The sequence below is a fragment of the Prosopis cineraria genome, unplaced genomic scaffold (genome assembly GCF_029017545.1).
Source record: "Prosopis cineraria cultivar Desert tree isolate PC_DT_omini unplaced genomic scaffold, ASM2901754v1 PC1, whole genome shotgun sequence".
In the NCBI taxonomy this organism is placed as follows: Eukaryota; Viridiplantae; Streptophyta; class Magnoliopsida; order Fabales; family Fabaceae; genus Prosopis; species Prosopis cineraria.
The window spans coordinates 46,223,886-46,294,158 of record NW_026555332.1 but is presented as its reverse complement, the minus strand read 5'-3'; the positions used below and the strand labels follow the sequence as shown (position 1 = coordinate 46,294,158).

The window sequence follows — 70,273 nt, the reverse complement described above, 5'->3', positions numbered from 1 at the left end:
TGGAGAAAGAAAGAAAATGATAGAAGAATATGGTGTGGGAGGAATGAGAGAACAAAAATATCACTCCGGAATAAGTTTTTGACCTAAAAATGATAAGAATCCTTCTTCCAGAGCAGTACAGTTAAATTACATTAAAAAAAAAAAAACAGAAGGAAGCTATGGAATTATTCATCACGTGACAAGGGGCAAAACCTGTGTCCCGGCCAGCAACTACTAGTCCCGTTTGGACTAACATTTTGAACTAGATAACTTGTCGGTGTACAGTCTAAACACAAGAACCAAAATTACCTTCTCAAGAACTATGTGCCAAAGACAATACACGAATAAAATGAATCTTCTCGATTGTACATGATAAAGTTGAAGGAACATACTAAAATTAACCTCATCTAATTACCGAAGAAGGGGAGTTAAAAGAAACATGCGCGATCATTCAACATTTAGTAAAATATATGGTTCACGTATGTTTAAGCATAATTGCAAACGTAACCTTCTTGGAGGCAAGATAATCAGCCCTTTTGCGGCAAAACACGCACCTGAGGCATAGTGATAACTGTTAAACTAGCTCATAAACAAGAGATATCCCTCAGCTTCTAAGAAATAACAATAACTTAAAATGTGGATCGGGAAAAAACAAATTCACCCAAAATGGCGAGCAAATGCTACAACAGCTTTCCGATCCTTCCACAAGTCAGAAAGTGGAATTCCATTTCCCTTCAAATCAAAGACTTTCACTGTATCCAGAGAACTCCCTGTTTCTTCACTTGACCGAACCCCTGGTCGACATTATATAATGGATCACGTTTCAATTTAGCCCCATTCAAAATCTCTGGTATGAAGCCAATAGCTAGGAAGGAACACACAACATATAAAGAAGCACAATAGGACTAATTAGCTTTATTTGATAATCAAGGAGAATTATTGATATAAGCTTACCTGATGAGCTGGACACTGCGGAGGCTATAGTAACATGGTATTTACTTGGTGAGAGTTTAAGCACATGGTTACGATATTCAAGAGCATGAGAAAGGTTAAGACTATTATTTGATGATAGGCTGGAGGGATTTAATATTAAACTTTGCTTCGTAATTCTCTTGGGCAGTATAGAATTTGACAAAGGCGTGGTGGAGAGAGAAGTTGCCATGGACGCTCGGTTTGTGGGACAGGAATGAAACCAGCAGAACGAGGACGTTCGGGCTTTCTCCCTCAAATTAATCTAATCCCTGATAAATTATTAATAAATAAATATTCGTGGACGCAAAATGTCTGTGTGCCCAAGTTATACGTGGCTGATTTTCTGACATTAAAATTAAAAATCAATAAAAAAAAAACAAGTAATCAGGTAATTGTCATTAGTCGGCCAAAACAAATTAATCAATTAATACGGTTGATAATTAATGATAACAAAGTCTATGTTTATACTTAAAAAAAAAAAACAGTTCTTGCAGATTACATGAAATGTTACAGAAAATTAAATTTTAAAAATATAATAAAAAATAAACTTATTTAATATATAATTAATATGTGTGTGGTTGAAAATTGAAATGCAAAACAATGTTCCCTTCATTGCGCTTGCAAAATTAGAAAAACCAGTTATCGTTATTTTGAAGCCACCGTCAAGATCCATTCACACCTTCGTAAGAACAAGCCGTGTGATGAGAAAAGAGAAGCGTTGCAGCTATATGAGCAAAATGTCACATTTGTGACAAAAAGCTTCCAAATCCAAAGTGCGGTGATATGACTCTTCTCCCAGCTGTCTCAACTTTTGAAACTCAAATAAACAAGGAAGAATTATTCTAATGTTATACCCAATACATTTAATTACTCGTTGATAATTAAGTTTAAGACAATGATTGTTTTCATTCTCGTTGTCAATAAATTTAAAAGTAATTATATTAAATGAAACTTATATATAATTCTCTGGTTTTTTCAGTAAATAATGCAGAACAAGTTTATCCTATTTATTGTACAGAGCCTTTAAATAAAAATTCAAGCAGAACTGTCACTTACAAGTTACAATTCTGCATTTGCCTAGGGTTATTGTATCATTACGATACGAGTGAAATAAACAATACTCCTCCCATATTTAACATAGAGGACTTCTTTAGAAAGTGTTTTAATCCCTTTAATCAGTCACCTTGTATATTTGTTGAAATATAATTTTTTCCGTGTTTTACCCTGTATCGACGAAAACTACGATGTAAGAGCAGTAAAAAGAAAGGAAAAGTTAATAAGATATGAGATTTAATATAATTTATAAGGACAATAGTTAAAAGTATTGAAATTTTTTGACAATTTAACACTTTAACTAACTTGTAATCACTTATTAATACATATAAATTAATTGAAAGTGACTCATAGTCCCATACTAAGCTTTATCACAAATTCTTACTCTGATTGATGCTGGAAAAATTTTGTATATTTGCTTACTGTATATAGATATACCATATATGTATAATAATACTATAATATTATAGAAGTGCATTTATTTTTGCCACATATAGTGGCACTACATTAATATTGATGATACTGATTATAATCAGGTCAGCTTATACTAGATCATATTAAAAAAGAAGCCTCCAATTTAAATTCAGTCTTTTTTTTTTTTTGGGTGAAAATTGTGCTGGCCTCCTGGCATTGTTTTTTGGGCAATTATAACAAGCTTAAAGAGTCAGTCAGATCGCAGGACTCAGCTTGATCTTCTTCTCCCAATTCGATTGCTGCAGCCTGAGTTTTTCTCGCGCTCCGGTAATTTCAATGGCGGCCATAATCCGCCTGGTAACGCCCAAATCCGCCTTCACGTCCTTGGCGAGGAGATGCTTATCTGCATCTGCCGCATCCGGTGCCAATTCTCACACACCTCCGTACAACATCTCTTCCGTCATTCCGAAACCTCAGCTTTCACGTAAAGGTCAGGAGGATGGGGATGTTCAGTGGGTCTTCTTGGGCTGCCCTGGCGTCGGCAAAGGTACCTACGCTAGCCGCCTATCTACTCTGATCGGTGTCCCGCACATCGCCACCGGTGATCTCGTTCGCGAAGAGCTCGCATCCTCTGGCCCCCTTTCTGCCCAGGTTTCATCCCCCGGTCTATTTTCAGCTTATATTTGAGGCAAAATTTAATTTGAATTTATCTCGATTGCTCTGCAAAATGAGAGCACTGCTGTATTGTTGTTAAATATGCCCGGAACTATTAATCTGTTAGTAACAATAGCTCTGTTAAATTCTAACGCAAGACACATCTTCATTCGTGCAAATTCAATTAGCCGTTTATGGCAATTTTGTTAGATAATTCATTAAAGCTGTCCTTTTTTTTTCTCCCTTCAGTTACATAAAGCTGTCCTTTTCCTTTGGTCTATTTCCGTCAAAATTTAGTTCCTGCGAACTGCTAAACCTAAATAGCAGAATTTTAGTCTTTGGTATTATTTTCTATAACATTCTATGAAGTATAACCCGGTGGCGAGCTGTATGAGTTTAAATAATAATTTTTTGCCTAAAAATAGTGTCTCAATACCTTCTCTCATTCTTTATAGAATTATATCAACTTAGGTAGTCTTTTGTCATTTTGCAAACTAACTTTTGGGCTCGGGTGCCCTGCCCCCTCATCATACAATTGTTACAAAAAGTGGCCCGATTCCGTTCTATATGCACGCACAGAATCCTAGGCCCAAGGGTGTCCAATATGGTCATGTAGGAAATCTCGACATTCCTAATTTTTCTACCTTTTGGAGCCTCTGATGGACTTTGGAGATGTCATATAGGTGGTATGTCCTTTATATGTATAAGCGCTTAAAGTGTTTGATGTCCCATTTTCTCTGGCTTTGAATGAAAACAAGTTCATTTCACCAGACCTAATTGCTGGACAATTTGCAGTTAATGGCTTTACTTTGGTTTTCCATTAATTGCCCAGTAGTTGAGGATTCGTCGGTCCTATTGATTCCATAGTTAACTCATTCACTGGATTATAAGGAAGGCCTGCCAGCCTCCCAGCATAAGGTTTGTAGTATATGTTAAGGGATAGAAGGTTAAATTTATCACTGGATTGATTAAATTGATTTAGTGAAATCTTGATTCCTTTTCATTGCTATTTTCTGTTTGTATGACTAAAGATATAACCGTATAGGTCATTGTAAGGTCTAGTATTGTTGTTTCAATTGTTTGATCTTTTAGTCACTTTTTTTTCCTCCTGTTTAATCCTCTTAGTGTATGGTTCTGATGTTCCAATATATCAACTAATGTTTTGCAACTCTTTCTCTTGACTGGAATCAAGCATTTAGCATGTAAGTGTGATGGCTAGAAGTAATTTTATGAAGAATGCTATCTTAATTTTATTTCTGTCCTTTACAGCTGTCAGAAATTGTAAATCAAGGTGAATTGGTCTCAGATGAAATTATAATCAGTTTATTATCGAAGAGACTGGCTGAAGGGAAAGCCAAAGGTGAATCAGGATTTATTCTTGATGGTTTTCCTCGAACAATTAGGCAAGCAGTGAGTATCTTCACTTTGGTAAAGTGACAATAATTTAATTTCGTTACAGGTACTTTCCCCTTATTTTCCTGTAAATCTTTTGCATGACCACAGGTGAATCTATAGTTGCTTAATAGTCAGTCCTGATAGTCAAAATGTAATTTTCTTTGAAGAATAATGCAATTGCAGAAGTTATGGTTTCCATCTAACCAACTGATACTTTAGCATTTTTTTGAAAATTTTTTCCAATCCTCGAAATAAGGGTACTGAGGTTATTTTCTTCTAGTTTCCTGTTTATCTCATCCTGTGATGTCTTTAGAGATTAAGTGAACGAAACCTGAAATTTATTGCCTATTCATCCCTTCCCCTCTATGTACTGGAGTTGTTATGTCTTTGTATAGTTCATTGTTCATTGCAGCTGTTTCGATGGATGTCATTAAAATCTCGATTATCTTTTAATGTGCGTAGGAAATATTGGAAGGGGTAACTGACATTGACTTGGTAATCAATCTGAAGCTTCGAGAAGATGTACTTCTTGAGAAATGCCTTGGCAGAAGAATCTGCAGCCAGTGTGGTGGAAATTTTAACGTGGCCTCCATTGACATCAAGGGTGACAACGGGAGTCCAGGAATTATCATGGCTCCGCTTCTTCCCCTGCCCAGTGTATGTCAAAGCTTATTACTCGTTCAGATGATACTGAAGCAGTAGTCAAAGAAAGGCTTCGTATATACAATGAAAAGGTATCTCTCAATCATTTGTTCTTAAATGTTTCTCTTAGTGGACTTTCTGGTAAGGTAAAAAATTGTCTTTTTATGTGTTATCTACTTGTCTTTTTTTATAGACTTGTGATAGGTTTGCTGTCCCGCATATAAAGTTTATGATTCTCATTCACTGTTGCTTCCAAATCCATGTTTTGTGTGTGTGTGAGAGAGAGAGAGAGAGAGAGAGAGAGAGAGATTGTTTGATGATTTGTTTTCTATTTTAATTGTAGAGTCAACCTGTGGAGGAGTTCTACCGCAGTCGAGGCAAGCTATTGGAGTTTGACCTACCAGGAGGGATCCCAGAATCTTGGCCAAAGTTGCTGCAAGCGCTTAATCTTGATGATTATGAGGACAAGCGATCTGCTGCAGCATAGTATATGATGATATGTACAATGAAAGTGAGTATTTTATTCTTTGCATGCTTATGTTGCATGCTTGGCGATTTTGCAGGAAAGAAAACAGAAGGGGACTTCTCTCTTAATATTTACAAGTTACAACGATTATAGTGATATGAGTAAGTGTTGTAATATTGTAATCTGGTCAAGCTTAGCCTTGCTAGGCTTTTCATCATCATCATTGAATATTTCATTACACATGACAGGATCTCTGCCAGGCTTCATAGATGAATGTTTTAGTATAGGTATCAATAATGAGCGATGCATCACTACTGTATGTTGTACGATATACCGTAATATGAATGACCTAATCTTATTGCCCGATCGATTGCTTAAGAGAACTGGGGGAGGCTCTTCCTAGAGTAACCTCTCAAGAAAACCTATACGAGGATCTCTCGTTATTGGATTAAGCCTGTTGACTCAGCAATGCTCATCAACGACTCCTTTTCTTTGACCATGGAATATGGATCTTGCTTTGAAAATTCATCCATTTGTTAGTTCAGGAAGTAAGTACAATCTCCGAGAATTGGTTATTTCGTCGTTGGCAGCTTGGATCTCACACGTTTTATGTTTTTCTGTTATTTTATATGAGGCATTGGAGAATATGCCGACTTGAATTAAAAATTAAAACAATAAATGCTAAAACCTATTTGAGCTTAGGAATAGGTTTCTGGCTATGAAAAAAAAAAAAAATTACTTGACGCACTATGTGGTTAGAGAGTTTTGGTGAGAAAAGGAGGAGGGTTGTTCCCCTCTCTTTGTTTGGGTGAGAAAATCCCCCCCAAATTTAAGGGTTTTAGAGGGATGGCTGTATTTTAATTCTAAACAAAACCAAAATCCCTCCTCTTTCTTGTGTAACAGACCATGAGTGTTAAATTTATATGATAATAGTGAAAGCTACACAAATTATAAGCTAGCCATTGATGATTCGGTTGGCCCAAAAGACGAAAGCAAACTTTGATTGTGAATGAAAGGGAACCTCTGTTCCACTTCCACCATTTTATTTCATTTATTGGTGTATGTATATCAATTAATAAAACATACAAAATCAAGCTAGATGTATATAAGCAATGATGAGTTCAAGTTTTTGTTTTAAATAGGTATAATTTAGTTTATAAAAAATGTAAAAATTACTGGTAGCTTCCCATATTTGAATAAAATTTCAGTTATGATCCCCTCACAATTAGATAAACTTTTAATTATGCCCCGTGATGAATTCTGGATTTGTTCTTGAATATAAGAACTTGCTAGATTAATTATTTCTATATACATGGGTGTGCACTAAAATCTCAATAGCTTCTTTTGGGATAGATATTTGTTTAAGAAAAAAACTTATATGGTCAACCTTATATATTTAAAGTGTTTGTTTCTAATTGAATTAATATATGTATATTTTTTATAGATTATTTATTTCAAACAAATTCTTATTATTAATATTATTAATGCATTAAAATTTACTTGTTTTGATTTAATTAGATACAAGTACATTAAATATATAATACTAAATAATTAAGTCTTGCTTTTTGTTTAAAATCATGGCACGCTAAGCTATTATTCTTTTTCGTGCTAAAAATATAACTCAACCTGGCATGCCCAAAATTGGCAAGTTAATGCGAGCTAGACCAGTTTGCACTTCGAAGCATGTCCCCTAGAGTTCGAACTGCTTCAAAATTTAAGAACGAGTTAGAACTTGGAACAATATCCTCATGTAAATTGTCAACTTGCTGAGTCAATTTAGTTGACTCATGAGTTTGACAACCTTACTGATAATCTCTATATTTATGTGCGTGGGTTTGGGTAACGTGGCAACTTGTTAGATATGCTGCTTGCTATTGCCGGAGTAAAAGCCACTGCACTTGGGCTGAACTTATGCTGGGACAAAGGATTCAGTCAACAATATAGCTATCTCAAGAAATTGGATTGTCTATGGTAGATTAGTCAGGTCAGCACGTAATTTTTTTTAGATTTTTTTTTTTGTGCTTTTAAACAATCCCTACCTAATGTTTATGAAGGTGGGAAATGATGAAAGGCTTAATAATGTATATTGATACTTTATTCTCTTTGCTCTCTTGAATAATACTTATGGTTTTTATTTGAAAAAATCGGCTGGTTAAAATAATGAAAAATAAGATGTCATTTAAATAATTAGTATTAAAATGGACAAATAAATAATTTACTCTCTCCATTTAAAAATGTGAATCATCTTTTGAGGAGTTAGATGTTAAAAAATGTAAGATATTTTTAGTCTTTCGAGATGTAATCATTATTTTTTTAAAAAAAATACCCTTATTAATAATAATTTTATATTTATTGTAGGATATTTAAAAAGGATAGATATGGAAAGATAGGGTTGGTTAAAAAGTAGGTAACTACTTTATTGAAGGTAAAATTCGATTAAAAATTCTTAAATTTTTAAATGGAGGGAATATAAAATAATTTTGAATAAAAAGGCAAAGAAAAGCTTTATCATAAAAAAATAGAATTGACACACTTTTTATTTTATTTAATCTTTTCCGATTTCCTAGCCAAAAAAAAAACTTCACTTCTAATTAATAATTCTAAATCTATAAATACAATTACGTAATTGCTTCCTCAATATATAATATACGCTTGGATACCAAATATAATCAATTTTAAAGACTAAAGTTACAATTTTGTGCAAATATATTTAAACATCCCTATCGCATGTCAAGGCCAATATAAACTTAAGACAATGTTTTTTCCCTCAATATTCAAACATCTTTGAGACATGTCGAAATTAATTACATACACAATATCATGATTTTTTTAAAAATATTTCAAAAACTTGTAACACTTTCTCTTATTGTGAAGGAAGCGTTTGCCTTGATAATAACTTGTTTTGTAGGCCAAACAATGATAATAACTCATGTTACCCTTAAAAACAAAAATAAAATTTAAAAAAAAAACTTACATACTTATTCTTATATATTTAAAATGTTTGTTTTTAATTAAATCAACACATGTATATTTTTTATAGATTATTTATTTTATAACAAATTCTTGATATAAATATTATTATTATATTAAAAATTTTATTTTAATTTAATTAAATAAAATATATTAAGTATATAAGATTAATAAAATAAGTCTTGCCCTATTGACCAAAAATGTGTGTGTGTGTGTGTGTGGGGGGGGGGGGAGAGCAGGCCACGACGTGTTCCGCTACGTATCTTTTAAAATCCCATGTTCTGCCTCGAGCACTCCGATTAAGATTTCGTCCACGTCAGCGAGCTCCATCACAAAAAATATGACAACCTGGAAAGATCTATTCCTACGTGGCACAGCTCCGGCATTCCACACCTCCAGTTCGTCCACGTCAGCAATCTGGTTCGCCCTCCCATATCTTCTTCCTAGCAAACGTCGATGTTATCTGATTTCTTACCGCGGTCTCTCTTGGGTCTCATATTGGTCAAGCAAGCCGAAGTGAAAATTTTGTTTTATTGTTTTTTTATTTCCAAATTTGGTCCAGTAATTAAGATTTCCAGATCAAAGGAACTATTATCATGCAATTCTCCTGTTCCATGATCACTTTCCTCTCTGATGGATCTAATTAATGGCGATTAGGGAATGATCAGATGTATTAATCATTGTCTTCAATTCTTGTATTTCCCTTTGATTTTATGCTCTTTATAATGGAATATATTTGCTTCCATTTTTTTCATTTTTATATTCTTCAGTGTAAAGAACGCTGGAAAAAGAAATTGATGCATATAATTGTTCTCTTTTGGATATTCATGGTCAAACATTCATTATTTGTATGTTTACAACTGTGTTTTTTCCTTTGATACATTGTTGTGTTTGATTTTTAGTGGATTTGGGGTAACTGTCTATGGGATGACGCCAGTTGTCAACCTTCGGCTTTCTTCAGACTGCTTAGGGTTTTGAAAATGTTTATTATTGTTTTTTTATTATTATTTTTTTCAATGTTTCCAAAAATCATGGAGCTGGAAATTATTTTTCTTTAGAAAATTTGGTTTATCTTTTCGCAAGATCTATGTTTTCTTAATTTCTTTAAACCACCCCCTTGTTTGCTTAGGAGAGAGTGATAATGTTGTTGGATTTTTTTTGCTGCTTTTTTTAACTAAAGATAATTTCAAATGAAGAATATAAGAAAGGAATCTCTAATTTGCATGAAATGTGCTCAAAGCTGTGTAATTTGTCTGACAATGTGGGTATTTGATTGGTTTAAAGAGTTTCTTAGAGCATGGTGGGTATTTGATTCGCTTCGGTGTGAAAAAATCCAACCACAGATGCGCTAGTTATACTTGTCTTGATCTATTTATTATTTCACTGCATATTCAATTACTTATACTTGCATTGAGCTGGGGATCTTAATGATGATTTCGTTCACTTTTTCCTGTGATGAGGAAGGATTGTTACATTGTATGAAGCTCCTTAATACTGGCGTTTCCTAATCCAAATGATGAGGGGTGCACTGATGAGTGTTAATGGTGAAGATAAAGAATTACAAGAATTGGCGCAGCGTCTACAAGTTGGGAAGAAAATCCTTATAGATGGAGCTACCGGTGAGGAACATGGATTACATGAGAAAGATGCGTTGAAGGTTAATGGAATAGTTGAAGTAGTTAAGGCTGGACAAGGGGTGACAGTGAAAGGCCCTGTTGTCCAGCCTATAGCAAAGCAACAGACTCGAGGGGCAATTGTTTGTTGGGAGAGGTTTTTACATCTTGGATCCCTCAAGGTCTTGCTTGTGGAGAATGATAACTCTACTCGCCATGTTGTTACCGCACTACTTTGCAATTGTTGTTATGAAGGTTGGTAACTATATAACTTGCTGGATGCTTTACTTATTTGGTTAGGCAGGAACTCTGATTTAACGCCATTTGTGTTTAAACTTTTATTTGAAGTTACTTTTATTCCTTCTTGTTTCAGAATAGCCATGCCATTATTTATCGATAGTCTTTGCAATTAGATTTACGGTAGATGCCTTGCTAATGATTCATGTCTTATATCAAACTTTGTCCACTTTTGGGCATAAAATGCTTTTCTTTCCCAAAATTTATATTTTGCCTTTTATCAGAGTTTAAACAATCTATAGATATTAAAGATCAATTACTTTTCACTGCGATTGACCAATCATAATATACATATAATCTAAATTTCATATTTTTCAGTTATTGAAGCAGCAAATGGATTGCAAGCATGGAAGATGTTGGAGGATATAACTAATCATATTGATCTCATTTTAACTGAGGTGGCAATGCCTTGCTTATCAGGAATTGGTCTTCTATCCAAAATTATGGGTCACCAAACACGGAAGAACATTCCAGTGATTAGTGAGTTTTTCTGAGCGCCCATGTTGTTTTACAATAATTAATGTTAATATTTCTCATTACATTCTGTAAATAAGCTGCTCTTTTCTATGGTTTCTAATGAAACTGGTTTGCAGTGATGTCATCTCATGACTCTATGGGTTTAGTCTTTAAGTGCTTGTCAAAGGGTGCTGTTGACTTTCTTGTAAAACCCTTACGGAAGAATGAGCTTAAAAACCTTTGGCAGCATGTTTGGAGGCGATGCCATAGTGTGAGTTGACTTGATTTTTCCTTATCAATGTCACGATATCTATCCTATTTGTGGACTAGTGATGATCTACCAATCCATATATTGTTATGGATGGTACTTTAGAAAGAAAACTGCCATATCCATCCAATTTATTAAAAGATCGGATAGAATATATTGTTAAATTAAAAACCTACAACTTCCATAATTGCTCTTGATTATTCCTTTAATTTTTTCGTCAGTCTAGTGGAAGTGGGAGTGAAAGTAGCACACAAACCCAGAAGTCCATAAAATCAAAGAGTCTTGGGAAGTCGGGTAACTACACTGACAGCAATGATGAGGACAACAACAGAAGTGACGATCTGAATAGTAGGAATGGAACTGACAATGGTAGCGGAACTCAGGTATAACAGTTTCCTGTATGTTGATTTTCCTGATTCTTTTTTGGTTTATACTTATTGATGTATAACTCGTATATCTTCACTGGGCCTTAAACACTTCAAGTTGGTGCTCATAGATGTCTTTCATTTTTGTCCATTGTATAGATTGATTGCTATAGCTTTGAGGGCTTTAAAATAATCTTAATATTTCAATTTTTTTAAATTTTTTTGGGATAGGCATTAAAATATGGTGGATGATTGGATCCCATGTCTCGGATGCCATTTCCCTTCCACCTTACTTTTGGCTTATGGCTGGATCCTGAAACTGATGCTTCTGACAAAGTTGTAATCTCTTGAATTTGGTTGAGCGCTTGAGTGTCAACCACTTAATGTGCTTAATTCTTTTCCTTATTTTGTTGACCTTCTTTTTCTGAAGCATATGTTTGGCATAAACAAGGAACAAACTGAGCGAAGCTTAAGTCTGTTACAGTATTCCCATAAAACTCAGATCCTTGCTATCACCTGTTTTGCCTTACTGTCCTACTCCATAGGAAGATAATGTTAGGAAATCCAGCAAGAGGAGGATGCCAATAGAAGGCAATCTCTTGTTTTTCTTGTGCAAATTCATACAACATGGTAGCGTACAAAAGATCATGCACCAGTTTTTTTTTTTTTTTTTAAAGCAAAAGTGACTTGTAAGTTTCTTTATTTTCTCCCTTGGCAGACCTCCTGGACCAAACAAGCTGTTGAAGTTGACAGTTCCAAACAAGTGCCCCAGTGGGATCAAATAGTAGACTATCCTGATAGCACCTGTGCCCAATTCGTTCGCTCTAATGCTCAAACATGTGATGACAAGATTGTTCCTTTGGCCACAAAGTGTTGTCTCAAACATAAGCAACAAGTTGGTAAGGTTGAAAGTGCTTGGGTACACACATTACTTCCCCCTCTTCCTTTTTATAAGATATATTTAACTATTTTATACATACCAGGAAATTAGTTAATCCTCTCTCTCTCGATCCCTCTCCCTCCTTCATAAATTTATTGATTAATCCCTTTCTCTCCGCACATTTATTTTTGGGAAATTTTTGGGAAAAATATTAATTACTCCCTAAACTTTGCAAAATGTCTTATAAATAGGAAATTATAACCTTCTAAATGACACCTTATAAAAAGGAATGGAGAGAATACTGTATTATCTTTCTCTCTTTCTCATACACATACCATCCAATTTTATAGGAGTCAAATGTTATTGGTAAATATCATATGCTGTTTGGAGCTTGTCAAAACAGTTACTCTATTAACATCTATAAGTTTACAAGTGCTGGTGTCACATTAACAAGGCTTTTTCTTTTTTTGGTTGAATCAGAATGCATGAATGATGAATAAAAATTATGATTGCATTTTCTTTGGAATAACTTATGCTTGTTTTCATTATTGTGATATACTTTTGGATAATTCCTGAGGAACTTCATTTAGGTTGCATCTGATTAAACTACTTTTGTACAAGTTGTTGGATTTGTATTGAATTTTAGTTGTGCTGTAGTTTTGTTTATTGTGTCAAGGCATAATAAAACATTATAATAGAAACGTTCCTATAGTTATACTTGATTCCTGATTTAAGAATTTGTTTAGTTAATGTTTGGATCAAAACTTGCACCTGTACTTGAGCAATTTCATTGAATTAAATCATGAGAAATTTAAATTAATTAAATATACTTGTAAAGGAAGAATTTTAATTTCGAAGTTTAACATGTTGAGGCTCATAAGTAGTATTATCTCCATCACACTTGTTCTCACTAAAGCCCATAGCTCTTGAAGTGTGGACAAAGCAGAGTTCCACCTGCCTTGTGTTAAATTTCATTTGATTATGGAGAATGTGATGCGGCACAGATCAAGTTCCTTACCATTTCATCTTAAAGGCTCTAATATTATGTTAAGGACTAGTTTAACTATAAGGCTTTAAGCTATTAAGTGATTGTTCATAAATAAAATTTTATTATAATCGCCAACCACTTTGGAATTTTCACCAACCACATGACATGAAATGCAGCTTTACTATTATTCAGCTGCATTTCCTTCTTTCTTTTGTGCTTCTCCCTCCCTCAGAACTTACACCAGACATGTATGCATTAATATATATATATATATATATTATTGAAGGAGAACACTAAATGAAATTAGTGAAAGGGATCTTCTAGTTAACAATATTTCCAATGATTTGGTTGTTGATAGAGTACAATGGCATCATACAATCTATATAACCATCCCACCATGTGGGATAAGGCTTGTTGTTGTTGTTGTATATATTTGTGTGTGTATGTGTACCATGAACCCACATTCATGTATCAATGATCAATATTTTTCCTCTTATTTTGGTGACAAGACATTAATTTCGTCCTTTCCCCAGATCATTTGAAAGTCAAAGAGCTGAAAGTTGACTCAAGTAGAGAGCTTGACTTAACTTCTGACAACGGAAATGTGGTTCCCATCACTTCAGTACAAAATCAAGGTATCCATCTTGATGTAGGTTCCTCTAAATTCAATGGGCAGATTAGTAGAGGGCATCTGGATCTTAATTGTGAGAATCCATCTGGCAAGCTAAGTGCCAATGGTCCTTCGGTGTCTGATTTCATTACCAGTGAAGAATTTGAAGCCCAAAATAGAAGAACCAAGCTCTCAGATATTGAAAATAAAGCTACTAATGATGACGAGTTACCATCTCCTGAGCTCAGTTTAAAGAGACTTAGTGGAGTAAAAGAGGCTGGAATTAGAATTCAGGACAAACGGATTGTTGCAAGATGTTCAGACCTTTCATCCTTCTCAAGGTCTGATCACTCTAAGTTATTGTTTGGTGTTCTTCTGATTTATTCTTGATGCCAATATCATTCCAGCAAGTCTTCTGCTGCAGGTACAATGAAAGCTCTAACACTAAGTCTCCCGCTGAGTGTGTTCGAACTGGAAGCAACTCTCCACACGACAATAGCTTAGAAGTTACAAAGAAAGATTTATCACATGAAATTCAATCTCATTCTAATGGCAACCCTCCCCACCGGAGCTCAAATATTGATATGGGTTCCACTTCTAATAATGCTTTTCCTAAAATTAAAGTTTCAAGTGAACCAGTAGTAGCATCAACAGCCAGATGTTTGTACCAGGTATCTGCTGTCCAGCCTATAAGCAGCGACCTGTGTACCTTTCAACAAGTTGCGTTGCATAATAACAAGGATATGGCTACTGTCACAATGCTAGCACCAAAAGGAGGCACACGGAAGGATTCTCCAGCTGAGGACTTTCCTTACCAATTTGAAAACTTTGACAGTATAGCTGACAAGCATTACCTACCTGACCAAGTTGATTCAACATTAAAGGAAATAGCTGCAGCTGCACCACATTATGGGTCATCTAATGTAGTGGAATTGCTGGTTGAATGTAATTCTGGAGATAACAGTACCAAGAGAAGTGCAATGGGCGGCAACAATGGAAGCAACGGACTAAATGGGAGCAACACTGCAGTTGATGACAGAGGGACAAACATAAAGGGTGACAATGGAATTGCAGAAAATAATGGAACTGATGATGCTAGTGGGAGTGGCAATAAGAGTGCTAACAAGGTAGATCAAAGCAAGACTTCCAAAAGAGAAGCGTCCTTAAGTAAGTTTCACCGTAAGAGAAAGGAGAGTTCCATCCATAAAAAGGTAACAAACTTTTGAGTTGTTATTCCTGGGCATCAGTTAGTGATACATGAGTAGTACCTTTTTTTTTTTTTTTAATACAGCACCTAATCCACACCATTTTCTTTTTCCGCTCATTCTTTGTTTCTGAGTTTTATTTTTATCCTATCATTCCATTTTCTTGGACTTGTGTGATTAATTTGAAAATTTGATGGCTTTACATGGCTTGGAACTACGATATTGATGGGTACTTAAGTAGGATGGGGAACCCTATCCCAAGAGCTAGTTGTTGAGGTGAGAAAACCAATTCATTTAAATACCCCATTGAGCATCCCGTATTACTCAATGTGAGATTTAGTATCTTATATTACAAGTCTCCATCAATTGGCCTCCCATGGAAGTCGACACCCCATGGCACTTAACTCAACCTCCTGCCTGTCAAAACCCTCCATGAGTAGCCCTCTCAGGAGTGGTCAACAATCAGGTTCAATAACAATTAACGGGCACCTAAGTAGGATGAGGAACCTTACCCCAAAAGCTAGCTATTGAGGTGGGAAAACCAGCTCACTTAAATATTTCATTGAGCATCCCATGTTACTCAATGTGGAACTTGGTATCCCATACTATCAAGTCTCCAAAAGATACCCACGCCCATGTTTGTACATGGGCATTTCTTTGCTTATAAGCCTTCATTTGAGAAGGGTTGTGGTCCAATTTTGGACTTATATATTACTTTTTCTGCATCTATGATTATGAATTCATTAATGGTTGGAATAACATACATAATGTTATCAGTAGTGGATGGTTATGATGCTTTTTTTTTTATGCCAACATTCAAACACTTGCCATACAAGTTCAAAGGAACAGACTAGCTATCTATGATGCGTCATTTTAATTGTTTCATTTTTCTGCCTGGTTCCTTGTAAGATGCCTTTTCATTTCATCCCTTTTTAACAACTTCTTATGCTTGAATGGCACCCCAAAAAAAAAAAAAACAGAAAAAAAAAACTCTTTGTACAGTAGAATAATCACACGTATCAAACGATAATGAGGACATTCAATGATGTGATATTTCCTTTAGCATCCTTCTTAATCTTCTCCCATTGTTTAGAAGAATTTTCCATCCATTTGTGTAGAAACTGATAAACCAGTGGCATAAAGCTGTAGCTTGTTATTGTTACATTCTTGTGTTCTTTCAAGTATGATAGTATTGGAGTTGTAGGAGCAAGCAAGCCAACAATTATGCTTGGGGTAACTTGAAAGTAATTAAAGAACACAAATGAGGACACAATGAATTGAATCTGCCATCTTTTTAATATGTTATAGATTTTTGAGTTTAGCTAGAACTGGAAAGTTATTGGGATGAAATCAAGACTCTAGCTGCAATAAGACTGCCATTTAACTAACCCTATATATTGGATGACATGATATGAAGTGACATATTTAATGTTTATTCCCTCAATAGTTGTTTACTCCCTCATCAAGATTCCTGCTCGCATTTTCATCTCATTCCATGACATGGAGATCAAAGATGAATGTGAAGTTCAGATGATACTTTGATTTGATTTCCTTGAATTGAGGATGAAACAGGCTGTCTTTAAATTATCATAATGTGTACCAACTGTGGTTGATGTGAGTGGTAAAGACCCTCATCCCTTAAAAAAGTGTTTGGGATTCAATTCATAGCTTTTATATATGAAACAAACCTAGTTGTTAGAGATATATCCTTTGCCCAGAGTATTCTGAAAGATTAATTTTTGCTGTAAGCGAAGGATATTCCTAAGGTCTCATTAGACCCGATGTCTGATGCTAAATGAAAAAGGCCAATACCTCGGGGAAGTAGGAGGAGATTTGAGACCCTGTGAGAACTTGACTAGGTATTCAAGTCGGCGGATTCTTATAACTTTGACCGAACATCTTTTATTTGTTTCCAATCTTAGTACTTTAAATAACATATATTCAAAGTAAGGTTTGTTTGTCTTTGTATGACTGATGTGCTTGATGTATTTGTTAAATCCTGAATTTCTCTTTGCAATTAGGGAATATCATCCATGATAAATGCTTATGAGTAGGACATGCTAGTTTTGGGAAGGGATGTTGATACCCTGTTCACTGTGAGTGGAGCAGACTTCTGCTCTACATGTGTGATCAAATTTACCCAAAAGACGAGTGTGTCTCGTGGAACACCGGTGCACCTTTGATGCTTAAAGTCAAACTCTATATGGTTGGAATTGCAGGTCCAACATCGAAGTAGAAAGAAACCAGCTGAACAACAGCCTCGCTTTTGTGGACAATTTGTTCACAAGTCCACATACGAAAATGCACCAGAGGCAGAAGACGATTGATAGATGGCATTTGTCCGAGTGGCATAATGATAAGGACATACGGTGAAAATGGTCAAGAAGCCTTTGTGTAAAATGTGAGCATTCGTGCCTTTCACCCCTTGTGTTATTGTAAAATAGATTACTGTCACTCCAGTTTTTTTATTCGGTATCTGCGGTTCAATTTACGGCAAGGAGTCTTTTTATGGACATTGTTATGCTGACTGGACACTTTGATAACTCCCTTATAGCGACTTCAAAATTGCTAATAATCTTTCTCATTTACACTGCTGAATGAAAATGTGAATAGTTCATTCTTTGACCTTGTTACTCAAACTTAAGAGAGCTTGCATCCCGTCTCCATGGAACCTGCTTGCATATAATGGTTTCATTCTTTTACCAGTAAATCTGTTTCCAAGATGACCTAAAAATAACCGGGCTAGAATTTATTTCTATTGAGATTGGAACATTCATTTGAATTTCATGTTTAGGGAGGCTAGCACTCCTGCTCATTTGTTGGCCACTCAAGTGCAGAAGAATTTTGTATGTCGTACTTCCTTTGATGAACCCCCACCTTACTGTATTAAGGTAGTGGATGATGAAAGGGGATTGTTTGACAGACTTGACTGGCTTGTAATCATTTTTTTGATTAAGGATCTATTTTTCATTGAAAAAATAAAAAATAAAAATTGATAGTGGTACAAAGTCAGAGTTCCAAGATTCCATGCTTGTCATTTTGAAGTCATAGATATTTCTCGTACGGGGTAAGTAACCGGAGATAAATTCCTTTTGCGTTCTTGTTATTGAATAATTTATAGAAACAAAAAGATGGGGATTGTTGGGGTGTATAATATGAGTTAAATGGGAATATATTCTTCTTTTTTTCCTTTTATCAATCAACCGCATATTTAGAAATCATGGTGGACTCCGACAAATACAAGTCAAGCTAGATAAGATAAGACCACAAGGTTGACAAAGCTATGCCAATAAGTATTTAACATAGTTTCATACATAGAGCTCAAACTCAAGACAAGTAGAGTGGCACGGCTTTCCACCAGCTGAGCTCTGCACTCATTGGTCGCGATCTCACTTGTCTTTTTAATTTGATGAAACACCATCCCGCTTGGTGATTGGAAGTTTAATTCAGCAAGTAGTCTGTCAATTTTCTTTTTACATTCACGGGCTATATTTTCCCACACCAGTATGAACACGAGTTTGCTTTAGAGCCAACTGATGTCTGCATCTGAGAATGAGAATATGTTCATGACTGCAAATGAGTCTAGCTCATTCTTTATCCAGAACATGAGCTGTTACGGACTGAATTGACACATTAAATCATGCTTCAATGATTAAAAACACATTCTCATCTCTAGAAAATAAACAGAGATGTGAAGAGGTAGAAAACTTCTAGCACATTGGAAAAGAAATACAAGGACAACCAAATCCCTTGAACACAGCGTTTAGTTGAGTTCCAAATTGCTGGTCATCTTGTCGTTGGAATTCAACCAATATTGAAAGTGTATGCCGTAAGTAATGAATATTCTATTGTCAAAATTGAGTCCATTTCTGGACTTCCTTAGGCCGATTGCATTTTTTACAAATCATAACGCACGACGCCGAATTAGTCGTAGCCCTTTTAAACTAACTTTGCCATGAAGTTAATTCTATTAGAATATGTTGAGCTTGAGTATCTTTAGCAAGAAGTCGAAAATAAACTGAAAGGGAAATATTTTCCTGGGAAAGATGTAATTTAAATTCATAGTGAAGTTCCGTGGAAACTATAGACATTAGCCCTCGGACATTTGCAGCCTGGACATCCATCAATAAACAATGACGAGTCAGGATAACGATGCTTGTGGGCCAATTGGACAGATAAAGTTGGTACTAGATTTATGCCTTCCTCAATTTTGAAAACAGAAACATTTTTATTTCAAAAAAAAAAAATTCGTTATGTTGAAGTATTGAACCCTTTCCTCCCCTACCGTTGCTATTTGAACTAACGTCAATTATAAGTAGTTATTTTTTAAGGTTAAATGAGTAAAGATAGGAGATTTTGTTATCTTGCTGGGCACACCATTCAATTAGGAGGGGAACACAACCATGCAGAATATTTGTCTGATTTCTCTTTCAGTTTTTCCTCCAATTTATTTATGTCTATTTTTGTCATTATCAAATTTTGGGATTTTTTTTGGATAATAAATGTTGTAATTTTATTTTGCCTTTAAATTAATAAAACAAAATTCTCTAAGCAAACAAGCTATATAGTACGTAAATCTAGTGATAAGCGTTTGTAATTGGAAAGATTGGATGTTTAGAGTTTCAAATATGACTCTGAGGTTAAATTTTGTGAAATAAGAAAAAAAAATCTCTTTTTATTTAACATTCGACATTCATTTTTTGATTGGAAATCATGGAGAGCGACGTGAGAGCCAGGTGATTCTGTAAAATGGGCTGGGGATTGCTTATCCAACTAGAAAATGGGGACGTACAACTACCAGTCATACCTGCCACGTGTCAATCTTCCACGCGTGTCCCACCTAACGTTCCGAAGCCTCACCTAATCTTCAAACCCCACCCCACAACAAACCCTAATTTCATTTAGTCCCCTGTATGTATCTTCACTGTCCTCTTGTATTTTACATACTACAGTGTTTTTTTTTTCCTGAAAAATAATTTTAGCATATTATGCTCTAAATCGGATATCTTAGATCTTTGACTCAAATTAATTTAGTCGCTAGCTTGTGGACATTTCCTTGAAAGGCACATATCTTTCACTTGGATTTAATTGGTGTTGTATACAATGCCTTGAACTTTTGGCATATAATTAGCGATCCTGCCTGTTCATGAAGTACATCAATTTAACAGTCCTTATAGCATCCTAGTTTTTTGGGTTAAAAAAAAACCACAGCGTTCTAGTTTTGAATTTCGTTTTAATTGAATCAAAGTTGGATTGCAAAAGGATGTAGTATTTTTGTGTTGATGTTATGGCTAAAATTAAATAAGACGGCCAAAATTGTTGAAAGCCAAAACAAAGGTAAATAAATAGTCATCAGATACAAAAGTTTAATATATCAACACTCTATAATGTGTTAAATGTTAATATGTAATTAAAACGTAAAAATTTGACAACGACTGATCAAGTGGCACGAACAACGCTTTCATTTTATTTAAGAATCAATTAAACAGTTCAACAACAACATGCAGTAATAACGCTATACAATACTTCCTCTATCCTAAATTATAAAGTATTTTCTTTAAAAAAATTCATTTTAAAATATAAGATATTTTGAATAGATTAAGATTTCATTAAATACATCATTTTTAATATCATCTTTTCTCTCTCTATAATTAATTTTCATTCATTATCTTTCAATAAATTAAATGATAGATATTTTTAAATGTTTATATTTTTTTTAGAAAGATAATATTGTTAAATATATTTAATAAAATTTATTAATATATAAAATTTTATCTTAAAATGTCTTATAATTTGAGTGAAGGGAGTACTATACAACAACAACAACAACAATAATAATTAGTAAAGTAATAACTGCAAATTAATTAATAAAATATTTGTAAAAAAGCTTATAAATATTAGTTTAATTTGTAAAGATTTGATATAAATAATAACACCATTAATATAATAAATAATAATAACCTTGTTAATAGGTGATTCATAAATAATTTGATAAGTGTTGTTTGAATTTGTAGATACACTCCTGCTGTAGTAAGCCTCGAATTCAATACAGGTAAACTTTTACTTAAAATACAAATGCCAAAGAAGGAGAAGCTGTCGTGACTGATGAGAAATTGCAACTCGAATTGCAGTTGCAGGTCTTAAATTGTATGCCTGCGTGGAGCCCGACAACCATGCAGAACTCAGACTCTTCACCGCGTTTGGACATCGCTATCATGTTTTGGAAGGCATGTACCCCACGCTTCTTTGATTCCAATTAACGTATAGTTTTTGATAAAATTTAAACCTAATTGTGCTTTTTAATATAGCCATGTGATGCCTCATGATATTTTTTATTAGTTAATTCATATCAAATCATAGAAACAATTCTCCTTAAATGATTTTTTTCGAATTCTAGTTCTGAAGGGGTTGAGATCATCGCATTTAACGTTGACACGTAATTATCTTTGAAGTCACAAGTTATGATCAAATACAATGTAGCCTAGAGGCTGGATTGATCTGCTTTTTCAGATATCTATTACTGTTTAAGGTCCAAAAAAAAAAACATCTATTACTGGCATGTGCGTTTAAAAAATGTATCTTGCAAGTGGGGTCGCTCCGCATATCCGCATATCTCAGTCCTTAGATCTTTTTTTGTTCTTCTTTCTAGGGATGCAGGATCCAATTTTTGTCATGAAAGAGGATGGCCTTATAATAAGAAATCAAATTAACCCAGGGCTTACGGCAGTGATAATAAATAATAATCATAAAAACTTGCGTGACCTAATAAAAAACTTTTTTCTTACTTATAGGAATGAGGCGATAAAAATTTTAAATTTTAATAGTAATAATAATTGTAAATTTTCCCGTGATTCGAGAAATAATACTCTTTTTGTTTCATATATATATATATATATAATATTTTTAATTGACTCACTCAAACTAATAAAAATTAATTATTTAATTAAAAGTAAAGTAACATTTTAATTTTAATTTTAATTATTATACATAAAAAATAACTATTTTTTAAGTAAATTAATGAGAGTATTTATTTGTTTCTCTTTTTAATATAATAGGGATATAATTGTTTATTCATTAAAAAAATGCTAATAACATTTTATATTTAGGAATAAAAAAAATTTAAAAATTTTTTTATATATGAGAATGGAAAAAATAAGTGTTAAATTTAAATTTTCTAACATTTTTCTCTTACCATGATAGCCAAAAGACAAGATGGAAATTTGGCAAAAAAAGAAAAACGAGATGCCAATAGATTTAAAACTTGAAATACATCTAAATTTAAGGATGATATTCATAAGGAACGTTGTAATTAAAGGAAGATTGATTCGCAATTGTCTAAAACTACAAAATACTAATTTTTTTCGGTGAAAAGACTTGATGATGATATTTTATCTTCCTGTTATTTTAAATACTTAAGCAGTAATTCTAATTCCTGAGAAAAACAATTGAAGATATTAACACTAATTTATACAGTAATGTTAATCTAGTCTATTGTTTTTTTAAGTAAGATGTAGATACTTAATCTTATATATTTAATATATTTTTATTTAATTAAATTAAAATAAATGAATTTTAACTTGTTAATAATATTAATAACAAAAATTTATTATAGAATAAATAATTTAAAAATAGTGTGCATGTTTTGATTTCATGCAAACAAACACCTGAAACATATAAAGTTGAGTATATAAATTTTTCTCTTAAAAAAATTATCACTTGCCTTTAATAAAATTACTTTTAATAAAAGATACACATGAACAACAACAAAAATTGTCATAATCAGAATTGGGTTTAGCGAAGTGAATTGATATCTCACAACATGAAAATTAATGTTTGAATTCTCATTATAAGAGTTATAAAATTACTTTTTCAATGCATCTGTATTTAAATTATTAAATTTTATATTCACAATAAAACCATCAACGTCGTTAACTTTTAACCATCGTATATACACTAAAAAAAAAATTTACGAACACTTTTTGCTTTAGATTATTAGATTTTTTTATTGACATTTTTCTTTTTATATTTTAACCTTTTTAAGCTATTGAATACTAACTCTCTCTCTCTTTTTCGAATCATTGAATAATAACTCAGCCGGTAATTTTTTCTATACATACAAAAAGTCAACGAAATAACGCTTTTACCCTGCCTTACCGCGGGTTGTGTAGAGTTGTAGTGAGAACAAATTAGTCTTTTCATATGACCAAGCATAGCAGCACGTACTCTGCATTAATCGCCCATAAAGTTAGACAGCGCCATCTGTAGCGTCAGCTTTTAACAAATGGCTCAGAAACGGCTATGCGGCGACAGACGTCAGATTCTTACCCAATCGGATTCGAAGTGTCTTCCACGCGCAGCCTCTGCAAGTGGAAAGTCCCCCACCCCGCGATGTCATAGTATCATATCGGAGGGTCAAAGTTTTCGGAGGAAAAAGTTAGTTGGGCCTCCGCCTCCCGTTTTGGGGGTTGGCTTCCACTCTCCAGCTGCTAACCACCAATCCCAAATTTCACATTCCCAATCCCATCATTAATTAATGATCAAATTTTATTTTTAAAAAGATCAATAATTTCTTGTACTGAACAATATTTAACAGGTGGCAATTTTCGTATTATTTCAACAACAGTTCGGAGCTACAGAGACCCAGAATAGTATAAACCCCTTTCCCTCTCTCTGACCGCGCTTGTTTTCGTATAAGGAAGCCTCTGGATTCTAAGAATTTTAGAACACGAAAGAAGACAAGAACCCTAGTGATAGTGTATTTTGTGCTGCGTAAGTTGTTTCCTTCGCAAGGCTCTAACTAATTCTTGTGCTCATGAGGCGTTCCTGTTCTTATTAAAATGTTTTCTTTATTTCGATTATTAGTTTTCTTTATAAAACTCGGGGTTTTGAAATGCAGATGGTTGAGCGCAATTTTTTTTTTCGCCTTCCGGTGGCTTCTTGACTTTCTGGTTAGTATCACTTCCTTCCTTATTTCATCTTCCATTCCAACATTTTTTTCTTTAATTGGAAGAAACCAGCGGTTTGAAAAAGGCAGAAACTAGAAGGAAAACAGAATATTACTATTTCAGTGTTAGCTTTTTATGTACCTGCTTGGTGCATACTTCTCTGGCTTTCCTGGATTCTGCATAGTTCATGTCCACTGGCTCAAGTTCTGGGGTGTAAAAGAGAGGATTGTATAAGTAGATTAGTTCTTTAGACTATTGTGATTCCCCACCCCCCCCCCCCGGCAAAGTTCCATTTTGGACAGTCATTATAGGCTGCTGGTTTTTTCTGCTGTGCACTATCCCAATCAAATAAATGCCCTGGAGGGACAAAGCTTCTTTGTTTGTATTGGGATAGTGCAGAGCAGAAAAAATTAGCAGCTATACAATCAAGTAAATGCCCTGGAGGGACAAAGCTTCTTTGCTTGTTTTAATAGAATGTGCTTTTTGTTATAATATTCACTGGCATTACACAGATAATGCGACAAGTCACTTAGAAGAGGTAATTCCCTGATGAAACCAGGAAACTTTTTTCCATGTGGGAGCTGAGGTTTGGTTCTTTTTGATGACATTTCGAGGACATGCGGTCTTTACATGGTTCCATATTCAGGATTATGAACTGAAATGTCCAAAGTATGCCCCTTTGTAAGTTAGAGGCCTACATAATGTTGATCGTTTCTCCAATCATGGGAGTACAGTATAAGCTTGATTGCGGAGAGGACAACTGATAAATTTCATGTTTTCATTTATGCAAATATTCAACTCCAGTTGTCAACAATGTTCCCAACTTGAAATTTGAGGATGCCGCTATAAAGGTTTAGATGGTTTGATCATTCCTTAGACCCTTCAAATCTTCCCTCTAGTGTGTGGACGTGGATTGAGAATTCCTCATCTGAGAGTCGTGGTGCTTGTAAATAGCTCTTGGTTTGCACTTACTAGGGATAGTATGTTCTACATTATTAATTATCAGACTAGATTTGAGTTCATGTTTCTGTTTTCACTGACTTTCCGCTCAGCCAATGTAAAAGATATCCAAGAAGTTGAAAATTCCCAGTTTGATGACCCAAATTGAAAGCAAATAACTTGCTCTTCCGTTCCTTCCTTCAGAGCAACAAAAGCTCAAGAGGAATAAAACTTTTCATGTCTTGTATACTTTTTGTCTACGACCAAAAAGCTATGCCTATTTATGTTGTTTGTGAATGTAAATGCAAAATTGTGGAACATTATTGCTGGTTATAGGTTGGTTCAGTTGCAGCAAAAATAAGGTGGTCGTAGTGTTATGATTTTTATCCTCAAACATACAACAACAACAACAACAACAACAACAACAACAACACAGGTGGGGTTGGCTACATGGATTGCAAGACGTCATTGTGCTTATCATTTATCAAGTTTTTAGGAATATTATTAATTAAGAGATCGCATTCAATAACTTCTAAGAGTGTTCTCTTAGGCCTTCCTCTACCCTTCTTAATCGGACTCTTAAAGTTATATGTTCCACTCTTCTCACTGGTGCCTCCCTTGGTCTTCTTTGTACTTTATCCTCAAACATACTAACTGCAAAATTATATTTCAGTGCGGTTTTCTATCTTTAATCAGCTCTGTAGCATAGGTCATACTTTTAAGTGAAAATTTGATTGGAAATCGCAATCAAATCTTTTGCTTTCTTACCTTCATAATGTTATCTAATTATTATCCTACAGTTTTGGCGGTGAAGAGATTTATTTTCACCTTGGGTCAGTTGGAGTCAAATTGTCATCAGAAGTTTTCTGCTCAATTTCAGCGTCCATAACCAGGAGTTTTGGATTTAAAAAAGGATCAACCTTTGAAGAAAAATATATAGTAATTGAGGATGGATGTTGAGGAAGCAGAAAGGGTGGTTGTTGCCAAACCAGTAGCTTCAAGGCCTACTTGCCCCCCTTTTAGATCCTTCTCCGAGCTACTTGCAGGTGCCATCAATGCCTCTCCATCTATTGAATCTTCTCAAGCCACAGTTTCAGCCATTAGACCAAAGACTGTGAGGTTCAAGCCAGCCGTGAATCGCCCACCTCCTGCTGGGTTTATTTCTTCTGAGGTAAACTTTCAGTTCACTTGTCTGAAATACAAACTTGCTTATGTCTGGACTTCCTGAATCTTGATTTCTCATATGTGGTAGTTTTGCCACTTTTAGGCTAACCCATCTTACAAAAATCATAGACCAGACACTAATCAAACAGTTGTTTACAAGCCTACGGCTAAGCTTGTCTCCAAGGCCACTGTTTCTCTTTTGGCAAATATGGTCAGTATTAAATGTATTTCTTCATAAGACTATGTTGCTCATGTGAGATTGTGTTGATGAGTTCTTTTTTTCATTCACTTAAGGGAAACTATAGTACCAGTCATAGCCAGCAGTTTCAACTTCCCAATCCGGAGAAACTGAGGACAAATTTGAGCTCAATTCATCACCAGAATAATAACACCCCAAGCGCTGAATCAAATCAAGCAATTGTATGTTACAAGATGGTACAACAGAGCCCAGAGGAGGACCAGAAAACTTCACCATCTACTAGTAATTGTGGTGATAGACCTTGTTATGATGGGTATAACTGGAGGAAATATGGCCAGAAGCAAGTGAAAGGAAGCGAGTATCCAAGGAGTTATTACAAATGCACGCATCCTAATTGCCCAGTGAAGAAGAAGGTTGAAAGATCATTTGATGGGCAGATTGCAGAAATTGTGTATAAAGGGGAGCACAACCATTCAAAGCCCCAGCCTCCTAAGCGCAACTCATTAGGGACACAAGGATCAGGAATCGTGCCTGATGGATTGGGTGAAGATACTAATTGTAATAACCATTTATGGGTTAATCCTAGCGGTGAGAGGAATGAAAATAGAATAGAGAACCAGAGTGACGCTGGTTATCTTGTCAAAGTTGGAGGGAGCCCTGAGAATTCACATGTTCAAAGTGAGGAATGTGAGGAAGGAAGCAAGGGAAATGAAGTGGAGGTAGATGAACCCAAAAGTAAAAGAAGGTAAGAGGCCAGTTCAATGAGAATCAGCTTATTTCCATTGTAGTTAATTGAAATACCAGACAACTCCGTTGATGCATGTCATCAGGTTTTTCAATAAACACAGTTGATCTTTCCATTCAGGAAAAACGAGAATCAATCCCATGAAGTAGTAGCAGTAGCAGAGGAAGGTTTAGTGGAGCCTCAAGTGGTGGTTCAGAGTTCTACAGATTCTGATGTGCTTGGAGACGGCTTTCGCTGGAGGAAATATGGACAGAAGGTTGTGAAGGGCAATCCATATCCCAGGTTCATACTTGCATTCTCGTTCACTTGATTATGTTTTCCAGCATCAGTTTTTAGCTTACAATGAGTTTTCATGACAACTCAAATTCGTATTGCAGAAGTTATTATAGATGCACTAACATAAAGTGCAGCGCCCGGAAACATGTGGAAAGATCAATAGATGACCCAAAAGCATTTATCACTACTTACGAGGGGAAACACAACCATGAGATGCCACGCAAAGCTATAGGTGCTGTGGCTTCTGAGAAAGTCAAGCAATGATTAACTCATCGACAGGGAAACAACAGTAGAATCCACTATTTAGTCTTCAAGTTCAGAAAACAACAATGAAAATATGAAATGGCATTTGTATTATGGAGCCAATGAATGACCTTATAAGAGCTTGTTCTGATATCAGTGTCAGTACATTCTTTCCTTTCTTGCCTAAATAATAATATATCTTATTAGATTTGGTCCAGGACCTGATTTATTTTCTTTTATTGTTGGAGTTTTATGAGGCATGGCCTGTACCCTATTGCCTGAATATTCTTATCAGTAAGAATTAGCTTATTATTTGGGAATAATGGGTGAACTCGTTTTGCTCATTTGGTTGAACTAAAGAGCAATGAACAAGCTTTAAAGGCTTCGTATCCCAATAACTCCAGTTCTTGGGGCGGAAAAAAACTTATATACTTAATCTTATATGTTTAAGATGAGTGTTTTTAATTAAATCATGACATATGTAACATTTATTGATTATTTATTTTATGATAAATTTTTATTATTAATATTATTAACACGTTAAAATCTATTTGTTTTGATTTAATTGAATAAAAATACCTTAAATATATAAGGTTAAGTATTCATTTTATCAATGATCAATGAAGTGGGGATTTGGACAAGTATTTGTTATTTGTTTTGGATATGTTACTGACAATATCAATCACATTTTAGTCGAGGATCGAAATGTTGTCTTGGATCATGTTTATAGGAAAAATAATGAATGTGTTAATTTAAAATCTCAATAATTTTGCATTTCACTGGCCCATGTAAGAGGTTAATTAAAGGAGTCTAATTATATGGTTACCTACTTAGCTTCATATTTCCATGAATAGGTTATGGGCGAAAGAAAAGAATACATATATCCGTACCGATTGTGTTCCAAGAACAAGCTTGCTTTGTTTGATTGATGTAGTAATTTTTTTTTTTTAAATATAGATTTGATTGATATAATATGATAATCTATACACAGCACTTTGTTAGAGGCAGACTTTTCAACGAGCCACAGTAGAAAGCCATCTTCGGGAGACCCGGCCAACCATAACCCTGACGGCTGAGGCCCCAATGACCTATTATCTACTATTTAAGCTCTTTTTTCGTTAGCTTATTTATATCTATGCTGCGTGTTTACATATTACCCCCTTCATTTATAAATATAAAATATTTTTTAAAAAATTAAATATTAAAAAATATAAAATATTTTTAATATTTTAAGGTGTAATCATTATCTTTTTTTAAAAGTATTCTGTTAATAATAATTTTATATTTATTGTAGGGTGTTAATAAAAATAAATATAAAAAATAAAATTAATTTAAAAATAAATAACTATTTTATTAAAAAATAAAATTTAATTAAAAATGACTTTGGAGTATTATTTAGTAAAACAAAATTTTTTTTTGTACATTTGTATATTGCGCTGTACTGACATGGTATCAACAGCTGCTTATCTTAAGGTCGAGATGCTTACATTAAAAGTTTTGTTTCTTAATGATAGCCAGCTGTCCGCTGATTGTTTCTGGAAGCTAGTTATTGCGTCTATAAGCATTTAAATCTTGCCACGGGAGATATTGCATGATACTATATGTTAGAGACAGACAGATATTAATGAATTTAAGGTTTACGATCAAACAACGTAACATGTGACGCGGCATCCGTGTTCGTATCATGATTTCGGATCTCTGACTTTATATCTTCATATCCAATGTTCAAGCCAAGGACTTATGCGGAAATTTTGAGAATATCAAATATACATATTCAAATATATAGAACATAAGTTGCACTTATTTGAAAAAAAAATCATGTATATAGTAGAAGACATATGGAGTATCATTGCATCCAACATTTAAACCATGCATCCAAATTTCAATTTTCAAGATATGCATAATTCATTCTAATATGCACCTTATATTTGAATATACATTTCACATATTTTAATTTTTTTATTTTTTATGAAAATACTAAAAAATATTTAAAAAAACGTAAATGAATATTTTAAAAATTTTCTCATTTTTATATATATATATATATATATATGAATATTTTAAATCTCAAATGGATATTTTCAAAATTCTCATTTTTAATGCAAATAGATATTGAAAAATGTTCTTATTTTTCATGAAAACATATATAAATATTCTAAAAATACAAATAAATATTTTAAAAATTTTCTCATTTTTTCATGAAAACATATATGAATATTTTAAATTTTTACATTTCCAATACATATCCTTAAATTCAAGCTGTGAAATAAAATCTTTCAAATCCAACAAGTAAGTGAAAAAATTGAATTGAACTTTATTTCATTAAAATATTAAAATTACAATCACTTGGAACTGTTTTAACAATCAATAGTTACAATTCAAACTACAGTCTATAGACAATCACACTATAGTTGCAATGTATAAATGGTCCCTCTTTTATAATTAGACAAGTCAATTGACATCACAATTGATGAATAACACAACCCAAAATAATAATCCCTATCAACATAGTTTTTGAGAGCCTAAATAGAAATGAATTTCCTCTAAAATTATCATTGTTGTTACATTTAACTTTTCAACAACCATCCTAAGTAAAAGAGTTTTTGACTTCTTTGGCTTCATTGCTTCCAGACTTCCAAGCACCCCAATTAGTGTTTGAGTTTTCTCCATCAGCCAATCCACTTTTTTAAACATTTCCTTGACTTCATCTCACTGTTGGACTTTTATTTGATGTTTTATCCATATTCTAAGAAAATTGACCGCTTTGCTCTCCAATATTCTTGTCATCATCCTTGCCTCTTGATTCTCTCAAATCTACAATGCTTCTATCTTCTCCAAACCCAATCCCATGGAAACCACCATGAATATGCAAATAAATAAGAGTAACTAGTGAATATAACCTTGCCTTTTCTCAATATAAGATATATGCGCCCACTATGATAATCTTACCAAGCCACCCCACAACTCAAAAAATACAACATGACTATAAAAAGGTAAAAATGTAACATCTTATAATAGATAACATGCCTTTATATAGGCTCAATCAAACAAAATTTCACAAGGACAAGCAACTTTAACATAAAGACAAAGCAATATAAACTTAAGGTTCAAAGAGTTCTTGTTAGTTAAACTCAATCAAATCTAAAACTAGGAGCAGTAACACCTCTAGTGAAATTGCTGTATCACTTTGAGCATTCAAGACAAAATCTCTGTAATTTTTTATGGTTCTGAATTCTTAAAAAACATGTCTTTGCTAGCTTATCTCATGCTCTCGTGTCACTACATACTACCTATTATTGATATTGATGTTGTATTGGGTGGAGGAAGGCAAGGGATCACCATTGATATAAGCATGATAAAGCCTTCTTAAAAACATTTTAATTATTTTCATTCATCAAATGAGTAGTTAGTTGTACAGAGGTAGAAGGAATAAAGGAAAAAAAATAACACGCAAGTTTAGCTCTAAAACATAATTACAAGGCAACAAAATATGGGCATTAAATGCCCTAACATTTAGAAATTGAAGAAACTAATACAATCCATGCATAAAATGCTAGAGAAAATGTCAAGGCAGCTATAATGAAAGATTATGGACTTGAGGTTCTTTATTGGTTAAAAATCTATATTGTATTCCCCAACACTTTCCAGTAACATGAATCACATAATTAATTAATGCAAATTTAAACAAAACAAGGCAAACTTGCATAGATGGCCAAACACTTGTGTGTTTACAAAAACAATAGGAGAAATGTTTGTCACATTACAAAAATCAGATTTCTCTAGTCATCAATAAGTATGGTAAGAGAAAGGAAACTTATAGAAGTCTTGTATTACTCGATAAAAAACAACTTAAGTGGTACAACCTGCAACTTTTGGTGATTGAAGTGGCGTGATTTGAACGTTTAACAATTAGATTTGAATGTTCAGTGATTGAGCGACACAATTTAGAATAGACCAGCTTCAAATGAAGAAGCAGTGGCAAATGAAATTTAATTACTCAATTTGCATGAATAATACTAAAATCACATTAGCGACAGTGGTGGAGTGATTCACACATCAAAACAACACTCATGGACACAGTGTAAAGCCACCTTTACTAATATAACACATAACCATAATCTCCTAGGTAATCATTAGACTAACTCAAATGAGTTGTCTAATCATTGTTAACCATTTTTAACTTATTTTCCAAATTCGGATGTATTTATTTTCAAAATTAAGATACCAAGTTTTCATAATTTTAAAATACTTAAATTTAATTCCAATCAATTCAAATCATATTAGAAACAAGTATAGAGGCATAAGATATATTTGGTGGTCAAAACATTAAAAACTAATAAAAGACTTCAAGTGGAACTACACAGAGGGATGTGTTGCAATGCATGCACATGTGTCAAGGCTTGTCCCTCATTGCAAAATTTGATAGCGGTTGTGTTGTCATAATAATGACATAGGGACAAACTTTCATCACACCCTATTTCTCCATCTGATATTCGACTTAGGTGTTTTAGGTGTCTACAGAAAACTTTTTTCATACTCTAGCCAACGGGGTTCTACTTCTAAAATATGTCACACAAAGGAGTTTAATACCCAAACCTATTTTCACATTTTTCACAATATAAAGAGTGTCTAAAACCCAATATTATACCAAAAGCTACAACCAACACTTAAAATACACTCAATAGACTTAGGATTGTCTATGTAACACACCATATAAACAATATGATACTTAACTTCCAATTTTAACTCTCAACCCCTTAGTTTCTAAAACAAAAGGAGGAGATCTAGAATTTGCGTTTAACTAATATTCATGCACAATGGGCATTATAAATCATCCATATACTTATGCTAGTATTTTAGCTCTACATAAATCAACACATGACATATGTATAAACTCAAGGCCCAAAATACAACATTCTTAATCATGCATCATAATAGTGCAAGTATAGATTCAAATATGTCTTTAGTTGGCAATGTCATAAAGTTACACATAAATCAAAACGAATTAGGAGGAATTAGAATAGGAATAATCAATTCCTAAACCTTTGGAGTGTTTTCCTTTTCAACACCCAAGCTAGAGCATATAAAATATTAAGAGAAAGGAGTGAGTACAATTACTTAGTAGCTAAGGTATGTCTATCCTATGTAATTGTATATTAATTGATATCTAGCATATTTAATGAATGCATGAACATAATATCATGTTGTAAACATGAGCAATTCATTTTATGAACAATGCACATGATGACAATACTAAAAATTATGTAATAATGACACAATTAAATATCATGACTTGCCACAAATTTAACAACTATGTGATCCATAGGATAAAATGCATGATCAAACTATTCTTATATCTTCCTTATACCTTTCGACTATATTTGTGAGTTATATTTCAAATAGGACTCTGTCCTTGTAAATAAACTATCCAAACTTATCAATCATGAAGAGTGACTTGGTCAGAGATCACTACACTCACTGTCATACTATAGCTTCTCCTATTTTTAAATCTCTGGGTTTTCATAAATCCTAAGTTAGTCTCTTTGACAAACAAGTGGAGATAATTAGGTTCCTTTACAAATAATGGGACAGTCTTTCCATAAACAGTAAGATAAGACTACCCCCAATTCTAATGATTGATAGTAACACATGAATTTTATCTACTCCTTCCTACAAGCAAACTATTGCCAAAACAATCATCCAATACCTCATGCTCACATACATATACATGCTTCTAAATCACAGTGACCAACTTTTTATTTTAGATCATATGATAGGCTAAAGTATGTGAGCATCATAGGTAATTCTTCTTATCAACATATATCACATGCTCTTAGTCAGAAATTTTCACAAAACATTTCATCACTTTTCTCATGTACTTGACATCATGCTAGTACAATAACACAATCATCTCATACTTAATCACATCACATTAACAACTCAATTGGTTAAAAAATCTTGTGTTCAATTTGCACATATTTATAATCATGTAATTCAATCATTTGTGTCAAATAATTCATTTTTAAGAGCATAAATCAATTAACAAATAACTACATAGAAAATACTTCTCTCATTTTCCTTAAACATTTAAGTTGTTAAAAGTTACCCCTCTACTAATGCTTCTAAAGCTTGATCTCAAGCTCAATGCACGAATTATTAATCTACAATTAATCATATTCAAAACCATTAACATCATCATTTAGGCAACTTCAACTTTCCATTTCAATCCCTTCAAATGCCCACAGCCCTTATTTCTTGCATTTAAGCTCATCTATTAAGTTTATTAACTTTCATTAATCTCAACTAACTTCATTAAACTCTTAGGCTAACCATTAATGACATTTAAACTTTCCCAACCACTTTATTAAATGTTAAAATTCAGCCATAAATTCTCCTCAATCACCAAAGATGAGCATGGCCTTCAATCTTAAGTTTAGATAGCTCAAAACCTCTTATTAACTCAATTTAAGTCAATGGGCTTGAGCCCATAGCCAATACATATGAAATTCAACTCCTATCAATAAATCCTAAATTAAAAACTTGAGAAAAATAGGACATGGATGAAGAAGAAGGTCTATAAGACTTACTTTAGAAGTTTAATAGCAGTAAAACACCTTAAAAACCTTTGAAAATGGCAGCTATAGCATAGCTCTCCAAGTTCTCTTCATTCTCTCCCTCTTTTCTCTTTTAATTTCCAAACTAATGCACGTTTCTCTTATTAGAACTATGAGTCATGCACTTGGCATGTGGCATAGGGAGCCATATCCATACTTGAAGGGTTTATGTGTTGTGGTAGATGCTGCACATATAAACTCTACCTAATTACTAGTTTTTAATAAAAAAATTATTTATTTGTATAAATAAATACTTAATCTTGAAATGAGAGAGAAAATTAAAACTGAATAAAATTTATATGTGTATATATATATACTAAGGGCAAGAAGATTTGCTTTATTCACTAAATCCTAGACAAATTTTTCATATGAAATCTAATATTATTTTTATAAAAAGACTTATTTTATGGATTATGTATTGTTATAGACACATGGTAGATAGTATGATATCTCAGAGGAATTTATATAATATGTCTCTATCTATTTGTATTTGGAATATAGATATATTTAATTCATACTAAACATGTAAATAATACTAATACTAATCCTTTTTTTTATTAAACGTGTCCATAATATAGAAATTTAGAAAGAAATAATTTAAAGGATAATCATATAATTCATATCAGATAATCATCATAATATTAATATTGCATCCATCGTAATTACATCGTAGTCCCAAAAATCATATATAATCAAGTAGTGAACCTAAGCCATTTTATTCCATATAGTATTAGTATCTATGAATCTAAGAGCTATGCTGGTTCATATTAGTGTCTTCAAAAGACTTCAAGAAGTCTTCATTCGTGTCAATGTAAATCACAGGAGAAGCTGACACCCCGCGCTAGTGGCACTAGAAAGTCTTTTAGTGGAGGAATATCATACTGAGCTTTTGATGGATTGTAGAATTCATAAAATAGTGGTGGAGTAACTGGAGTTGGTGGTGAAGGTTGATAGAAAGGTACATTAACAGTATTGTGAATACTTATATTATAAATAACTGAGAAACTCCCCATCCTAGGAACATGAAGAGTATCCCATTCAATTTGAACTAATATTTTAGTTAGTGGCATTTGAACATTATGCAATAAGGTGAGTGATATAAAAGATTAAAGTTTAACTAATAATGTTTTGCTGCTTATTAAGCAAAAAATATTTTCATCCCTGCATCAGAAATATATGTGAGTATGCAATGGAAAATTATAAGCATCCAAATATAGCACTAAGCATAACCAGGGCATCCCCCAGTATGGATCCATATAATAAATCTTACCCCATTTTCACTTAGATTGAGGTTTTCTCAAGGATGCTAGCACACATCAATATAATTTTCTTTGCATAATCTCATATAAATTCTCTTTTTCTTTTTAATAGAATTTAATATTAGAAAATCTATAATTTAATTTACAAGTATAATAAAATATAAATAGTACAAATTAAGTATGAAATAAAGCGAACATGACTTTTATTGAAAAATGATATAATCATGTGCAATAATATAATTCTTTAGTCCATAATAATGATTACAAGTATTGTAATTTTTGTGTGTGTGTGTGTAGATAGAAATTGAAGACACTGATACGCATAGACAAGTCATTATGTATGCATATTGATAAAGTTGGGATGATGGGCACATATATTAAAGAATTTAGCATTACAAAAATCATGCTTTAGTAGCAAATGAAACCCATAGCAAAAATAGAATACCTCACTTTGATTATTATTAATAAACATGAACTTCCAAGTATATTGTTGGACCTACATGTAAGTTCTCAAATTCAACATTTGTTCTAATAAAGTTGAATAAAATATTGAATGAATAAAGGCCTATGCATTCCTACGTACACATATAGTAGTTTTATATATAAAAATAGTAAATGTATGCTTTTATAAAATATTTGAAATAGTATAAAATATAGGACATATCACTCAGTAAAAGAGACTCTTACCTTTCTTGATCTTTAACTTTTACTCTGATCTTTTGTTAATTCTCTTAGTAAAATTCCTATTGTCTCTTTTAAGGAAAGAAGGATATATATAGTGAACAGTAAATTTCTAAATGCAATGTATTTATTAAATTGTCCTACTTGTCATGCTTATCTCTTATTTTCTTTTTTACCAAGTCTACTCAATTATTATTCATATGTATTAAATTACCCTATTTGTCCAACTTATCTTTTATTTTCTTTTTCTCCAAGTATTGTCAATCTTTATCCATTCATTTCCTCTTCTCTTGATATACGCATTTCCTCATTTTATTTAGTTAATTATTATTTTATTTGTTTTAAAGATATTTATTTATATCTCCTTATTCCTTCACTTACTAATACACTTCTTTTTAGGAGTATATGCACAAATGTGAAATAGATCCAAAGTTAATTAAAATATTAATATTATATATATATGTATGTATGTATGTATGTATGTATGTATGTATGTATGTATGTATTAGGATATTATAGCACATGTCACGGCAGATGGCACAGTAAGCTTCCCCTTTATATTCAGGACCTTGTGCCATGATGAATGATATGCCAGCCACGATGCATGGCACAGAGTAAAATATATCTTTTATCTAATTACAATTAGTTAGAAATCATTAAGGTAATCAAAGGTCTAATCCTAAAAGGATTATCAAGTTTGTAATTTGTAAAAATGAAATCTCAAGTTTGCATAACTTAAAATAGATCAAAATCACTTATTAAACTTTTAATCAAAGTAAATGTTTCAGAAGCATGAAAAATCTCATAGGAGTGAAATAACTCAAAAATAGTTGAAAAGTGTCAAAAGCTAAAAAATAGAGTAGTGTGCTGCCACAGCTAATTCCATAAGCTGTGATATAGGTGCCATGCACTGCGATGTGTTGCACATTATTAGACAGCATTTCTGCTATCATTTGATAACAAATTCGAGAAACTTTTGACTTGCCTTAATTCTACGTCCGATGTTCCAATGAGGTGATTTAAGTGTCTAGGAAAACTTTTTTTATAAACTAGCTAATAGGATGTGTTGTACTTTCAAATTAAGTCACACAAGAAAGTTAAACACCTAAACACATTTTTAATCATTTTCACAACTCAAAGATGTCCAAAACCCCACATAAGTGCCAAATGTCAATCCTTACACTCAGACCATACTTCATGGATTTGGAACTACTGGTACAACATACCACAAGCATATTTACATCACAATATCAAATTTTTACTCCTCAACCCCTTAATACCAAAAACAGAAGGGGGAGGCATTAGTATTACATTTCACAATAATTCTTTAATAACATGATTAAATCAACCTTACTATACTTGCACTAGTATTTTGATCTTATTAAACACTCAAACAATTGACAAACAACATCCCAAGACCTAAAATACATTCTCAAAAATCATAAACATCAATAAGTACAAATATATGCAAAATGTAACGTAACTAGCAATAACTTAATCATTACACAATATAAATAAATTAAAAAGGCATTATAGTAGAAATACTTAAATTCCTAAGCCTTCAAAGCCTTTTTCCTTTTCACACCTAAGATAGAGTCTATAAAATATTAAAATTGAGGGATGAGTCTAACTATTCAATAACCAAGGTGTAACATCTTAAAATTTTAAATTAAAATTTTTTAGTGTTTCTAAAGGTATTTTGGTCAATTTAGATAAATTATTAATTAATGACATTTATGGGAGACTAATATAGTTTTTAAATTCTTAGACAGAATTAAAAGAAGGCTGGGTTGATGTTTGAGCGGGCCATGGCAAAGAGAGAAGTTTAAATTATGGTGGGACTTTTTATGCCATGCGCCGTGGTGAACATGTCAATGCGCTGCGCATATATGCAAAATTTATACTTATCAGTTCATGAAAACAAACTTAAAATTAGAAGTAGGCTAAAGAAATTTGCGAGGAGGTAATGGGAAACAACTAGTATCTGCTAGGGCATGATCTTTAGACCATTTTAGATGCATTTAAAGCTTGAATCATTATTAGATAAGCTTCCATTTCCTTCCCCTCTCCATTTTATGTGAAAATTTTGACTTTTAGGGCAATAGAGGCTTTGATCTCATTTCCTTGGGTTTAGACCGAACCCATTAGCTTATTTAAAGTCTTGGAGAGTTAAATCAAGCCTCTAATCCTAAATTTATGAGTCTTATGGTGATTTAAAATTTTTATTGAGGGTTTAGATGAACCTTATGCATAATTTGAGAATTTTTGGATAATGTGGATAATTGGATAGTGATTTTAGTATGTTAGGATATTTAATAGGATGGTTAGAATGCTTGAAACTTGTTGATGTTGTTAAATAAGAAATTTGAGTATTATGGGTACCTAAAACCTAGAGCATTCAGGTTTATCCAAAGTGATAATTGATAACTATTGCTTAATTGTGTATATTGAGTGTTGATCGAGCCTTAGCTTGTGTATAGAATGTTTAGAGCTAATATTGAACCACGGTAACCCTTTTGTATAACAAAAGAGTTGAGGTAACAGAATAATTTATACTATTTGGTTATATTGCTTAACTGTTTGTGAGTAGATATATTAAATTTGATACTTAAGATTTGATAACCTTACATATTACGAAATGTGATTTTATACATGAAAAACTTTTTGTAAACGATGAGAATGGTGAAAGTTTATATGAACTGGTTAAGAAATTTGAAATGTATGTGTTATAGATGATGAGTGTGAGCATGATTATGTTAAGAGATGAGAGTTCACTCGTAGGAAGGAGTAGTGGAAGTCCATATGGCATGTATCTTCTTAGTGTCTAGTGAGGTATGATATTGGAGATTTTCTCCTTAATATTCATGAAGGATATGACATTAGAGAGTAATGCTCCTTAGCATCAGTGATGCAGTGTTGGAGTAACAACACCCCAATTTGTGTGTGATAAGGGGAGACTATAGTCCAAATGTGGGATAGGATACCTTTGGCTGAGTGATCCTATCACTAAAAGTGAGCTCAGACCATTGTGAATGTGTACTTAATTCAAGAGTCTATGATTTTAGTCAAGGTAATATGGAGGCTTGGATGGTATAATGATCATGCTAGTGGTAAATGACTTGTGTTTATGGAAAGTAATTGTTGAATTTACTAAAGTGGCAATATAAATTTACTATAAAAAATTTTATGTTGTAATATGTTAAAAGTGTGTTTTAATGCTTAATAGCTTTACTCCCATATAGTTGTGCATGTTAATTAATAGTAGTAAATTATTTTGTTATTGAAATATTTATCTTACCCCATTGTTATATTTTACAGATAAGGGCTCTGGTAGGGGTAAAGGAAAGGAAGGGGTGACTGAAGAGTAAAGAGAATTATTATATAGCTATTTTCTTTCCTCTTTTTTAGGTTTATAATGAATATGCTATATTATAATGCCAACTTAGGAGCATTTCATTTGTTTTGGTAATATCTTGTATGAGGATTTGTGGAATGTGTGCGTATCTTAGCTTAAGTCTATAGTGATTGTGATTGAATGAGTGTGCTCAGCTAAGATACTCGTACAAGTGATATAATTGTAATGATTCATGTGTCAAAATAACCAAAATGATATTTGTGTTAAGTTTCATCCACTCCTTTGTGTTATTATGTATTGAAGGTTTGATAGTTATTTTGAGTATGAATGCTTATTTACGTGATATGATCGACTTATCATACTATGTGTGGTCTATTTGAGGTGGTTAAAATGATTCCATAGTTAATGGCATTTGGTAGTGTGTTTTAGACATCTTTGAATGTGTTTTGAGGTGAAAATAAATTATTTTGGGTTTGAATGTTTATCTTTTTAATGGTTGATTATTTGAGTATGAGACTGGTGCCATTAGTTAAAGGGTTCGAAGAGCTTCATGTAGACACTTGAATCGCTCAAATCAAACGTTGGATGACAAAATGGCATGCTCTGAAATTTCAGAATGCTATCATCATAGCAATCTGTTATCATGACAGTAAGTGCATGCCACGACGTAAATGCCTTCTGAGGGATTCGTCCCTTTATGCCATCCGTTGTGGTGGGTGTGGGCTATGCTATAATGGATGAGCCAGATTTTGAAAATTTTTTAGATTGTTTCAGCTTGTTTTTAAGTACTGTTGATTTTTCATACTTCTATTATCATTTTTGATTGATATTAAATTTTAATTGGAGTTCAAACAATATTTTAAAAAGGATTTTCTTGAGATCCCATTATTCTAAACTAATTATCTTTTTAAAATCCTTGGGTTATGATAACTTTTGCTTGGGATTTTATCTAATTCTAGTTATCACAAGAATATGTAAGAGTGTTGTCCTGGTAATGTCAAGGCGAACATTATATAAGGTATACCTACCCTATGCAATTATATATCAATTGATCTAAATAAATAGAGTGAGTTGATTACTCAAAAACATTCAATGACAGGTGACATGAGATATAATTCTATAATTCATTTCACTTCTATATATCTCATCTCAAATCACAGAATGCATTGCCATGAGACACGCAAACATGTGATAATGACCTAATTCATTAATTTCTTACTCGTTATCACAATTCAGACAACTATATGACAATGATAGATTCACTATCATGACTTGTCACAAACTTAATAACTATGTGACATGTCGGATAGATACATATGCATGATTAAACCATCCATCTACTAAAAGTGTGGGCTATAATATCAAACAAGGCTCCATTTGTGTAACTAGACTATTGAAGCTCACCAACTATGAGGCGACCTGGCTAAAGATCACAACACTCATTCTCGGACTACAGGTTTCCTCCACTCTCAAATATATAGGGAATCATGTACCCTAAGCTAACCTCCTTAATAAACAGGTAGAAATAGTTAGGTTCTAGTCCTTCGATAAACTATAGGACAGTCCCTGACAGACAATAGGGTAAGGCTATGCCTTTATGCATTGGAAGGCAACAGTATATACCATATGGATTTTATTTACTCCTTTCCTTAAGTAAACTTCTGCCAACTGATCATGCACTGTATGATGCTTACTCTTTTCATATTTTATTTACTCAATGATAATATGTTGAGCTCACACTATGACATTATCCAAGTGAGCATTAACGTCATATTCACAACTCTTTCCACTTCAATCCTCAATTTTACAACACAATTGACTTACTTATTTAGCCACGCACATCATATTCACATATCAATGTAACCACATTATCAACACATCACATATTGCACACTTCACATTCTAACACATAGTTATAGTTTCAAAAATCATTTAGAATTTAATATCACTATTCAATTTGAATAGGATTCATATAATATCACAGGGCTCATGGCATACTTGCACATTTACAAATTCAATCACGCATACAATTAAACATACTTTCACATTCAAACTCAATTAACAAACAATTACCCATGATAGGGTTCCCTCGATTATCTCAAACATTTAAAAGGTTAAAAGTTTATCCCTTAGTATAGGCTTTCAAGCTTGTTTTCCCAAGCCAAAATGGTGTCCAAATGATTAATCTTCAATCAATCAAGCTCGAATTCATCAACATTGTCAAATACACACTTCCAACTCTCATTTTCTACTTATAAAATAACCGATACCCTTATTTTTCATATTTAGATCTATCCATTAGGTTTATTAACTCTCTATTGCTCTCAATAGCTTCATAAGCTCTCACATTGTCATTAATGGCTTCCCAACCAAGTTTATCTACCCTAATAAATGGCATTTCTGACCATTAATGAACTCATAACTACTAAAACGTGTAAACTCCTTCACTTTAAATTTAAATACCTCAAACAACTCCTATTAACTCCATTTGAGTAAATAGATTCGAACCTATAACCTATATAGATCGAAAGTCATCTCCCATTATTAAACCCTAACCAAAAACTTTAACAAAAAGGGTTGGGAAAGGAGAAAAATAAGTTAGGAACCTACTTTTAGATTTAATAGCTTCAAAATGCCTCTAATATTCTTATAATTAAAACCCTAGCAGAGTTCTCCCAATGCTCCATATTTTCTCCTCCCTTTTCTTTTGATTTTTCTGTCTGAGTCATGACCAGTTTCTCAAAAAAGTTGGCCATGCCCTCCTTCTTTGTTTGTCATTTATGCATCACGACATATAGTATAGAGACAATCTTTTAAGATTTTCTCACCTCTTTCGATGCCCGAGTGGCCCGACTTTACTTCAGACCCATTAATGGGGCTGAAATCACAATTACAAATACTTTTTAAACCTCTCTGGCCACACATCATATCAAATCACTTAATTATCATAATTAAACTTTGTTTATTAAGGTTAAATTTCCCTAGGATGTTACATAGAGCCCCTTTTTATGATTTTCCCCCTTTTTGAGCCTAAATGACATGAACTCTTTTTCAGACCTAATCTTTAAGGTATAGCCAAAGACTAATAGGTTCATTACTCTTATCTAATCATCATCTAACCCAATTCTAGTTAGCTTTAACTTAATTATATCCTAACTAACTTGATTAGTTAGAGAGTTAAAATTCAGGATGTTACACATAAACTCACTCCCTTTGGCAATTGCTGGGGAGATGTCGTCGAGGCAAACACTTACCAAAGGACTTAGAGAAGCTCACATGGGAGGAGATATTTTTGTGGAAGAGTGAGATTTGATTAGGGGTAATATGATTATTTGGTCTAGTAAAATAATGCCAGTGAAAGACCTCAATATTGAATTTCTCCAACGTCCTTCTCAGTAAAATGAAATTTGGTCAAGTATTTTTTTTTGGTAACTTTCCCCTTTTTCAATAGTTTTTTAAATATTTTTTTGTCATGCTTATCTTTTTTTTTTCCAAATCACAATTCGTTTTCAAATTTCCATGTCATAAATTAGGGAATATTCTTATATTGTATTTTTAAGATATCATATTAATATATTTTTATTTGAATAATTTTCAAATTACTTTTTATTTTTCCTAGATAATAAGTTCAAAAATAAAAGGTATTTATACTAGTAATAAATTGTAAAAAAAAAATGCAAATTTGTTATTAAAATAACTTATCATACATATGCCGCATGGATGACAGGCATATGATAAATGTTTTGTTTTGAAACCTGATCTATTTTTTCTTGTAATATTTTTTTGTTCATCAACCATGAAATCCCTTGAAAGAAAAAGTTTGTCCATCTTTTTTAACTCTTTCATCTAGAGAGTTTTACACTGAAAAAAAAAAAAAACAGCCTTATAGTATTTTCGATAAAATTCAACATAATATAAATTCTTTGAATAAGTAAAATCTAAATTTATGTTTTATTTCGCTCAAGCTTTTGTTGTACAAAAATATATAGACATATTGGAGAGTGCTTGAATCAAACTTTATATTTTAAGTTTTATGGTTTATTTTCAAATTAGTTTCATATAAATTATTACATTTTATGCAGTGATTAATTGTGCATTAGTATGATTTCAATATTATGAATTATTAGTCAAAATTTTCTCTTATTTTTCTAAGAATAATCACAACTTCTTAAATTATGTGATGTTCGAATTAAAGAAAAATAAAGACACTTGGTTTATTGTTTTATGAGTTTTACATGACTTTCGTTTCTTCTTTTCTCCTTTAATTATTTCATCTTATATTATATTAAGCCATTGAAATTTGAAATTTAACGCATGTGCTCTTATTCTAGAAAGCATCTCAAGCTGCAACAAATACAAAGTTATCCATTGCTCTCATTATAGAAAAGACTAACAGAATTTATTAAAAGAACAATAACAATGTATAATAACTCTACTAAAATTAGATTGTACATTGAATATAATATAGCGGTCACATTTTATTAAATCACAAATCTTTCATGAAGATACATGCTCACATGACAGGTAGAAACAAATAAAAAAGAGTGAATCTCCTTGTTAAATCCTGCGCATGTGAGACATTTTCTAATTTTATATGGAAAAAATATAATTTTTTAGTGTAGCTTTAACAGTTATTGTACATTGAATTTATATAGTTGACCTTCCGTGGATCTCAATTCACATTATGTTTTGGTTCTTGACTTTATGTGCTTTTCGTTTACCACTTCCCCTTCCAGTTTCTTCAAAAAATTTCTTTATTCTTAATTCATCTTATTTCCATCTCCATGAATTTCTCCTTCTATTGTTCTTTTTCTTCTTTATTCCTTATTTTCTTTTTCAATGTTTTCATTCTTTTTCTTTGTTATCTTTTGGTTTTTTTCTTCTTCATCAACTTCAACCCTGACTCCTCTTCTTCATTTATATATATTTTTCTATTGATTTTCCTTGTGATGTTGACATTCCTGAGTTCTTTTTGTCCCGCAAAGTGCATTTCTGAGTTTGATAAGAGCAATTTTAGAACGTAAATAAAACTTTATACTATGATTATCCAAAAATTAATCAACATAATAATATTTAAATTATTCATTATAACTCATATCAACAACAAAATTAATCAAATCATAATCAACTAAACCTGCTTTTCAACCATCAATGAAATGGAAAATTATGATATCTATATCAGATTAACTGTGACAAGAGATAGTATTTTAAGAGAGTCAAATGTTTCCCGTGCATGACACACGTAATTTCTTGTTAAATGTAAAAATCAAATGGGCACGAAACATTGAAAAAACTTGAGTTAAAAAAGTTTCTATTATCCCATTTATAAACATGGGACTTTTCCTTGCTCTGTTGATATTAAACATTCAATTTCTCCGACCAAAAAGAAGCCAATGACGGATTTTTGGGGGAGAACTAAAAAAATTTAGTTAAAAGTAATACGACGAGCACTAGACAATTCCCGAACACAAACGATAAAATAGCGTGAGTGAGAATTGGGTGGGGAGGCAGGGAGAGGCAGGAACCAGGCAGGTTCTTTTCCAATTGTGGTTGCCCGAGCAGCCTGTGGTCAGTGTCGGGTCATCTATGAGTCTGATACTGTGAACTGGAGTAATTGATTTTTCAGCTATTACCTGCGTCTCTGGAAAGAAAGAAGGGAATAGTGAAACATGGGTTGGATTCCCTGTTCCGGAAATTCAAACACTAAGAAGAAGACCAAGAAGCAGACGAAGAAGATGCAGGTACAGGAGAACATGGTTGATCCGGTAAAAGCGGCCACAGGTACTGATACAGTTATTGTAGCATGGAAAAAAAGAGAATCTTCAAAAGATTTATGATTGTGACAAACCCTCTTGGCTCCGTCAATCATGCCCTCACTTGATTTTTGTTGCGTCTTCTTGGTGAAGTTATATGGGGTATTATATACGTCTTCTACTAATTTATCTCTTGCTTTTTCGGGAACTTCTTGTGACAATCAAAATTGAGGGAGTTTTATTTGTGTTTTTGTTATACCCGAGTGGGGTTCATGATATGCTAAGCTCCCAGATGAAGAAACATGGGATTTGATAGTTTATGATTGCCTACCTCGTCACTCTTTTTTTCTTCTGGAGCCAAAATCTACTTATTTATATGTTATTTTTAATCCAACTCTAGTGATCTTTTATGCTCATCAGGAGTAGTAGTGTCAAATTTCAAGTATTTTTCTCTCATTTCATTCCTTATATTGGATGCATTCCTTTGATCTATGTCTTAATTATGTGATGCTCTCAGCTACAGCTTACAATAGCCCCAAAGTGAGTGAATTTCCCTGTAGTAATGGCAATTTTCCCATTTACAAAATAGCCCAAGTGATGCTCTCTTTTATAAATATATATATGTCTGGCTTAAATTTGATTTATTGATGTAATTTTGGAGTGATGCGTCCTTTGTGGTAGAATCAGTTTGTGGTTGAGATTTTAATGATCTTTATGTCGGACTTAGACAATAAAAGGGGCATTTCATAATTCCAAGATAATTGATTTGGAATGTTCCTAGAAGTTAAAACTAGACATCTCCTAGCTTCTGCATCTTCCCTTCAAATGGTTAATCATGTGTACAGGGAAGTTGAAGAGGAATTCTTCTACAAATTCCAAGGATGCCTCTAAAACTGGGAACCCTGACCATATTGCAGCACAGACTTTCACATTTCGTGAGTTGGCTACTGCAACTAGAAATTTTAGAGCAGAATGCTTGTTGGGTGAGGGAGGTTTTGGAAGAGTATACAAAGGGCGCTTGGAAAATACTAATCAGGTAACTTTTATTCCAAACGATCTTTTAGTTTGTCAAGTACAGGATAGAGTTGTAAAGCCTACTTTCGTTTGTTATTAGTAACTTTCACCTTTTCTGCATTGCTGTATGCTGGTTGTCAAAGTAGTTGCTTTTGAGTTTTGTCATAGTGTGTTTAAGCTTAAAATCTGGTGTAGCTTGAGTTGGCAACGTAATTCATCCTTTCTAGTTTTGGATTTAGGTTGTTGCAATTAAGCAACTTGACCGAAATGGGCTGCAAGGGAATAGAGAATTCCTAGTTGAAGTGTTGATGTTAAGTCTACTACACCATCCTAACCTTGTCAGCCTCATTGGTTACTGTGCTGATGGAGATCAAAGGCTTTTAGTTTATGAATATATGCCATTAGGATCCTTGGAAGACCACTTACATGGTATTTATATCCAGAACTACAATCATTTTTTCCCTTAAGACTTGCCGTGTTACCCAATACATTATGATCATACACAAATGCTTGATTTACAGATGTTTCTCCTGGCAAGAAATGTCTCGACTGGAATACAAGAATGAAAATAGCAGCAGGGGCAGCGAAAGGGTTGGAATATCTTCATGACAAAGCTAACCCTCCTGTCATTTACCGAGATTTAAAATGCTCAAACATTTTGCTTGGTGAAGGTTATCACCCAAAGTTATCTGATTTTGGCTTGGCCAAACTTGGGCCAGTAGGTGAAAACACTCATGTCTCAACGAGGGTTATGGGCACTTATGGATATTGTGCTCCGGAGTATGCAATGACAGGACAACTGACTCTGAAATCAGATGTCTATAGCTTTGGTGTAGTTCTTCTGGAAATAATTACTGGAAGGAAAGCTATTGACAATTCAAAGGCTGCTGGAGAACAGAATCTTGTTGCATGGGTAAGTAAGTCCTCCAGTTCTCATATATAGGGTTGATTGATGAGTTGAGCTACAGGAGAGCATAGGAATTAGTTAAAACTTAGTTTGACCTACCAGTGAATATTATTATATCTGGTTGAACGGCTGACACAAGGGTTGGGCCCGTAGTTCAATATGCATTTTTCATGCTTGGAGAGTCTTGCCTGCATAGTCGTACTCATGCTTGAGAATTTATGGTCATTAATCATTTTTTCTCTTCACTGGTTCTCGCTCATTTCTTAAACAAAACTAACCAAGCATGATATCTAAATGAACATGGAGAGCGGTTTAGAGAAATCATTCTCATCGCATTACCCTCTTGAGCTGATGCTGTTCATTTATTTAGCTAGTTTTCCGTAGCTTTGGCAGTATTTGGATGCTTTTGTTAAATGTTACTAATACTTTTATTGCCAAGACAAGTCCTATTAACCTGAATGAAGCTAACAGAGTAGTCAGAGTTATGCACAATTTTGTAGTTGCATGTACTATTTACCTCGTAATACATTGACTTCAGTTAAAATTAAAGTAGTGACTTCAGTGTGGAGCATTTTCATTTCAGGCGAGACCTTTGTTTACAGAACGACAAAAATTTTCACAAATGGCGGATCCAATGCTCCAAGGTCAGTATCCTTCTAGAGGGTTGTACCAGGCCCTTGCAGTTGCTGCAATGTGTGTTCAGGAGCAGGCTAGTATGCGTCCAGTTATAGCTGATGTAGTCACAGCTTTGACTTACCTTGCTTCACAAAGATATGACTTAAATGCAGAGTCACTGCAAAGCTCTCGCCTTTCCCCTGCCACTCCTTCTAGAACCAAGAGGGGGCAGTGATATGCTCCAAAACGATGGTTATGAGGCCATCTGTACAATATTTAAAATGACACCATACATAGGTTTACAGACGTTAATACCTGCTGTCATTTGGTGGCGTTCTCTCAGTTTAGAGCATAGGTTGAGAAGAAGACTGAGAAATTTTGTTCCATTCCTGTTATGAGGATGCACGCAATTGCTCCTATTTCCTTGCGGAGCCAAGATATAGTATGTTTACTTGTTTTTTATATCTCGAAGTTACCTTTTAAGAGCTGGGTCCGATGTTCATTATTCATGTATCTTGTCTGGAGTATAGTTTTACCCCTTGTATATCTATGATAGATTGAATGTTAGACTTCCGAGGAGATCATCCAATGTGCAGACTATATGGCTCGAGAGGGTCATGGCAAGAGCCTTGAGACAACTTTGGTGCACCTTATACTAAATGGTTGTTTGAACTTCGTTTTGGAAGATCCGGGCCACCCTTGGCCGTTGGTTTAACTCGTTCGCTTGCCCTCTTGTTCCTGTGAATTTTCTGTTTTTGTTTTGTTTATTCAAGCTTAGGCTTGCCTTTGTATTCCAAAAAAAAAAAAAAAAAGTTTCACCCCATGTATCGCATTCTGAAGGAGTCTTTGCTTCTACTTGTTTATCCTGGTTCTGTTGTATAGTTTAGGTAAATTTGCAAGTCATGAAGCTTTGAATAGTTCAGTTTTTAAACCAACTAAGCCCGCACATATTCTTTACGTTTTGATTTCTTCTTTGGATCTGTTTATAGATTGTTTCACTTTTTCATTGCGACTTCTCGATTTTTTTATTTTATTTTATTCTTCGGATATTAGCATTTCTCTAAAAATTCTGTTCTCCCCGAAAGTCGACAATTCTTGTAAAAAGACTTCGGGTACATTTAAAGATATATTGAACGGTTGGTATTAAATTGTAGTAAAGATTTCAATGTTGTACCCGTGCAATGGCTTTGATATGGCAGTATTAGATGTAGAATTCCTACATTATATAGAATCTTAAATGAATTACATTATTTATTATATATATTGATTGATGATGGTGTTAACAATTAGCTGATTTAAGTACCATGTTACAAATAATTGACTAATTGACTGAGCGATATATTCTTTTCATTTTTAAACGTAAGAGAGATTATTGTGTTTTTCTAATTTTTTTTTAAAGTAAAGCTACAAATTTCAAGAAAATTTTATCACATTTTTGCTAAATTATCTCTTATAAAGTTATTTTCACTTAAACAAAGTTGTTTTATTAATTATAGGGATAATTTAGCCTAAGCTTTTTAATTTCAAACATAATTATTATACTTAATTAACTTTTTAAATCTGTATAAGTTAATTATTTTTTCTTATATTTGAAAACAAGGCGAGTACTTTTTTTATGTCGTCATAAAAACATATAAAATGAACCTTATAATAACAACAATAACAATAGAATAAATATTTAATTTAATTAAAAATGATACAATTAGTATACACGTACCATGTTTTCATGAAAATAGCGTAATAACAGATAAAGAATTGCAAGATTTTCCTCCTACCAAAACTGCTTATATTTGAACGACTGACAAAAGTAGACAACGGGATAGATTATTAATATACCCATTTGGATTTTGAAGATGATACAAAAGGATGCTTCAGCTTCGCCACCATAACCACCGATTACCAAAGGGAGCAGTAATAAAGGTGAACTCCCATATGCTCAACCAAGATGGCACTGCAATGCAAATTCCATGTATCCCATCTTGTTCTCAGTCACGGAATTCCCTGCTGCGAGTGACAGCGTCGTCGTTGTTGCAATGACTTCGCCCCTCATCGTTGGACTGACTTTCGCTGCATTCCTCTTCGTTAGTCGGCTTGCCCTGTTCCATTGGATGTTTTAGAAACAATTTTACAACAATATTCACAAACACGTATAAAAAATACAGAAGTAATGCCCGACAAATGGAGCTGCTTAGCAACATGGGAACACCTTAAACGACTGATGTCCCAAAATAATCGACAAAATGGTACTAACAATCAAGGCGTTGGTTCAAGGAATCATTCATGGTGCAGTGAGCTGAAATTTGATGTCAAGGAATAACCAATTTGGAGTGGCAATGGCATACCATCTATTATATGTGAATGCTTTGAATTAGATTCAGCAATTCATAATTGTAATCATGTGCGATACCTGAATATCATTTTGTCACTTCCTGGAAGATACAGAATGGCAAAGTGGATTTTACCTTGTTTCTGTCACGCCAACCTAGTCCAAAATTTAGTAGGCGTAATTTTGGCGCGGGTATTTCAACTCTGGGGCTTGGTATCCGATCACCCCTACAAAAATTTCCTCTAATGAAATTTATCCGAGAGAAAGTGGCTTCTAATAACATGCAACTTGCTCTTGGTACTAGAAACTGTTAAAAGTCGTGATTAATGTTGCCGAACCTTCTGCGGCCTACATCAAATTCCAGTACAAAGGAATGGACGTGCTGAGCAAAATACGGGATACCAAAAAGGACCGATATTACAAACAATAAATTGAAAAAATGGTATTTCTGAAACGGAAGGTAAATGTTCAAGAAAATATGATGAAATTTGACGTCAACCAAAAACCTGACGTAGGCAATGTTGCACGTATTACAATCTATCAGCTCTTGCTTTTCAATTGACACTTGTGATAGATAAGAACTAGCACCTTGGAGAAAGTGCTTTTGACTGGCCAGATTCATATTGAAGAGTGGCCTCTAACATGCTTTCAGCCATCACAACCCGCTTTTCCATCTCTTTGATTGATGCCATGGCCTTATCATACTTTTCCTGCATATGTATAATACTGGGAATGGATACAGTCATGTCTTGTAAGATGTTTAATAAAATGTGTCTACAGAACAAGATCCTTAAATCAATTTGATTACTTCTCTTGGAAGTAGATTTAACCATATTATTCAAGAGCTGTTCATTGGATTCATGTGCTGTGGTTATTACAATAAAAACCAACATAGTGGGAGAAGAGTTTATGTGACGATATTTGAAATGTAATGAAGTTCAACCACACGTTCATCCACGCCAGAAAATAAATACAGCGAATTGTTAAGGAATACTTCCCTTCCATAACATTAGCAAGAGAAAAGTTATAGATAATATATTTGATTTATAATAGTTCAACTTCTTCATTTCTCAACTACTGATACTTGCATCCAAATCCCTCATGTAAAAAGATAAAATGGAGTATTTTTAACGTAGTTACATGCGAAACTACAGAAAAGTAGCATCAGGAATCAAACAATATATGCTAGATGAACCTGATCTTACTAAGCAATTGCCATTAAATGAATAAAATCAGTTGTTAGACAGTCCTGAATCCTGATCAGATTATTAGTAGAATAAAAATAATAATTGTCGTTCGTGGTCATAACAATATACAAGTGAGGGACAAATTCATAAGCTGACCTGTAAAGAAAATTGTGTAGATGATTCCATACGCAACAATTTTCAAAACAAGTTTTCAATTCAGAACTGAACTCTGATCCATAGTAAACTTGAAAATCAATTGAATAACTAGGATCACTCAAAGATTACATGGGGGGTCACCTGAAGCATATGAACTACATATTTCTGAGCAGCAAGGTCTTGCTCAGCTCTTCTGCGAGCATCCTCGGTGACCTTTTGCTCCTGCTCTACCCGCATTAGGACCTGTACCAAGAAGAAAAACAAAAGCTTTCAATAAAACAAAGTTTTTGTTTTTAATAATTACTTTTCATTGATCAAGCTTATGAAAAGACACCAAAGAAAACAGGAGCACAGTAAACCTGCAGCATGGCACCTTCTTGTAATTTCTTATCAGCAAGGGCTTGCTGTAGCTCAGCTACCTCCTGCTCTAATTGCTCAACCTGGATGATTATCAACATATTTGCAAACCTTACAAGCCAATTGATTACCAAAGTTTTTAAAGAAAAGGAATGATTATTGTACTTGAATTAAACTAGTTTTTCAGCCTGCATGCATGGTTTCTTGAATAAGTAAAAGTCCTCTCTGCCAATGAGATAATTAAGAAATCAAATATGACATCAAGTTTTTATTTACTTATCTGTTCACATTAAATACCATGGGTAAAGCACGACAACACAATATTGATTTGATTCAGAGATACATGCATCAATAACTCAGTGAATAGCATTGGATCATACATGATAACTGATTGCACAACAACATCACCAGTAAGAAGTCTAGATAATGCATTCAAATTTTTAAGTGATTCAAATATTTGAATGGTAACTTGAGGACAAGGGAACATGATACATTTCCATTTTAACATCTTCAATAAGCACAGCATTCATCCAAATGTTAGGTTTACCCTGGCACTCAGTTCCCGTCGATTATCTTGCTTGACCATCTCCATAAGTGCTGTTTCTAGCTCCTCAGCTCTGTTAAAGGACAGGCACACACAAATAGAGATTTCATTACCTTAAAAAGGCATGATGTTGTTGGAACTTTTACATGAACAAGGAAAAGTGAAAAAGAATGAAGCATGGGAATGTTAAAAAGAAAAAAAGAAAAAAAAGAAACAGGACATCAAATGCCAAATGTGATGGATAATAAACTTCTGTTTAAGCATTTAGATCTTCAAGGTTGACAATCATCATTGTAAATGAAGAAAACAACATTAAATTCATTGGCAGAACAATAATGCAGCACTTGGCAACGCTCTTGACAGAGGCATTGGCATTTTCTTGAAGGGCTTTCCTGAAGTCATACCTTGTAATGCTCTACTGACAGGAGATTAAAAAGTAAACAGGTTAAGCATGATGCTAACTACAGTGGGTTGTCTAATACTTCCTTCCTAAACTAGGTATATCAACAATTATCTCTTAAGAAACCGCCTCTGAGCTTTATGTCATAATTTATGGGCTGGAGAATTGATTTTTGATTATAAAGGACATAGCATCGAAATGCCAAAGCCATTAACCTGATTATAGCAGATCTTTTTTCCTCTAGCATTCTGCATAACTCTACCTTCAACCAAACCACCTGCACAGAAAAGAATAATCTCAAACACTAGAAAACCAAGAAAAGCCTTAATGCTTACAGAGAAGAAGATTCAAAATCATCCAACTCTGATGCCTTTTCAGTCTTCAATCTTTCAGGTGGAAGTGAATAAACTAATATGATGGGGACAGAGTCATCATACAACATCTAACTATAAAGAAAATGCTTGACCCAATTATTTCCGCATGTTAACCTATAGAAAATTTATTCACAAATCAGAATATGGCATCTATGATTATTCAACGGATTGTATGCAGCACAAGCCACTCTTACCATAAACAAATATGCCCTGAATTGTTTGGAAGAAGACAAGAAGACGAATCTTCATGTCATGACTAAAATTCTATGATGAATTTAAGATAAGATCTTAGTGGAAGATGAATTTCAATGTATAATTCGTTGGTAGCATATAAAGAAAGCAACCTGTTCCTGGAGATCTGGAAGAGAATCTACTTCTGAATCAACATTGAGGCTATTGAGCAGTTCATCCAAGTTGGAGGAATGGGATTCCAACGGTGATTTGTCCCCAACATTTTCCATATCACCACCTTCAGTGGTTTTCATTTCTTCCACCAGTGATCCTGGGTCATGCTTGAAACTGTAAAGTTTAGATGCAAGCCCTTTGGAATCCTTCCAAACTCGCCCTTTTTTAGACCTTTCCTCCACAACAACTAGTACTGATGGCCGATGCTTTTCTCTCAGTTCCTGCAATCTAGCTTCAGTCACAGCTAGAAAACTTACACAAGCAGTGAAGACAAGCTGGCTGCTATCAAATGTTGAGCCAGCAAGTGATTGCAATAGAGTAATTGCATCACCTGCATCTTTTGTTGTAACTAGTGCAGGACCTAGAACAAGACACAGAATTTGCAACATTGATGTTATTTTAATGCGCACACTATTATGAAAAGCTCAGACACAAGGACAGGAAATTACAATTCAATACCATATAACTCCATTAGAGCAAGAGCTGTTCGAAATAGTGTTACACGGTTCCCTTCAAATAGTAACACATCCCAAACTCGAAGAACTAAATACAGATAAAACCCACAATAAGGTCACAAGCTTTAGAAATAACAAGTTCCAGGTCACTGCAGCAACACAAAAGATATGTGCTAGTGGGTTGGGGGGGGGAATCTTAGCATAAATCTAACCACTTTCCCAAGGAATCATGTTTACAAAGATTGACAGGAACCAAGGTCCAGTTATCCAAGCCACCTGCACTCCCAAGTAATCCAGATGATTAACTGCACAAGAAGCATCAATAAAATAAAAAGCTATCCCAAGTTCTTCATAGGATAGCTAAAGAAGATTACTACAAAGTAAATCTAATATGTACAAACCCAGCTTGGGAAATCTTTCACGCATTAATTCCTCAAAGACAAGCTGGTCTACCTGACAACAAAACACCACAGTGACTGCTGAAATGAATAACTAAGAGTCCTGCTACAGCTAAAACCACGTACAAATATATAATCCTGACTCAGGACATAATTAACCATGTCAGGAGTAAATATAACCACACCTGGGATTCTACCATTTCCTCTGTATAATAACCTTCAAAATAATCATCAATAATGCCCACCAATGCCCTAAGATCCCATAAAAATGCATTAGTTCATAAATACAAGACAAAACCATGTGTTCTGTATGGAGAAATACAATATGTTCATGGAAAACCACACAATTATTTTTAAAAATTGCATGTTCCTTTAAATCAGTAACCAAGAGATAAATTTAACACAAGTATGCTCCCTGAAACAGTTAATGTCCGATCATAAGCATCCTTTATTTCCTTAGAGTCCAGAGCAGAGAGCCATTTTATGCTGGAAAGGGGGGTTTACTGGGGGAAAATACATGAGACAAGTTTCTGAAACCTACCAAAATGCATTTTCTTCAGGCATAAGAAGCAGCAACAAACCAGCAAAGAAGTTCATTGCCTGCAGATGTTTTGATAGCAAGAAAATATAATGACAATGATTATGGTGATACAACAACGATGATAATTACCACCAACAAAGATGCCAACAAATACCATCAACATAACTCCCCAAATAGGGATGTATACAATAACCTCGGCAGAGGTTGATCAGTATATAAAGGCTACATTAATCATAAATGGCAAAAATTTTCTTTGAAGTAAAGGAAAATATCCAAAAAGAACATCTAGATATATTATGTTTGATTTGCCCAATGGTATCAAGTATTTCAATTAATTTAAACGTTCTGTAGAAAATGTTTTCTTTAGAAGGAAAATTTTATAAGAAGTCCATTGAAGATGAAAAATGATGAAGTAGCAGCAAAACTTATAAAGAAATATTGGACCACAGTTACCTGACAGTAACCAACAGAGGGGTTGTGCCGAGCGTATGCTAGGAGTAAACGCCTCAAGGAATTCCTGCCATTTTCATCCAAAGCAGGATGTCCTGGGAAAGTTCGTGGTATGTCCTGTGGATAAAACGTATAATTATTCTAAGGAGAAAGCCAGCTTGTGGTCTAAAGCAAAAGAAACCCTACAAATCAAAATAAAGTCCAACAGGCATGCAGCTAATGACCTTCTCAATCTGCTTTCTCCATTTCCCTAATGCACATGATGAATCATCTAGTTCCTTCCCTTTACCACTGTCAGTTTCTTGAGCCAACAGATCGTCATAATAGCTTTCCACCCTACGTGTCTTCACTCCTACAAATGCTTGCCATATCTACAATAACAACATTGTAGTGAATGCTTCACAACTTACCTGCACAAAAATAAGTAGTGGCTTGATAAACTAGAAAACATCAATTATACCTCTCCTCTAAGATCCTTTGGCACTCCTCCCTGAACTAGGGACTCCAGTTCCTTCAACTGAGAGTAAAATTCAGGTGAGTCATGATCCTCTAAAGCATCTCCTTCCCTTGAGCCATTGATACTGTTATCTAGCATCTCTTTAGGGAAGACCTTTTCCTCAATGATGTCCTCAGAAACCATTTGTAGATGTTCAGATTCATCTATACACGGAAGATTATCATATTTACCATTTGCCTGCTCAACTTCAATTTTCTTTGCCTTCTTGACACGATTACTCATTAGTTTCTCAATAGCAGCAAGAGAAGGCCTAATTTCACCCCAGGTTTGAACCTTACGGGCCTTTCTTTCTTCTGGACAGTGCACCTCCTTTTCAGAACTACTTGCTGTTGAACCATCAGAAACATACTTCTTGTTAATTGAATCATTCCTTTCACTAACCCTCGCTAGACTTGTCCCTTCTTTTATCTCAGTACCTTCAGCAGCACTCCAGTCACTTGACTCATCTGATTCTCTTTGCCTCTCTAAATTTGTTCCTTCCTTTATCTCAATAACTTTAAAAGATTTCCTGCCACTCAAATCATTTTCTTCACTTATCCACTCTGCCCCTGTCTCCTCTTCTACCTTAGTCCCTTCACAAGATTTCTTGAAACTCAAATCATTTCCTTCACTTACACTCTCTGCACCTGTCTCATCTTCTAACTCAGTCCCTTCACAAGACTTCCTGATATTCAAGTCATTTCCTTCACTTCTGCTCCTTGAACTTGTCCCTTCTTTTATCTCACTACCCTTAGCTTGAGATATTTCTTCAAGTTCATTCTCAGAAGAACATGATTGAGATGATTTGACTATCTGTTCAAGGTAGCCTCTCCATTTATCTGCCCTTTCACCTTCCTCCTCCTGATATCATGACATACATAAGAATATGCGTCTTTTCAGTAAAATTTACATATAAGAAGAATTTGATTTTCACAGGAGACGTGACATCAAGAATTGGATCGAGCTGAAGTTAATGTCGTAGGTTGGTGTCATTTATTTTGTTCTAGTCATTGCAGCCATCATCTCATAATCACCAGTTAAACAAAAACCTTATCATTATTTCAATTATCTGAGTCAAAAGTGAGCGGAAAATATGTCCTTTCCATGATTTTTTTTTTATTATACTAATGGGAAGCAAATGAACTTATGTTGTCCAAAAATATAAATAAAAAACTTGCAACTTTCTGCAACAATATTTCTAAGTGGGTGCACTTGCCTTTATTTTATGGGTTTGAAATATGAAACCTGATATAGAAGAACTGAGTATCAAAAACAAAAGTAAAGGATACCTTGTAAATAGAAGCATACTGTCTGTAACTTTGTGCGTGTTGAGGTCTTAACGCAAATCCATAGGAGTCCCTGCAGAGTAGATGTGTACACATTGGTACTATGATAGAAAAGAACCAAAACACTACCAAGCGTTTCTTAAGTACCAGAAGAAAGAAAAAAGAAATACAGCCAGGGAATAGGGAGCAAAACAATGAATTCAGGTTAAATTTTTAACTTAAATGACAACACAGGAACAAACAAGCACTATTATGACCTGGGGCAATGTACGCATGCGAATCTGTACAAGATCAATTACCTGGAATCAACCTCCAATGAGCGCTTACTCAGTAAGGACAACAACATACTTTAAGAACAGATGCAGTTCTACTTTCCATAGCTTTTGGTTGAACCAATATCAGAGTGCTACCGCATTTCAGACTTTAGAACCACAGTAGGTGCCGTCTAACGCACGACATTAATCCTACCCCTACGCTTTCAATTTCTCAATGATCACCCAAATGGACCTCAGAATTCATACGATTAATTCTAATTAATAGTAAAAATCAATAAACCAATCGTGTGTTCTTATTCGAAGGGAAAAGTTGCTGATACTAAGAGTTAGGCCCTCTCCCGACATCAAGCCAGAACGGTAAAATCACAGAGACGAAGAAAATTTCTAGTTTCGATCCAACAATTGGCGATATTTTAGGGTTCCAGGACGCGTGGATATGCCCCTAAGGGCAATTATGTTACGCATTGCGACATTTATTTGCATACCTCATGGGTTCGAAATTGTGGAGGAGACTAAAACCAAAGTCCGCCATATTCGGCTACCTCAACGAATGCGAATCCGATTAAGCATCAAGAGAGAGACGGGGGTTATTTTTAAGATCAAAATCGAATACTAAATAAGTAAATATTTTCCCTGCGAACTGACTTTCCTCTGAACAAAAAAACGACTTTCCCTCCAGTTCTTCACGAGGGCTCTTCCCCGCGCAATCGTGATTATTTCATGAATACAAATGTGGGCTAATATAAAAGGATTTAGATTCTGGAGTTGACATCTGTGTGTGAAGTTTTCAATATATATATATATACACACACACATACATATATAATAAAACGAGGATTAAATCTTTAATTCATTCGATGATTGGTTAGCAAATTAAGGACATAGTCATACAGGGGTCATCGTAGATTTTTTTAACTCTCGACCTTAAATGCCTTTTACTTTTCTTTTTTTTTTAATGATAACATGTTTAGAGCAAATAAAAAAGATAAAAACATTTTAGAGCCTTGAAGGTTTTAAATATTCCCTACATTCAAAATTATAAAATATTTTTTAAAAAGTTAAATGTTAAAAAATATAATATATTTTTAATCTTTTGAGGTGTAATCATTGTATTTTTTTAAAAAGTATTCATATTAATAATGATTTTATATTTATTGTCAAATGTTTAATAGGAATAAATATGAAAAAATAATATTAATTTAAAAGTAAATAACTACTTTATTGAAAGATAAAATTTGATTAAAAATACCTTACATTTTTAAATGAAAAGAATATTGCTTAAACAATTTGCCCTTTATTCAACAATTAAAAATCAATTCACTTAAATACCACTGTCACACGAAAAAGAATTGCAGTAAAACTTTTAACATTTAGCAAGAAATCTCAACAACAAAGTTGGAAAAACAATATATAATGATACATATAATAAAGGCATAGTCATATAGCTTTTTAACTCTCTGACCTTAATGATAACATGTTTTTTTAACTTATGTTTGGTTGAGGAGGAGGGGAGGGAAAATTTTAAATTTTTTTACCTTACAAAATAAGGGGAAGGTGGTATGGTGAAAGAAAAGAGGAAATTGTAAAAATTTTCTCCAAGCTCCCTTTCAAAATCTTCCCCCCCCCCCCCCAAAAAAAAAAATTAATTGGGAGGATGCCTCCCTCCCCCTTCTCTCTACTCCCTTCCCTCTTTTTTTTGAACTAAATAAAACCTTATCGTTTAGCAAGAAATCTCAAAAACAAAGTTAGAAAAATAATATATAATTGTGCATATAATAAGTTGAAAATCCTAAAACTTTAATTGAAATCATTTTTCTATATTCATTTTTCAATTTGAAGACTAATAAAAGCTAACTTGAAAAAACGAAATAAATTGAAAATTTTGAGAACTCCGTTAAAAACTCAGATGGAAAATCTTAGTGATGCAGTAGTGTGTAGGAGCTCGGTGCTTTAACTTTGCTTGACTGAAAGCCAAGTTCATTGTTAATTACTCAGGCATTCTTGTGGTGTCCTCAGATACAGTAGCTGGCTAGTTTTTCAATTGAAGCTACCTCAATGGTTGAGTGATCTATTTCAGGCATACCAAACTGAACAAAATGAACCTGCAACGAGTTTTTAATGCTAAACTAATGACTACATTTCAGTTGTCAAATAAAAGCACTTTCATCATCCAACTCTTCTTGCACAACATATCCTTCTCTCATTAATCCTGGCAATCCTTCCAACAATGCGTAAATCTCATCTGATCTTACATTTGAAACATCCTTAGCGACGAAGCTAAATAATCCTCCACTTGTTTCAATCCAGCTACTACCACGAATCTTCTTTAACCCTATCTCTCCCATCTTTTTCCTAACTTTATTAGCTTCTTCCCATCTTCCAGCTTGTGAAAATAAATTTGCCATGATAATGTAATTCCCAGTATTCTCGGGCTCAATCTTGAACAAATTATCACAAGCAAACTTTCCCATTTCCACATCACCGTAAACTGAAGCCCCATGTAGCAAAGCACCCCAAACTCTAGCACTTGGTTCAACTGGCATTTTAGAAATGAAATCTGCCGCTTCCAAGAGCCTACCAGCTCGACTAAGAACGCCCACCATGCAAGCATAGTGCTCCGCCAAGGGCTGAATTCCATATCTCAGGGACATTGTGTTGAAGATTTCCCAAGCTTCATCCTCTTGTCCAGAATGAGCGCAAGCAGCAAGTACTGCTGTTACTGTCACATGGTCAGGATGAACCCTGTTGTTTAACATCTGACCGTAGAGACTGAGGGCCGAACTAGCATCTCCATGGGAAGCATAACCCGATATAATTGCTGTCCAAATTACTAAGCTCCTACATTCCGATTGATCAAAAACCCGTTGTGCCCCATGAATAAAACCTAACTTTGCATAAGTATCAATTAGGGCAGTCGCAACATATATGTCCCGGTCGAAACTTCTCCTGATAGCATAAGCATGAATCTCTTTCCCTCCTCTCAGGTTTGAAAAGTAGGAAAATGCAGGGAGAATGCTAGAAAGAGTGACAGTATTCAGTCTAGAACCAGAAGCCAGCATTTCTTGAACTAAATCCAAGACACGTTCATGCTGGTTGTTTTGAACCAAACCAGATATTACAGCATTCCAGGTGCTTAATCCCGGATTTTTCATATCTCGGAACAAAGTCATGGCTTTGTCAGCAAACCCATAAAACATATACCCTGAAATGATTGAACCATAAGTAACTGCATCCTTTTCACTCATTTCTTCAAACAATTCCTGAGCGTAATCCAAGCTACCACATTTTGCATACATTCCAATCAAAGCATTACAAAGTGAAACGTCCATTTCGATTTGATTCTCATTTACTAAACAGTGGACTTCCATTCCGAATATAAGATCCTTTGACTGAGCACAGGCCTGCAGCACACTAACAACTGTCATTGCATCAGGACTAAACCCCGTCGAACCTAGCATCTCTAAGTATAGTTGCTTACATTCTTCATAAAACCCATTCTGAGAATACCCAGCAATCATAGCATTCCACGACACAATATCTCTTCGAGGCATTCTGTCAAATATAGTCCTCGCGAATCCAAGCTGATCACATTTGGAGTAATACGTAACCAAAGCATTAAGAACAAAAACATCGGAATCCAAACTGCGCCGAAGAACAAAACCATGAATCTGCTTTCCCAAAGCGGGATTAGAAGACGATGAAGTCAGCACCTTCAAAACAGAAGTAATGGAAACATTATCAGGGGCGGCACTGGCGGAGAACGATAAAGATGAAAAAAGCTTCAGCGCATGATGGAACAGACCATTAAATGAGTAGCCAATGATCATGGCATTCGAAGAGAAAACATTTCTGTGAGGAATTTCATCGAACACCTTACGCGCTTCGGAGATGTGGTTGGATTTGGCGTAGAAATTGATAAGCTTTGAGGCTAGGAAGTTGTCGGGCGTGGCTGAGAACAGGATAAGGCGGGCATGTAGCTGCTTGCCTTGGCGGACAAGACCACGATCCGTGCACTGCTGAATGGCACAGCCAAAAACGCCGTAGTTGATGCCTTGGAGGGATCGTCGGACACTGCCGATGGTGGTCATCTCTGCATTTAAGCGGCTTTTCCATCATCATTCATTTCTCACGTAATCTCTCGATCATCACACAAGGGCCGCGATCTTTTGGTTGGTTAAAGTGCTGAACCATGACTCATGATGGACGGTCGGAGGGAGCTAGGCTTCCCTTCCAGTGTGCATCGTCTGACGTTACAAGCTAAACGGACGTGTCACGTTTTGGACTGTAAGATGCACGCTTGACGTCTGCGGGTAATTAAATATTATTTACACTACATGATTTTCCCGCCACAACAACATGCAGCCTTCAAAATCTTCCTCATTCATTTTATATCGATATTAATACATTAGTAATTAGTAATAGTAATTTCATTAAAGGAACTTGAACAAAAACTGTTGATTAGTTAGATGAAGACCGAAAAAATGAAAAAGAATTTTATGAATAAAAATATTTTAAAATTATTAAATAAAAATCATTTATGTTAAATAACAATGAAAAGTATGCTAGTAAATATACCATATGTCTTTCAGATCAATATATATATATATATATATCATACTATCTCAATCATCAATGTAAAATATAAAAAAAAAATGAGAAGTGGTAGAATAATAAAGTTGCAGTGTTTACAAGACATAAAATCCTACATCATGCATTCATGCTCCACGTCCACGAAGATATCTCGACCTTTTTTTTTTTGGACCAACTCCTAGACCTTGTTCTATAACACAAAATTCAGAAAAATAAATCATTTAGTCTTTATACTTCAATTTTTAAGTAGGTTTCTATTTATAATCGAATTTAAAGACTCTTTTTCTAAAAATTTATGAAGAACCATATCATTTATAAGTTATCAACTGTATTTTTGTAGGCTATATGATCGCCTTTTTTCTTTTCATTCATTAGCTTTCTTCACATATTTCATTATATAGCTACTATAGTTGTTAACTTGTAAGTTCCTATGGGCCATCTGACAAAATTGGACCGAGATTTGCGAAAAAAAGACTTGACCAACAGTTTTGAGACCAATGACAACCATAAATCTATATAAATAGGGAGCGGGATGTCGCAAGACCATGTTAAAATTCTCACTCAAAAAAACATGTAAAATTCTTCAGAGTTTCATACTATTTAGTTTACTTAAGTTGAAAGATAAGACAACGATCATCACAGACTTGATCATATAAAACATTATTATGACATCAAACTATCAGAAAAGCCATCCATAATTTCACCATGAAGGAGGAAGGCATATCCAATAATAACATAAACTGGCTTTATTGGACACAATCTGCATCTTGGACGCACCCTGCCATTTGATATTTCATTGTTGAACCTGCAGAGCCGAAATGTATGTTAGGCTTAACAAAGTGGCAAAGAGCACAACCAGAAATCATTCAAACTGGTTCAAATTAAATCGTGAGGATTTATGTGTTAATTTTTCTTTTTTAATTACCAGAAAACGTTTCTTGAAAACGTCAACGATTTCCTTAGGATCATTTCTTGTCTGGGTATAAGCACCAATCTTGTTCACTTCCTGCCAAAGAAACACAAAATGAAGCACTTAGTGGAACCAGTGCGTGGGAACTTCTGAATTGATTACCTATACTTGTTTTCCCTATTTTTCAAAATAGCAAAGGGCGATTTAATTTGTTTAAATACCCAAAGTTTCACACAGAATAGGTTGCAATGTACCTCCATCCATGCGGCAAATTTAGGCCTTCCTTCAGTGACATCATGCTTGAAAACCTCAGAAAGGACGATTTGGAATCTTTCAACAAACGGAACGTAGGCAATATCCACCTAATGGTCAACATATTTCATGATCGTGGATATTATTATTAAACCAAGTGGGCAAAATCATGGATATTGTTATATAACAAAGTTCTTGCTTCGAGTTATGGTTATTTCACTAGCACAACACTCTCTTCCATAAGATAATTCACATTTTAGCCTGAGTTACTAAGGACTCAGGAGTTAGGATATTCCCGATGGATTTACAAATTGTGATCATTCTGAGAAGCCTAGTTGGGAAATAAATGGCAGCAACAGACAGCTGCAACTCCTGATTTCAACTCACCAAACTAAATTGGCCGAGGAAGAACGGCCCATCATCGAATTTACCAAGAGCATTCTCCAAGAAATCAAAAGCAGGGCCTGAATGAAAATACCGATGTTAAGCAGTCTTTTTTTTTTTTTTTTGGGGTATCTGAATGGGGGATTAAGCAGTCCTTTTTTCACTTCAATATCACTCTACAAGTCTTACTGATTTGTTGTACAGGATCTGCTGCTTTCATTGAAGTGAACCCCTCTTTGACGAAGGTATCAACATGGGATATCAACTGCTCACCAAACTCACTCTTAACAGGATCCTGAAAATATGTTCATATTGTGATTTCACAAATTAATTAGAAAGGGGACAGGGGCCCTCACGAACAAATGTGGAATCTTTAGTTACACACACACACACACATATATATATAACAGGAATCTTTAGGTTCTTACACTGGGAAACAAGGATGACCCTTCAAAGTTGGAATCAACATATTTGATCAAATCAAGACTTTCTCCCAAAACCTTGCCATTATGTTCCAACGACGGAACCTGCAGAATGAGGAGGAAGATCATGATCAATCAGGTAGATCAAATGGCTCAGTCAGCCAAGTCAAGTTCAAATAGCGAATTATTGCAACATGAAAATCAATATCTTTCTTGGCTTATCAAAACACACACCTTATTTTCAGGGTAGACTTTATCCTTATACCAAGCAGGCCTGTCTTGAAGATTTATAGCAACTAATTTGATCTTGTCTTGAAGTCCCTGAAGTTAAACAGATTGATGACTTGACGGGAAAGAGACTAACGAATATGATTGATCAAACATCCGGGAAGAGATGGATATAAAAGAAGGGAGGGCGATTAAAATAACCTTGTAGTTCCTAGTGATCCATACACGTTGTGCGAAAGGGCAGGTATAGGAAACATACAATCTAGAAGATAATCCAATGAAAAATGATCATCAGAGGGACCGGAGAAATAAAAAATCAGAATGAAAACCATAGTAAGACAAGGTGAATGAGAGAAAAAAAAAACCTAGTGGTTCCATCGAAAAGAGGTGGGGGCGGTGAGGTGGAAGTTAATGGCAGAGGAAGAACTTCTTGCAAACCCCTAAATCACCAAATAGAGGTGGTTTGATTGATTAATTAAAAATGATTCAAAGAGTAATGCTAAGCGAAGCTGGTAATGGGAGTAGGAAGGATGGGGGAATCTTACGCGGCTGCCATTGATCTCCTTCTCAAGGAACTCAACGAGCTTGATAGTAACAATATAATTCAGAATTGTGTCTGTATTTAAGAGGAGATCGGTGAATGGCCCTTTTATAAACTAACAATTTCATGAAAATTCAATCATTTAAAAATAAATTTAATGGTTGAGATGAGAAGGAAAGAAAAATTGGAGAAAAGAAGAAATGGAAAAAGGCCAAGTCTTTATAAGACTTCGTAGAATTTGCGTCTCATGGAACGCACCGAGCTAAATATGAGTAATCAGTGATAACGCGATGCAGAATTGCGTCTATATTCAAGAGGTGGATATGACTTTGCACGGTCCTCTGATGAAGTCGCAAGCAATGACGAAGCGATGGCCAATTCTCATTATCCTTTTGTAGTCAAGAACAGAAAATGAAAGCGGTGCCTCCTTTGCGTTGTGGGGGTGCGCTTTTAATTAACAAAAAAAAAAAAAAAAACATGTGAAATCAGAGTAAATAATTCAAATTAAGCTCAGCCTGAACCAGTCCTAACAAAGTTAGGATCGAGTTTGATTATATGAACTTTTTTAAAAAAGTATGATATTTTAAACCTAATTTAAAAAAGTCTGTTTCAAATTAAATTCAATTCAAATAAGCTCGATTGTTTAAATTTTTGACTCTATATATATGCAAAGTCAGTAATTTTAGCTAAGTTCACGGGCTAATCCAAACCAAACAAAGAAAAGTTAGAACCAAATTTAATTATTAAAGTTTTTTTTAAAATGATAAAATACTTTCAGTCATATTCAAATAAGCTGAATTAAATTGAATCTAATATGCATAAATTCAACCCGCCTGAATTAATGACTTCACGTGAAATGTTACAGAAGATTACATGTCATGATTTTTGCAATGTAATCTCTGTTGTTTACGACAAGTCATATAAAAGAACAAGCTTTTTAGCAAGAAAGAAATTTGATCTTGCAGGTGTGTTGAAAGATTTTCCATATTCTGGAATGTTTATTTTTTTAAAAAAAATTGAGAATTGTGCTTAATAATTATGATTTCTTATATCAATGTATATTTTAAAAAACCGTTTGGTTATTGACCTTAAAATGAATATTTCAACTATATGTATAATTTAAAAATATAATCTTGCTTTGTGGGGGGTGGTAATCAATTTTTTGGATTTTTTTTAAATAAATCATGTAAAATATAAAAGGAGCTTTTGCATATATAACCAAAATATTATAAGACCAAACTAAATAAATAGCATAACATTTATTATATTTTACATTATAACTAATTTATTATATTTATCAATGATATATTATTGTATATCAATGATAAGCCATGTGTCAATTTTTAAATATAAACCTCTTATATATCAATGATAAACTTTTTATATATCAATGTAAACAAACTATGCTTTTAAATTTTCAAAAATTTAGTCTATATTTTTTTGGTATAAGGATTTTTTTTTTGTGAGTGAACTAATTTATCCAATATAAAATATATAATAAATTATATTATTTATAAATCAATAATAGCATAAATTCATCTCAAAATTTATGTTATATACATATTAAAAACATGTGGTAACCCACGGTTCCGATTTCCACTGAGAGAAGTGTCACCTCCAATAAAAGAATGCTTATAAACAATTTAAAAAAAGACGCATGTAACATTATATATTCATATATGTGGATGCAATATTTGCGGGCCTTGATATGGTTACGTGTTAAAATTATAGTTACATTTAAAAGATAATAATTATAAAATATATGCAGGGTTAAATAATTTGTTGTTTATCAATATGAAATATCTACTTTTTATTCATTATATATAAAAATACTAATAAATTATCCAATACAAACAATAGATTTAATTTTTCAAATTCTTTATAATACAAGGAATTTATTTTAATTTAAAAAATTTCTCCATCCACTAGATAATAAAATTATAGAAGTGCATTATCAAATCCAAATGCCATTTAGTAGTATAGATACAACACATTTTTTAAATGCAACTATCAACCCCAGCGTCACTATCATTAAATCTAACCATGATAACTCATCCAATATTATATGTGTATTTAGATTAAAAAATTCACAGTTAAAGTTAGAAATAAACTGAGGTTAGCAAACTGATATTAAGAAAAAAAATTTGTGATTTTAACATAATTTATTTTTGAATCCTTTTTTTTAAGTCAGTTGAACAAATTAAAACTTATTTGAATGATTTGATTTAAAAATTAGTTAAGATATATACTAACAAAAATGGGCATAAATTTTGTTGTCTATATTTTTATGACTAATTTGATATTTTTAGAAAAAAAATTATAAACTTTAGTTATGTTTTTTTAAAAAGATAGACTTTAAATATCTAAAATAAATTAATTGTTTAAAAATCAAAACTTTTAAAAAGAGTAGGAATGAAATGATAAATTATAGTCCATATATAATCAAAATTTAAGAAATAGTCTAATTTGATCTTCTTTAAAAAAATAAACTTTAAATTAAAATTTAGAAAAACAAAGTATATAAAGCTAAGTATTTAGTATTATTTATAATACTAGATTGCTCTTCACACTACCACAGAAAATACCCATACTTGACGCTTATTTTTTCCAATACTTGACAGTTTTTAACCGTCAAGTAAGGGTGCGACATATATTAAAGAAATAATACTTGACGGTTAAAAACCGTCAAGTATTAATCTTATACTTGACGGTTATTTGAAAACAACCGTCAAGTATATAAAGTAAATATGCACTTTCCAGCATAAATACTTGACGCTTGTTTCAAAACAAGCGTCAAGTATTTATGGATCAATGTTCTTTTGGCCATAAATACTTGACGCTTGTTTCCTTATAACCGTCAAGTATTTACAAATACTTGACGCTTGTTTTAAAACAAGTGTCAACTATATTGATACTTGACGGTTATTTTGAAATAACCGTCAAGTATTAATGACATAATTTTTTTTATATGGTAGCTGCTTTTAAAGCAGCCCCCTGCATAAAGATACAGATAAAGATAAAAAACAGTCAGCCAGCAACGAAAATAATGCAATATAATGAATGTTTGTAATAGTATCTCCTATCTAATTAACATAAAAATTCATATACATTTAACCTTAAAATCTAAACTTATTTGCAAACTATTGTTTCAAAATTAAGTGGCCTATCCCATAAAAATTGGCCCAAAAATGTGTATATAAATGTAACTAACTATTGTACCGGCCTAACTACTGTTGCTACCCACATATTGAAAACACATTGGGCCACTTCTTCAAGGACCTCTTCTACATGTGCAGTCGTATAACGAACGCAATAGACATCCTCGAAGTACTGTAAGCAAATAGTTACAACAATTTCAAGTTAATAGGTAGCTAATTAAAATTATTTAAAATTTATAATTGAAGTGTAATTAAATTTTATATATATACCTTGTTAGATAATGTGGTAGGGGCATGAGTAATAATGTCCTTCATGAACTTCATCAAGCAATAACCATAGTCATTGCTCTGATCTGGCTGGAATGGACACTATAAAAAAACACATATCAATGAAATTGCAAAATATAATGAGACAATTTCTTGATTAAAAACTTGACCAATTAAATGAATACCTTAACAGTGACCCATTTCTCTGAAGATTCGAATGCCCTCATCTTAGGGGACACAGTCATGTCAGTCACAGTGCGATACAACACCACGGCTCTAAGAAGGAATTATGGAATGAATGTGAGAAATATATGTGAATGAAAACTAAAATTAAAAAGAAATAACAAGTAAAAAAATCTAACTTACTCATTAAAAAGTACCACCATATCTTCCCTGTTGCTTGGCTCTCCATTAAAGGGATCGAGATACCATATTTTTGGAGCAACGGGATTAACCACAATAAGCATCCAGTGTCCCCTAACAAGAAACAGCACATGTTACCAAACAAATAAATATAAAAAAATATTTACACGTAACAAATATTAACAACTCACCCTTGGCAGTAAGGAGCGAGAAATAAAGTATCCTTCGCTGCTCCCCTTTCTCGAAATTGATCCAAAAGCATTCTTGCTTGATTTTCAAGGGCTTCCTTTGTAATATTATTGTGGGGAGAGACATCATGAGGATTAACCAACTTAATCTTTGACTCGAGGCCACCAGGAACCATGAATGAGGTATAAAAGTGACTTGGGTGAAAAAATATACAAGTTAATATGCTTGCATACTCACACACATAAATAATTCAAGAAATTAACTAATAAATGTTGAAGAATTACCTCATGTAGAAAGTCATCAAACTAGTGCTCGCCATATCATGCTTGAGGATTTCATTCAAAATTTCATCCCGAATGACTTCAAATGATGCTCTACCAAATAGCCCATCGTCAAAATTAATGATATCCCCTATCGGCTCTTGATGAATCATCCTCGTAGTCGAAGCATAGGTCTCAAGAGAGTCACGAAATTTATTTTCTACAACAGGCATAGGCACTGCATGTTGCGAAACCGTGACTGACTTTTTAGTATGGCCCGACACCTTATCCTTCAATTTGCTTTTCTCCCTTGGCTATACAATGAAAAAGTTAGACATATATATATATATTATCTTTAAATAATTATATAAATCATATATACCTTTTTCTTTGGTGGCAAGGGGTCCTTTGGCGGCTTTGGGTCATTTGGCAGCTTTGGTGTACCAACCATAACAAGGTGGCTGGGCCATGCAACGAAGCTCCCCAACGCATCTCCTACCGTCTGCATCTCATCGGTAGGATAAGGTAATGGATACTTGGGGTTGATTGCAACAAGCAAGGAAACCCTAATGCAATCGGGCGGGAGGGGAAGGTTATGGATTGTGTCCCCGACAATGTTATACATGCGTCCCGTTGCAACTACTTTGTGTGACGGATTGTCTGCTAAACAGTTGCAGTCATTCTCGCCCTAAATAAATGAAGAATGTTAGTTGTTTAGATAAAAAATTAGTTGAGCAAATTTAAAAGAGAAAATGCATTACCTCGGGTATTTTATCTGAAGGGACTGTGCAGCTATCTTTTCCGCTGGGGCTAATGTCACCCAAAAGCCTCCCAGGGATCTGGCCCTTCAATAGCATGTCAATTAACTTTGCTTGGGCTTCTAGCTGTTGCTTCATAACAGCTTGCTCTTTTCTCAACTCTTGGACCTCAAATGAAGAAGCCGATGTTCGCTTCTTAATCTTGCTAAAGTATTGCTTCTTTGTGACACCGAAGCCAACACCCCTAACACGACCAGGGTGGTCAGGGGTCCCCAACGCTCTAGCTAAGATATCTTCATGCTCAGGAAGCTTGCCCTATGATACTTCTTGAGAGAGGGAATCCTGTGAAAAGTAGAGCTAATTAG

The 70,273-nt window shown here is 33.7% G+C and overlaps 8 protein-coding genes across 20 annotated transcripts in view; 4 read left to right on the top strand and 4 right to left on the bottom strand.

Annotated features, from left to right (window-relative positions):
• Positions 1-1,214, bottom strand: part of LOC129294321 (thioredoxin-like protein AAED1, chloroplastic) — a 3,570-nt gene extending 2,356 nt beyond the window's left edge. The window contains exons 1-3 of one of the 2 annotated variants that reach the window (XM_054932592.1): positions 934-1,214; positions 641-773; positions 488-533 (exon numbers count right to left, since the gene is read on the bottom strand). In XM_054932592.1, coding sequence (XP_054788567.1) covers positions 488-533; positions 641-773; positions 934-1,141 — 387 coding nt within the window. In that variant the 5' untranslated portion in view covers positions 1,142-1,214. The remainder of the gene's footprint in view (positions 1-487; positions 534-640; positions 774-933) is intronic. The other variant, XM_054932583.1, reaches the window with a different exon arrangement.
• A 1,388-nt stretch (positions 1,215-2,602) lies between these two features.
• Positions 2,603-5,939, top strand: LOC129307767 (adenylate kinase 1, chloroplastic-like). Its single transcript, XM_054948671.1, is given in 5 exon segments — positions 2,603-3,069; positions 4,342-4,482; positions 4,930-5,110; positions 5,113-5,201; positions 5,453-5,939. Coding segments are annotated over 5 exon segments (870 nt in total). The 5' UTR covers positions 2,603-2,754; the 3' UTR covers positions 5,597-5,939.
• A 3,071-nt stretch (positions 5,940-9,010) lies between these two features.
• LOC129314064 (two-component response regulator-like APRR7) lies at positions 9,011-17,852 on the top strand. Of its 4 annotated transcripts, none has more exons than XM_054957450.1 (9): positions 9,012-9,215; positions 10,010-10,413; positions 10,774-10,935; positions 11,049-11,182; positions 11,401-11,562; positions 12,263-12,443; positions 13,946-14,363; positions 14,447-15,233; positions 17,447-17,852. In XM_054957450.1, the coding sequence occupies exons 2-9, from the start codon at positions 10,059-10,061 to the stop codon at positions 17,552-17,554; spliced, it is 2,307 nt and encodes a 768-aa protein (XP_054813425.1). In that variant the 5' UTR covers positions 9,012-9,215; positions 10,010-10,058; the 3' UTR covers positions 17,555-17,852. The 4 variants fall into 4 exon arrangements, with proteins under 4 accessions (XP_054813435.1, XP_054813425.1, XP_054813430.1 ...); XM_054957455.1 differs by having other exon boundaries at positions 10,006-10,413; XM_054957460.1 differs by lacking the exon at positions 17,447-17,852 and adding an exon at positions 17,249-17,440 and having other exon boundaries at positions 9,011-10,413.
• A 5,931-nt stretch (positions 17,853-23,783) lies between these two features.
• LOC129305281 (WRKY transcription factor 44-like) lies at positions 23,784-27,955 on the top strand. 2 transcript variants are annotated; one of them, XM_054945400.1, is made up of 7 exons: positions 23,784-23,996; positions 24,124-24,175; positions 25,992-26,282; positions 26,379-26,486; positions 26,570-27,219; positions 27,340-27,501; positions 27,597-27,955. In XM_054945400.1, the coding sequence occupies exons 3-7, from the start codon at positions 26,061-26,063 to the stop codon at positions 27,757-27,759; spliced, it is 1,305 nt and encodes a 434-aa protein (XP_054801375.1). In that variant the 5' UTR covers positions 23,784-23,996; positions 24,124-24,175; positions 25,992-26,060; the 3' UTR covers positions 27,760-27,955. The 2 variants fall into 2 exon arrangements, with proteins under 2 accessions (XP_054801375.1, XP_054801310.1); XM_054945335.1 differs by having other exon boundaries at positions 23,785-23,996; positions 25,912-26,282.
• A 17,103-nt stretch (positions 27,956-45,058) lies between these two features.
• Positions 45,059-48,893, top strand: LOC129321083 (probable serine/threonine-protein kinase PBL7). The gene is made up of 5 exons (XM_054966820.1): positions 45,059-45,428; positions 46,246-46,436; positions 46,654-46,843; positions 46,936-47,327; positions 47,905-48,893. Exons 1-5 carry the CDS (start codon positions 45,317-45,319, stop codon positions 48,169-48,171), a joined length of 1,152 nt encoding a protein of 383 aa, XP_054822795.1. The 5' UTR covers positions 45,059-45,316; the 3' UTR covers positions 48,172-48,893.
• A 703-nt stretch (positions 48,894-49,596) lies between these two features.
• Positions 49,597-58,343, bottom strand: LOC129316069 (GTPase-activating protein GYP2-like). Of its 6 annotated transcripts, none has more exons than XM_054960323.1 (18): positions 58,072-58,343; positions 57,315-57,384; positions 55,990-56,886; positions 55,754-55,900; positions 55,533-55,646; positions 55,080-55,138; positions 54,724-54,790; positions 54,542-54,593; positions 54,353-54,445; positions 54,145-54,228; positions 53,625-54,046; positions 53,122-53,183; positions 52,510-52,579; positions 51,965-52,045; positions 51,747-51,848; positions 50,851-50,972; positions 50,399-50,489; positions 49,597-50,032 (listed from the first exon to the last, which is right to left on the bottom strand). In XM_054960323.1, the coding sequence occupies exons 1-18, from the start codon at positions 58,116-58,118 to the stop codon at positions 49,922-49,924; spliced, it is 2,691 nt and encodes an 896-aa protein (XP_054816298.1). In that variant the 5' UTR covers positions 58,119-58,343; the 3' UTR covers positions 49,597-49,921. The 6 variants fall into 6 exon arrangements, 2 of the variants coding, with proteins under 2 accessions (XP_054816298.1, XP_054816318.1); XM_054960343.1 differs by lacking the exon at positions 58,072-58,343 and adding an exon at positions 57,611-58,056; XR_008594672.1 differs by having other exon boundaries at positions 49,898-50,032; positions 50,344-50,610; positions 50,851-50,988.
• A 1,192-nt stretch (positions 58,344-59,535) lies between these two features.
• Positions 59,536-62,604, bottom strand: LOC129322139 (pentatricopeptide repeat-containing protein At2g37310). Of its 2 annotated transcripts, XM_054968225.1 has the most exons (2): positions 61,389-61,525; positions 59,536-61,296 (listed from the first exon to the last, which is right to left on the bottom strand). In XM_054968225.1, exons 1-2 carry the CDS (start codon positions 61,389-61,391, stop codon positions 59,734-59,736), a joined length of 1,566 nt encoding a protein of 521 aa, XP_054824200.1. In that variant the 5' UTR covers positions 61,392-61,525; the 3' UTR covers positions 59,536-59,733. The 2 variants fall into 2 exon arrangements, with proteins under 2 accessions (XP_054824200.1, XP_054824193.1); XM_054968218.1 differs by having other exon boundaries at positions 59,536-62,604.
• A 126-nt stretch (positions 62,605-62,730) lies between these two features.
• Positions 62,731-65,313, bottom strand: LOC129322149 (glutathione S-transferase L3-like). 2 transcript variants are annotated; one of them, XM_054968235.1, is made up of 11 exons: positions 65,172-65,313; positions 64,918-64,988; positions 64,738-64,812; positions 64,574-64,634; positions 64,379-64,465; positions 64,151-64,249; positions 63,912-64,017; positions 63,726-63,802; positions 63,341-63,448; positions 63,102-63,182; positions 62,731-62,981 (listed from the first exon to the last, which is right to left on the bottom strand). In XM_054968235.1, the coding sequence occupies exons 2-11, from the start codon at positions 64,926-64,928 to the stop codon at positions 62,970-62,972; spliced, it is 717 nt and encodes a 238-aa protein (XP_054824210.1). In that variant the 5' UTR covers positions 64,929-64,988; positions 65,172-65,313; the 3' UTR covers positions 62,731-62,969. The 2 variants fall into 2 exon arrangements, with proteins under 2 accessions (XP_054824210.1, XP_054824217.1); XM_054968242.1 differs by lacking the exon at positions 65,172-65,313 and having other exon boundaries at positions 64,918-65,153.
• Between the last annotated feature and the right edge of the window lie 4,960 nt (positions 65,314-70,273).

What these genes read in the sequence shown, in the direction of transcription:
- LOC129314064 (XM_054957450.1), top strand. Translation starts at nt 10,059, where the DNA reads ATGATGAGGGGTGCACTGATGAGTGTTAATGGTGAAGATAAAGAATTA. An exon ending in TTTGGAGGCGATGCCATAGT is followed by an intron (nt 11,183 to 11,400) that starts GTGAGTTGACTT and finishes TTTTTTCGTCAG; the next exon opens with TCTAGTGGAAGTGGGAGTGA. An exon ending in CAAACATAAGCAACAAGTTG is followed by an intron (nt 12,444 to 13,945) that starts GTAAGGTTGAAA and finishes TCCTTTCCCCAG; the next exon opens with ATCATTTGAAAGTCAAAGAG.
- LOC129305281 (XM_054945400.1), top strand. Translation starts at nt 26,061, where the DNA reads ATGGATGTTGAGGAAGCAGAAAGGGTGGTTGTTGCCAAACCAGTAGCT. An exon ending in CTGGGTTTATTTCTTCTGAG is followed by an intron (nt 26,283 to 26,378) that starts GTAAACTTTCAG and finishes TGCCACTTTTAG; the next exon opens with GCTAACCCATCTTACAAAAA. An exon ending in GAACCCAAAAGTAAAAGAAG is followed by an intron (nt 27,220 to 27,339) that starts GTAAGAGGCCAG and finishes CTTTCCATTCAG; the next exon opens with GAAAAACGAGAATCAATCCC.
- LOC129321083 (XM_054966820.1), top strand. Translation starts at nt 45,317, where the DNA reads ATGGGTTGGATTCCCTGTTCCGGAAATTCAAACACTAAGAAGAAGACC. An exon ending in CTTGGAAGACCACTTACATG is followed by an intron (nt 46,844 to 46,935) that starts GTATTTATATCC and finishes CTTGATTTACAG; the next exon opens with ATGTTTCTCCTGGCAAGAAA. An exon ending in AACAGAATCTTGTTGCATGG is followed by an intron (nt 47,328 to 47,904) that starts GTAAGTAAGTCC and finishes TTTTCATTTCAG; the next exon opens with GCGAGACCTTTGTTTACAGA.
- LOC129316069 (XM_054960323.1), bottom strand. Translation starts at nt 58,118, where the DNA reads ATGGCGGACTTTGGTTTTAGTCTCCTCCACAATTTCGAACCCATGAG. An exon ending in CAAAGGATCTTAGAGGAGAG is followed by an intron (nt 55,901 to 55,989) that starts GTATAATTGATG and finishes TTGTTATTGTAG; the next exon opens with ATATGGCAAGCATTTGTAGG. An exon ending in CCTCTGTTGGTTACTGTCAG is followed by an intron (nt 55,139 to 55,532) that starts GTAACTGTGGTC and finishes AAACATCTGCAG; the next exon opens with GCAATGAACTTCTTTGCTGG.
- LOC129322139 (XM_054968218.1), bottom strand. Translation starts at nt 61,674, where the DNA reads ATGACCACCATCGGCAGTGTCCGACGATCCCTCCAAGGCATCAACTAC.
- LOC129322149 (XM_054968235.1), bottom strand. An exon ending in GGTCATCCTTGTTTCCCAGT is followed by an intron (nt 64,018 to 64,150) that starts GTAAGAACCTAA and finishes ACATATTTTCAG; the next exon opens with GATCCTGTTAAGAGTGAGTT. An exon ending in AGATCCTGTACAACAAATCA is followed by an intron (nt 63,803 to 63,911) that starts GTAAGACTTGTA and finishes ATTTTCATTCAG; the next exon opens with GCCCTGCTTTTGATTTCTTG.